Source organism: Drosophila obscura, unplaced genomic scaffold (genome assembly GCF_018151105.1).
Source record: "Drosophila obscura isolate BZ-5 IFL unplaced genomic scaffold, ASM1815110v1 contig_9, whole genome shotgun sequence".
In the NCBI taxonomy this organism is placed as follows: Eukaryota; Metazoa; Arthropoda; class Insecta; order Diptera; family Drosophilidae; genus Drosophila; species Drosophila obscura.
In genome coordinates this window covers 4,411,943-4,481,728 of record NW_024542883.1, presented here as the reverse complement: position 1 = coordinate 4,481,728, position 69,786 = coordinate 4,411,943, and the positions used below count along the sequence as shown (strand labels likewise).

At 43.0% G+C, this 69,786-nt stretch overlaps 3 protein-coding genes across 8 annotated transcripts in view; 1 reads left to right on the top strand and 2 right to left on the bottom strand.

Annotated features, from left to right (window-relative positions):
- Nucleotides 1-13,398: 13,398 nt before the first annotated feature.
- LOC111069275 lies at nt 13,399-48,825 on the bottom strand. 6 transcript variants are annotated; one of them, XM_022359256.2, is made up of 4 exons: nt 48,488-48,825; nt 46,358-46,826; nt 16,249-18,148; nt 13,399-15,381 (listed from the first exon to the last, which is right to left on the bottom strand). In XM_022359256.2, exons 3-4 carry the CDS (start codon nt 18,099-18,101, stop codon nt 14,175-14,177), a joined length of 3,060 nt encoding a protein of 1,019 aa, XP_022214948.2. In that variant the 5' UTR covers nt 18,102-18,148; nt 46,358-46,826; nt 48,488-48,825; the 3' UTR covers nt 13,399-14,174. The 6 variants fall into 6 exon arrangements, with proteins under 6 accessions (XP_022214948.2, XP_022214952.2, XP_022214953.2 ...); XM_022359260.2 differs by having other exon boundaries at nt 48,630-48,825; XM_022359261.2 differs by having other exon boundaries at nt 48,670-48,825.
- Nucleotides 48,826-50,720: 1,895 nt separating this feature from the next.
- Nucleotides 50,721-51,509, bottom strand: LOC111069257. Its single transcript, XM_022359236.2, has 3 exons — nt 51,278-51,509; nt 50,949-51,206; nt 50,721-50,891 (listed from the first exon to the last, which is right to left on the bottom strand). The coding sequence occupies exons 1-3, from the start codon at nt 51,439-51,441 to the stop codon at nt 50,867-50,869; spliced, it is 447 nt and encodes a 148-aa protein (XP_022214928.1). The 5' UTR covers nt 51,442-51,509; the 3' UTR covers nt 50,721-50,866.
- A 16,821-nt stretch (nt 51,510-68,330) lies between these two features.
- LOC121405319 (uncharacterized protein CG42266-like) overlaps nt 68,331-69,786 on the top strand; it is a 6,249-nt gene continuing 4,793 nt past the window's right edge. The window contains exon 1 of the mRNA XM_041595967.1: nt 68,331-68,854. Coding sequence (XP_041451901.1) covers nt 68,400-68,854 — 455 coding nt within the window. The 5' untranslated portion in view covers nt 68,331-68,399. The remainder of the gene's footprint in view (nt 68,855-69,786) is intronic.

The following is a 69,786-nucleotide window of genomic DNA, read 5'->3' as shown; positions in this document are numbered from 1 at the left end:
TTTCCCGGCAAAAACAAAAGAAAACAAAAAGGACATCTACGGTCCCGTCCTGAAGCCTGTAAGTGAGAAAGAGACAATTAAAAATCCATTAATTTGAGTAGCGGCAACCATGTAAAGCTACTTATATCGCCTCCCAGCCAACCACGCCCTGCCTACCAACACCCATACCGAATGAAAATTTACATTACATTATACTCGCATTTAAATAAATTTTTGCAAAATTAAAACGTAATGCATGGACGAGGGCTCCCAGTCCTGTTCAGAGTCCTGGTCCAAGGCAAAACTTTCCGACACGAGAGTTTGCATAGAGACGGTTGAGTGCCCGGGCGAGGCGAGTGTGACTGGGAGTGACTGTATGTGAGTGCATTGTTGATGCATTGACCGTGCACGGCCCGGCCCATGGCACTGAAATTATTTATGTGTCGCACATTTAACTTGCGCATTGCAAAATATATATTCTGCATTTACCGAGTGCACTTCCATCATTATCCACCAGGGGCAGGGCGGGCCAGGCACCCACTCAGGATCCCAGCTGAAGCCTGACCGGATGCAGACACAAAAGTCCATCTCTGCATCATCCGCCTGCCCTGCTGGTACTTGTATTGTTTTTCGGCCGGTCCGGCTCGGAGGGTCCCGCCCAATCCCGCCTGCGGATTAAAATGCATGGGTTCATGAAGTGGTCATCTGTCATCTTTGCGGTAGGAAGAACTTCGCATGTTGACATTGTCGCAACAGTTTATACATATACATACATAAGTACATATATATTCGTACACCAATGCATATGGAGTGTATACAAAGAGGCCGTTGGAGGAACTATTCAGCTCCGATGTCGGGTGCCTCAGTTTGTTATAATTTTTCTCAAAAGCCGAGCTATATAGAGTATGCTCATCATGGATGTGATTTCACACAATCCTCGATTTGTAGAAATCTCTACAGAGGAAAGAAAATTGGGACGACTACAAATTTATATATAACTCTCCAATTCTACTTAAATATAACAGTTCAAGCTTTAATAAACTAAACTGTTGTTACTTCGGATTGTAGGTCATCTTGTAGTCGATCCCTGAGTCGACAAATCTTACTCACTGTTATTTATATTGTTGCTGCTTTGTTGGCTTTGGAAAATCGGCTAGAAGGGTAACTGGTGCGCAGTTCCCTTACAAGCCGGATTAAATATGGCTTAAAAGTCAGTTGACACGAGTTCGCCATTTCTCGCTGACTACTTTTCACTCATCCTCCTTGGACCTCCTCGGGCGCATCCTCGCCTTGGCCTGGGATCCCGGCGCACAGTTGTTTCTTATGGTGTGAGATAATAAAATATTTATGCAGATAGCCCAGGCCCAGAGACCGGCAACAATCACTGGCATTGAGTGGGGTTGGTGTGGGATGGTGAAATGAGAAAAATGTCTTTTAGATGCCATTTAAATTAATTGCAATCAAAAGCTTATTTAATAAGGAGAATGATTTCATGCTTCTGGCGTCTTTTTTATGGGGACTATCACTTGCATACATATATAAATACATAGAAATGTTCATATGTATGGATCGTTATTTATTCGGCTTGAAATTGATTCTGACCCCGTCTCTACCATCCCACACAATATTATTTTTCAATTACCAGCTTCAGTTCCTGGATTCCTGATGGTCAGGAATTGAGCTGGTCCAACCTTGCATGCCAATTAAATCACTTTTAAATGCCTAAAAGGGAAAGCAGACAGGCTGCTCAGACAACCCTCATCTGGCCAATTATGAGTGGCCATTCGGCAGGAAATATTCTGTAAAATTTTTTCCTCGGCCTTAGACTCCCCCTTTGTATGACTGCCAGACTATTTATTGATTTTTGCAAAAATTAAAAATAAGAAAATACATCTCAACCAGCCTGAAAGGAAATTGCAAAATATTCACATGTGTGTGGTTAGGAAAAAGGATCCCCCTGGGCAGATATTGTGCACAAGAAACCGAATTTTCGCTTCATCATGGCACGAGCCCGAAAGGAACTTTTTGAGGAGTGCTTGCAGTGAAATCCTGATGTGTGAAGGACCGGAAATTTGCTTGATTAGATTGTCTGATGACTTCATTATGCTTCAGACGGCGGATGATGAGAGAGATTCTCTTTTACCACATTATTCTCCATTAAAATATTTGTATCATTGAGGTAAATGCAATATTTGTATGGTTTGTGCTGTATTTATTTAGAGCTGCATCTATTAAGCATGTGTTCCACGCGTCAATTCGAATATAAATATTTTGTGCAGATCTGAAGGTATATTATTATGTCTGATAATGATTAAATTGACCTTCCGTATCAAATCCTAAGCTGTTTTCCCTTTATACGCGAACCAAATTCCCATTAACGACTTCTAAGCTATCCTTCAATCCAACATCTTCTCGGTGACCAGCTGCCGGTCCCTCCGCCTGCTCCGTGTTCATCCTGCATGTCACACAACTGTTGTATTACGTCCTGACATGCAACATGAATATTCACTTTGCACTTTGCGACCGCATTGCCTGTACTACGGATTTGGGATACAGGTGTTTTGCTAGTCTGCCCCGGGTGCCGGTCGAGAAGGACGATGGCGATGGCCACGGCAACGGCGACGGCGTCGAGGATGATGTTGATGTTGTCCTGGTACCCAAATTTGCATCTTAATCTCTGCCGTCAGCGCCGTTGCTGACAAGCAGCTGGGGCAGAAGCAGGAGCAGGAGCAAATCGCATGCTTACGCATGAGCTTGTAGGACACGCATCCATGGGAGTGCTCCTGTGTGCCTAGGCCTCTCACTGATTGCTGTTTAGTTTTGCAATTTAAATCAGAGTTTCAGGTGCAATGCTCTGGCCTAGCGCATGCAATGTCCCAGCACCTTAAATTGGAAGCCTCCCAAATTCCCCAAGTGGCGTACTTATCACCCACAGGGTTCCCAAGGTGGCCAGACGGACCAGTCTGGACCAGGGATTCATGTATCAGCAGCCGCCAAAAGCGTTAGACCCTCATAATATTCTGGGCCTGCCCTCCCTTCGATGGGATGGCGATGGCTAGTTAGCTTTCACATGGGGGTCTGGTATTGTTAGGAAACGAAATCAAATGAAATGAAATGTAGATGCATATCCTTTTTTCAACTGGAAGTCGTATCCTTATGTGTGCGCATGTAAATTGTATAAATGTGCGCATAAATTTTCGTAGGCAGAATTTGAAATTCCGATTTTCGACCAGATTGGTAAACAGTTTATGTAAGCAACCAAACTGAGCCGAACACATTGAAAATCTGGTCAGAAGTGTCCTCTGGCTTTGTTTTGCTAGCACTGCCCTTCCACTCACTCCCTGGTACAATCAGGCGGCGACACACAGACGAAGGGTGACTGGGAAACATGTAATTGCGTAACCCTTTCGATAATAGGACCCTTGAGTACTCGAACATTGTGTGTTGGCCCTGGTCCTTGGTCCCTTGCTTATGGTTATGGCCGCACAGACACCAACAGACAAACAGGCTCGTCCCACCACTTGGCCATCACTTTTGCTTATCTTAAGTATTTTACTTATGTCCTGGCGAGATGTCCTGCTGTCCCATCTCGATGGCATTCTCTGGCGAGCTTTCCATCCCAAAGTTTCAATGTTTGCATTTGCACATTTTCCATTCTCCAGGCCATTTTAGCTAGGAGTCGTCAGGCCGGGTGCGAGGCTGTTTCTGTAAACTCTTTCTCCTCAATATGGCTCAAGTTTCCCATGTAATTTCGGAGAGAGCTTGTTCGGTTTGATTTATGGAAAAACTAACCATAAAAGTAATTTTTTGTTCACTTTTCGAGTGCTTAAAGCAATCCATTTCCGCCCAACTTGGGCAACTTCTTTGCAGAGTTTGTAAAGCGAAACCAGGAAAGAATCGTAATTGGAAACATCTTCTTTTCAGATCATCTACATTTGGTCAAAGCTTCTCTGTATGTGTGTGTGTACCAAACAAAATATATTTTTTTATGCTGATTGGTATGCCCTAGATCCGTTGTCGGACTTTGACTTGGTTGAACAGCTTTACGTTCTCGACAATTTGGCATTAATTGAAAACAGATTTGCCGCTGAGATTGCATTGTCGACAGCCATCTGATTTCAGCACAAATTAATTATAACTGCCATTGACATGGTCCAGACCTCGATTAGCGATGGACCATCGAAGGCTTGGTCTCCAGAGCCGCCAACTCGGAGTCTAGAGTTCAGAGCTGCTGAGCGCTGGATCCACATTGATAAGGCGAGTGCTGGGATTATGTAATTTAATTTTATTGAGATTTATTCAACCATAAGTGCAGACTAGCGAAAATGAAGCGAAAATGAAGAGCTATCTTTCTTCTTTGCTATTAAATGACGTATTAAATTATCCGTGTGCAATATTTTAGCAGCAACTAAATAAAAAATTTCATAATGGCGACAACAAAGCGTCAGACGGAAACGGATATGCCAGAGTGCCAGCGGAAATGTGGTTCCCTACGCGCGATGGAGATGCGAAGAGAAAAAGCTCTTGCGTGACATGTCAATTGAGCAGACACATATTTCTGTCATTTTTGTAAGATGAATGAGCTACAATATGATTGTTGCCAGCAAGACATATGTTTGACATTAATTATATGGTATAGAACACCTTTTTTACTGCTAATTAATGTTAATAATTATGATATTACATGGCCCACTGTTATGAAAAGTAAATGCTCGCGGAGTTCACATTATTGATGGCATGGCATATTAATGAAAATGGAAATACTCATTACGATGGTAGGTTAAATTAGTACTAAAGTACTTTTTGGAATTATCTACAGAAAATGTGTGTTCCTGTGCACGGAGTGTATGTTCATTCGTGTGCGTTAAGACTGTAAAGTTTCGAAATTTCTACAAGTATATTGTATATGTATGTATATTTATATTTTATTTAACTATCAATTACTCTTAGTTTTCTGCTCTTAGTAATTTTCAAATTAAACTGCACATCTGATTGGGTTCTCGCCTGGATCCCAAAACGCATAAGTGGTTGCATTGATTCATTTGAATACATACATACTTCTGTATGCACGAGAATGATTAGAAGTGTAGCTTGCATTAAGATGGATAAACCATTTTAATTGGGATTAATTGTCAGTTGACCTTTGGGTCGGCCTTTTTTGCCATGACCCGAGCAGGCAGTTCTCCGCACATTTATACAAATGTTATATTCAGACAGACACATGAATAGAGGAATTTAAAGCGAACTAACAAATTAGTTTTATGTTTAGTGGTATGCAAATAAAATTATCGTTCAGCCTGACACTTTTGGCCCGTTGAATGAAATGGATAAAATGCTTGAATAGACAGCTGGATAGATTGATGGCTCTACATATTGATTTGTTTGCCAGCAGCCGTCCTTCTCTCCATTTCCTCTGTCTATATGCCTCTTCAGAGTGCCATTTCAATTATTTTGTTTTCGCAAAGCAGCTGTGGATTCTCGGCTGCAATGTGTGCACTTGTGTGAGTTTGTATCTGTGTGAGGTTTTAATTAAAAATTGATTTAGCGAAATTTGCATAAATTATGCACGGCTCGACGGTAAGCCAGCAAAACATGCAAGCGCGTTCAAAGCCGGTCTGCATTTGTGTCTGTGTCAATAAATTAGAAAAGATTAATTGGAAATTATATAAATATTTCCACCAAACCCGCTAAAATAAACGTTTTTCTTGTATCTGTTCTGCATTACTATTGCAATAATTAAAGATTTATCGAGAATATTTAATTTATTTATTTATATATATGTACATATATGTATGTATATGTATCTAACAGGTAACAATAAAATTACAAGCGAGTATGGCTTAACGGAACATATGCGGCATTCAGTTCTTCAGTCCCAATTGAGATAAAGCATAAATTCCAAATTCATTTTAGCAGAGTGTTTTTACTATTGCTATATTGATATTTATTTAAATAAATCTTAATAACTATAAGAATTAATTATCTTAGTTGATATTGGGTGGTAAAAATTTGTGTTCCAGTGATTGCAGTTACTTGGGGTTTTACCGTCAGAAAATACAATACCTTTGATACCTTCATCCTCACGACCAGCTATCCAAGGAAGCTTACATTTGGGATGGGGTTTGGTAGTTATATTTCTTGCTATTGATGTCGATTGCGTCTGGGCAAATGCAGTTTTGATTTAGTCAACAAAGGGTTTTGTACAAAGGGCTTCGTATCGTATACGACATTATATGGAAATTAAATTGTCTCCACATGTCAAAAATTTAAACCCTGTGTGGCTTTTGCTTTTGGAATTTTGTTTCAAACTTGAATTAAAACTTAAATTTAATTTTTCTACACTGTTTTTCCTAATTTATTCCGAATTTCATTTACCATGAGCAAATATTTACCGACACCCTCTACCGGAAATATTTGTTTTTTATGCACTGCTCGTGGTTTATTGATGCTATCCCGTTGAAGGAAACATAACCTGTGGCTCTTTATGCCCAAGCACTCGACCACTCCCTTCTTCCTCTCGCACCCGCAAGTGGCTATATGAAATGGACTTTGTTAGTTTTTGCCACTGTGCTATTTTTCTCGGCCCAAACAAACTTTACGTTCATCGATGGCAAATCCAATTTAAAATCAAATTTTCCTCAGCGGCCAGTCAGAGAGTTGGTTGGGCGGACAACTCTCAACATTTCTTCAAGTGCAAATTAAATAAAATCTCAAAGTGGCAGGAAAAATATAGTCCATGGGCGTCCGTTCATCTGCTCAATCCCTCCGCCTAGGCTTGGGTCTCTCTGTAGTGGCTGTTGTTGGTTGGCGCTGATAGTCTGTGATTGATTTTAATCGCCTCAAGTGATTTCACTAAACGATTCAACTTGGGAATTGGTTACTTTGCATTGTGTCCGTGCATAGAATGTCTGCATAGGAGTGGGTGTATTTTTGCATATATAGTACTCGTACCCATACATGTGCTCGTGTATTGCATGTGGGTGTGTGCTTTACTTTTGGCGGTGAGTGTGGCGCTTCCGGCAGTTCTGGTTTGTTCATCGAACAACATTTGCTAACTGTCCGCAACACGTTTGCTCACATCAAATGTTGGATAGGGCCCCGGAAGGGCTGTTGGTATATGGGTTAAAGGTGGTCTCTCTCGAGCATTCGGGGTCATAGTATATTCCCAGGTTGAGGGGCCAAAATTTTTTTTTGGGTGTTTGCTCTCGGAGCAATTCCATAAAATTCAATTTAAATGCACACTCTATCGTTCTCAATATTCAAATGAATTTCAAGCATAACAATTGCATTTCCCCTTCGGCTAGTTTCGTTCTGGTTGGGTTGAGTGGAAAAAAGCTGGGTGTGCAATCTTGGGCTGTCACTTTTCCACTGGGGATTATATTTATCTCGACGCGTCTAATTACAGTCGCCAAAATGTCAAGGGCAGTACTCTCCATGCAGTTGCTGCGAATTCGCTCTCTGAAATCGTCCATCAAATTCGAAAAATGCATTTGAGCCGGAGTCAGGCCGGAACAAAATCAGCAAATAACTAAAAGCCAGCTGAATAAGGTAGCAAGTTGAAAAAAGTTTTCTGCCACAATTTGACTTTTTGTGTTTGGTGGTGGCAAACGAAAAGGCGACGAGGCACAACAAACAGGGAAATATAGACAAACAGACAAGAAATAAGCTATGGTCATCATCCCGGCTTTAAAATACCCTATACTAAAATAGAGTAGCATAAAGTTAATTTGCTGAAAATAAAACATCTGGCGAGTACATCCCCCCCCGGGGGGGCCGCAGTCACCCACCTACGCCGGGGGGACGGGGACGATGCACACTGTACTAGATTATCCTGTTTCCGTCAAACAACAATTTTCAAGTGCAACGCTGGGCCGTAATCCCCTTGAACTTTCGGCATCCGTATACGCCAGCGAAGAGGTTGCCACTGTGCCATAACATGGATTATTACCCCGTTCCAGTTGCAGCTTCAAAACCGCTAAGCGCCCAGTCAAAGTTTTCATTAAAGTGACTTTCGCGCGTTGCCTGCTCCGCCTCTTCTCGACTTTTGGCCTTTGTGATTGCCCAGCATTGAGGAATTGGCAGCGCTGCGAGCTTAAGCTTGTTCGGGTTGCAGATGTGAGATGTGACTTGGACTGGAAATGGATCTATACCGACTCTGCTGGAAGCAAACTGTGGGCTAGTTGTGATGGAGCAATTTACTTAAGATACACTGACATGACCTGCTAAAACTTTCTGAAGAACTACAACAAAAAATCAGCAAACTCAGATGAATTATCAAAAAAAAAAAAAACATTCTTTGTTTTCAATTGAAAGCGTCTTCAAAGAGACAGGGAAAATGGACGAAAGAGATGCTTGATGTTTTTGTTATTCCCGATACACAAAAAGTGTAGGATTATATTAGCTTTGTGTAGATGTATAAAGCGTTTCTGAGCAGAAAAGGTTTATCATCAGAACTGGATCAGATCGGACTATTTTTATATGGCATGGCTACGCTTCCCCTTTCCACGCGTTTATTCTTTCTCCCTCTTTCCTATGCAAACTCTTACTCATGCAGTTGTGTTGTCTCTCATGACAAGTATGAGCAAAATTTAGAGAGATCGGGGAGAGATACCTGCTCCATGCTTTAACCAACAAACCGATCCCAAAGAGGGATAGAGCATGCGGCCAGTCACCAGCTCCGATACCGATTCCGGTGCCTATGTACAATGGCGTCAAGGGCCGTGGCTAAAAAGTTCCTGCTCCTTTAGTTCTTATTTTCAGCCAGTGTTTTCGGAGGTATAGATGTGGAAGTTTTTTTTACGAGTACACCAAAACCGATCCAAATCGCTCGCCTTCGATCCACGCTGCTCTCGAGCTTCTAATCCAGAACTTAAGCACTTTACTCTCGCTTTACTCCCGTTTCGCAGCGCCCCGAGTGTATTACTTACTCTATACTATCCAAACGAAGCGGTCACGATAACCCAGTCGGACTTGGCTACTTCCAAGAAGTACTTCTGGCATGCACGCTCTGCCACTTAGAATGTGTTCCCTATACATGAAGTTCGATTTAGGTAAGGGCGGAACACACGGGCAACTGGTTTTTTATGTAGGCACAGATCTTTAAGAACGCTTTTGGAACTGGTGGCTGTTGTAATTTCAACTTCGTGAAACGCTCGTGTTCCGCTTCCAGTTGTAGTTTCCGATAGAAGCATAACATAACACATCTTTGCCAAGCATCAAGAACCGATCCAAAGATTTTCTGCAAAGAGATATACTAGTGTTCGTAACCGTCACCCGCCTGCAGGCACGTTGTCCGGCAATCAGTCAAACAGCTCAACCTCTAGTGATGTCAAAATGCTCTAACACGCAGAGTCAGTTAGACAAGCAAAATTGTATCTGAAAAGTGTAACAATCGATAATATCTGCAGCTGCTCCCAGCTCAACTGGATGGCTAAGCGAACGCATTTACTTCTCTCGCCCTCACGGCATTTTTTCCCCATAAAACTTTCTCTGTTTTTGCCGTTAGCCAGTTAGCAAAGTCTAATGTCACACGGCCATTAGCTCAACAAATGAAATAAACTTTTGCGAAGTTTTTTGTAGCCCCATAAAGAGCGGTGTTATGATTTAGGTCATCGGTAGCGGATTCGTACTACTAGAGAACTTATTGAAGATCCCCAATTACATATGTATATACCTAAGTATGTGCTAAATTGTTTTTATACAATTCAAGTTATTGTAGCATGAGGAAGAAAATACGTACCTTATTTTGTTGCATAGTGTAATCCATAAATGTGTTTAAGTATTCCATTTTAGTTATAACTAATAAAGTCAAAATTAAATTAACATTTAAAGGCGCATCGAAAATTCCTTCCAACCTCCTTCCCCACCGTTTCACTATGCAACGCAAAAATATATAAAAAAAGTTTAAATTTTCCTCCCATTTATTTCCGGCTGCCGTACGAAGCCAAGCTATCCTTGACATTTTTCCAGCCGCCATTTGCACTGCCATTTCGCCTCGTTTCGGTTTTGCTTTTTCGGTTTCTTCCTTTTTGGCCGCTTTGTTTAATGAATTATCAGAGCGCTCATTACCAGCACTTAATGGGCGGCTCTGGGGAAAGAGGCGTGGCAGTGACACTGCTCCTTGAGTTTGTTTTATTTCGACGCTGTGTCCATGCGCTCTTCACCGCAGGCGCACTGAATGGCACCCGCCCTCTATACACTGTAGAGGATTATTTGACATTGATGCGTTGACTTGTTGAACTTGCGGCTGGTTGGAGACCAGCTGCTGCTTGAGCTCAACACATACATAATACGTAGCCGAAACCCAATTGCTGCATTTTTAAATTAAATGAAACGAGTATGTATGTATGTGTGAACGTACACTGTACACTCTGCTCAGCTAATCAATAAATGCAATTGCCATTAACTTTCTGGGTGAAACTTTTGCCAACTCGGTATGTTTCGGGATTGAGAGGGGGACAAAACTATTTTTCAATTTTCGCTGGTGGAAAAGTTTTTGTTCCTCCAGCTGCCACGGAAAGTAATGCAACATCCATTAAAATGGACGACAGCAGCAGCCGAAGCAAGGCAAGGCCAGGCAGAGGCAGTAGAAAAATCAGGGGCTGCAGCACGTTTAGCGGGGTAGAGCGTGTCACCCTCCAGCTTCCCCTTCCACGCTCCTTTTACCATAACGATTGAAAAATATCGCCAATTGTAAGAATATACGAGTTCATGAGTGGGGGCAGCACGAGTCCTTCCTCCTGCTCAAGGCCATCAGACAGCGGTGGCATTTTGCGGCATGTTGTGGATCCGCGCGTGTCGGATGGGGACTGATAGATCCGAAAGCAATCAATGCTCGTACTTCCCCCATGATCGGCAAGAACAATTTTTTGCAGCACTAAAAAGTGGAAACAATGTGAAGGCAGCAATTGCTGGATGCTAAAAACAAACAGAACAAAGAGGGAGAGCTGGGAAACTGAAAAAATGAAACAGGTAGCAGGTAGCAGGTAGCAGGTGCCTGGCGCTAAAGTGCCAACTTATGCCACAAAAATGCTTGAATATAATGGTCGTTGTGGGGAGCATAAAGAATGGCTGGTGGGTGGGCGGATGGATGGATGGTGGGCGGACACCGGCATGCATTTGTGCGATGCCTCCACAAAGGCCGCCAAGATGACGACGACGACGACGACGATGAGGGGACATGCAAAAGTGGAACGAGAGCTGCTGCGTTGGCATTAAGTGGCATGTGGAAGCGGCTACAAGGACGCTGATAATGATGGAAAAATTCCCTAGGCACATACACATAGCATACATTGCTCCGTTGGCTTCGCTCATCGCTCATTGCTCAACCCCCCCTGGAGCCGCTGGAGGAGTCAACTAGTTGATACTTAGCTAAATGATATGTGCTTTCAACGCCATGGGTATCGCTGCGCTCTGCTGCATAGATCCTACAGAATCAAGCCACATAGCCACCACATAGCGTATACCCGTAAATCCTTAATACCCCGCACTCGACACACATAAAATTGCACTGGCAGCCGCAAGACAGTGACAAAAAGGCACTTGCCGACCTTCCTCCTAGCCCAGTACAAGCACCTGCACCAGGTCCTGACAAGTGCACGGCACGGCAGGGCAGAAAGGGGCCAGAACTGGGCAGAGCAGTGGACGGAAAACGAAATCGACCTTGACTGACAGCTTGACATGAACTCGGCTGCTCTCTGCGTTGTTGCTCTTTACTGTGCTTCACACCGGGATCCAACATCGGGCTCATTATTTTCGCTTTAGCTGGACAGAAGGCAGGCGTGCAGTCAGGTGGAGCGGGGTAGAATGGATGTGGGTCGGACTTGGGGGAATGTAAATGGTTTTGCTCTTTAAAGCCGACAAACCGCAAAGAGCTGAGCGGGGATCCGGCTCTGCTTTTTGCCGATGTAACCCCCACTCGCTTCTGTCAGATGTAGCTCGTTTAAAATGCCAGGATTTTGGTCACTTTTCCAAGTCCTTTGCTTTGACATGTCTGCGTGTTCAAAATTCATAAGCCAGAAGGGAGCTTTATCAGCCAGCGTAGCATAATTACATGTTATTCCGGTATAAATCAAAGGGAATGGAAGGAAGTTGAGATCATTGCCGGCAGTTAGTTGATAAAATATGGCCCCATGTGCAAATGGGTAGGCTCTGTAATTATCATACATATGGGGAGAAGCTTGGATAAGCTACGAAGATAGAATTAAATGAAATTATTAGTATAAAATAGTATATTAAAAAAAAACAATAATTGGATTATTATTATGATTTACTATACTGTACAACAAATCGCAATATTAAAATAAATCAAAAAGACGAACCATTGTATTTTACGTTAAACATATATCTGATATTCCAATTAACTAAAACTCAACTGTTTTGAGAAGTGGAGAAGTATGGGAGTGGCAGGCGTGACTATTTAAATTCTTTTGGCTTTTTTTAAATTATTATTATTTGGTTCCCGCAGAAGTTTACGCAAATATACGTATTAGGTGGTTTAAATATTTATGCGGTTATTCCCTTGCACAAATGAGCTATTAATGGCTCAGACCACATCAGTATCGGTTCAGATTCAGTTGCCCCTTGTGACTTTCATTTTATACAATGTCTCCCAAATGGTCTTTCCTTTGAAAGTAGGCAACGTTTTTTTATCGAAATTCCTGCGAGCGAAGACAATGCAATGTCTGGCTCTCCTGGCGACCTTGTATGTATGTATTTGTGCAACTGTGGGCGTGCGGAAAAATTGCTATGGAATAGGGAGAGCGGCTGAGCGGCTGAACGGCGGAGGGGCGGAGCGATGGAGGGAAGTGGTTTGTATAAAACAGCTATCATGTCGTCGTTGTCGTTTGTGGGTTTGTCGCCCTACTCTGCGCTGCTGTACTCCTCGTACTCGTACTCGTACCGTGTCAAAGGTTCATAAATTCCTTTTAATCCTGCTTTATGGCGACATCACATCGAACATGAACTTTAACGCTCATGTGACTACGTAGACGGCTTCATTTGCATTTTACAACTTCATTTGGCAGCCGGAATGCGGAGCGGGAATAAAAGAAATTTACGCCGAACCAATTGCCGCCATTTCGAATGGAGTGGTGGGGGTAGGTTCTCCCGGACCCCCACTAGGAGTTTGCGAGTGTGCTGTGAAATTATTGTTTAATCTTAGCTCCTGACCGGGGCGTAGCAGTAGACGCCCCCGCAAAAACCAAATGTTGCACGACAAGCGACCATTACTTCCTCCAGGTTTGGGGCCACGGAAGTCGTTTCAGCCTTTCCCCAGCGGAAATGGACATTTGCACGCCTCTCAATTGACCCCAGGAACATCGAATGTCCACTCCCACGCTTTCCCCCATGCCACGAACCATTAAAATTCGATTTGTTTCTGTTTTTCTTTCAATTCTCAACTAATTTATTTTTGCTTTCTCGTTTTCGTTTTGCTTTGTTTTGGGTGAAATGGTTTTGAGTTTTTTAGTTTGGTGACACCCTAAAATATGTTTTTGTTACGGTTGTAAATTACAATTTGTCATTCGACTGAATTTAGTGTGTAGATTTTTCGTTTGTCGATTGTTAATTGGCTTAAAAGTTCAGTTTAATGTCTAACTTTAATTTGAGTTTCGTACCTAAAAATAAAACCATCTAACAATTAAACAATACGAGTACGTCAATCAATCATTGAATTCATCCATTAATTCCTGCAGTCTGTGCCAACTCAAATGAACTTACAGTATCCAAGGTCAACTACATTATCCTTCTTCTATATTGAGATCGCTTAAAGTACAAAAACACTTTTAGTTAGACTAACACGAGAGCGCTTAGGGAGGGGTTCAAGGATTAGGTTCCGATAAGGATTTTCGAGATACTGTTTTTTTTCTAAGGGATTACTATACTATACACTTACATTGTCTGATTTCTCCTCGTCATGGGATTCCGTTTAATATTGCGTATTAGCGAGTATAAAGAGTGGAAAAGTGTGTCTATAATACAACAGAGGGGGGCTGGGCATCGAACCAGTTGGATGTCCTCCAGCTACCTAATCCTAACTACCTATGCAGACAAATGCAATCAGAGTGGTGGCATTACCTTGCAGGCTACCCTGATGCTGGCCGATTTGCTTGTCATAATAGCCCTCTCTGGCTAGCCAAGGACTCTCAATATCTGCCATGATCTTCATTCATCCATCCATCTGTACACGGGTTCGATTAGCTCTTGAAAATATCCTGCCCGGGCTGGGGGGATGAGGGCCCGACGCCAGACGCATTCGTAGTCCCACTGCCGTCGCCGTTCAGTCGCTTGAGCATGGCATTGCGGTGAAGCCAGTAGGGCGGCGGATCTGGGGGCTGTCCCGGCAGCAGAGTCTTCGACTTCAGGTTGGAGGCTGCTGGGGTCTTGGGGCTGTGCGAGGCAGTAGCTGCGCTGTACATCACCGGATCGGCCAGCTGGGCGGCCGACTGGCCAACGGCCACCCTCAGGGGCGTCTCCTTCTTCCGGATGGTGTCGCAGGTCTCCTTCATCTTGCAGAGCTGATCCTGCAGGTTGCGGTACTCCTCCAGGAACCGCTCGAGCTGGGCTGCGTGATAGTCGTAGGCGGCCACCGACGAGTTGGCTGCCCCCGCAGCTCTGTTGGCCAGTGCAGAGAAGTCCAGCAGGGGCGTGGCCGCACTGCTTAACGAGCGCTGATGCTGCACTGGACTGCATGGCAGACTGGGCTTGTGTCCGATGTTATGGGGCCCACCCTTGTGCGCTCCGCTCTGGACCAGATTGAGAAAACTGTTGGCTCTCTGGCCACCGCCAGTGTAGGTTGTCGTGCTGGCATAGTTGGCATAACTGGACTCGGCCGAGTAGCGCCTTCCCAGGCCCATGGCTTCGTTCAGAAAGCTTCCATCTCCGAGGGTACTGCTGCCATACTTGCTGGAGTTGTCGGCCAACAGGGGCGACTGACTGTCTGAAGAGTTTCGGAAGTACTTTCCACTCGTCTTTAGCTTCCGGGGTAGCGTGCACAGCCCCCCGTTGGGTGCCGGCATCCCCTGCGAATATACATGTCCTTGCTGCTGATGCTGCTGCTGCTGATGTGCCTGAGCCACCGCATACTTGGCTATGTCCAGAAGATCCGGATAGTTGCTGTCGAAGAGATCGTTATCCGGGCCGTCGCCGTTGCTGCTGCAAAAAACGGACGTGGCCATCTCATCCGCCGGGTGGTTGCCGTAGCGGGAGAAGGGCGTGGCTGAGCAGGTCGCACCCTGAGTAGGTTGGGTTAGTATGGTCGTCGTCGGGGGCTTACTGTGCGGCGAAGTGATCTTGGTGGTGGCTATGGGCGTTGTCTTCCACGTAACTGCATGTCCTCCATAGCCCGCCAGGCGAGCAGCAGCATCCACTTGACTGGAGATGGAACTGGATGCGGAATCAGTGCTGTGAGAGGTAGAGAGAGAAAAACAGTGTTGGGTTAGTTGTGGTTTATGCTTTAGTCGGTGAAGGCTCCCTAAGATGTTGCATGTACTACGGAACATCTCAACTGTTCCAATGGCCTAGCAAACATATTGGCAGCGTTGTTTAGCCGTTCGAAAGTGGAAGGTTAGAGGGTATGAAAAGTTGTTTGATTTTTCCCCGCTGCTCTGATATTAGAACCTGTTTTCTTTCAGTGTAGTTTCGCCCTCCTCAGCAGCTCACATATAATTGTTCGCTGCTCTTCTGCATTCCCACATCCATATTCGGTGGGTACTTTCTTCGCACGGCTGTGTCCATGTCCATGACGATAACCAGCCCCATATCCATTAACCCGCACTCATATTCCTTTCACACGACCAGCGCCAATCAGGCAGAGTGAGGTCTCGGTGTGAGCCCAAAATAAAGCACTTCTCATGGATGTTGGATGTTGGATGTTGGATGCTGGAGGTTGCTGGATGTTGGCTGTGGGGCCAGCCCTCGCATATTTCGCGCGTCATTAGCACGCGCGTTGTAAGATGGAGAAGGGAGATCCGGGTGGGGATGGGGTTTGGGTAGCAGAGGTGGAGCGAGTGCTGCTCGAGCACAAAGTGGAAGTGTCAAGTGTTGCCCATAATACGGACGGAATACGGAGATCCGGGCGTGCGGCCCACTCGAGCATGACAGCTCTTTGACAGGGACACGGACAGGGATAGGACAATTGCCACTCGAAGTAACGAACCGCAGAAACAAAAGCTGCACCAGCACTCGGGCTGTGTGGGGCTTGGGCGTGGGGGTGCGGCCGGGGTAGGGTTTGGTGCTGGGGCAGGCCATGAGGGTGCGAGGTCAACTTACCCGCCGATGTCAATCAGGCGCGGGATGTGCAGATCCGTTTCCTCCAGCGCCACTGCCACTGAATTATTCGTAGAGGATGCGGATGCGGAGACAACATTGCCTGCCTGTCGCTTTGTCGAGTCGCCTCCCATAGAAGTCTTTCGCGACGGCTGCTGCTGCTGCTGCTGCTGCTGCTGTTGCTGCTGGTCCTCCTCCTCGTCGTCGCAGTGGGTGGACACATGTAGATAATCGCCATTGCGGCGCTGGGCGCTACCCGCACTGGGATTCACAATGGCCGCCTGGCCCGCATCGTTGTCGTTGAGGGGTGTGTGGGCGGCCCGGAGATAGCCGTGCTCCTCGGCATCCTGGAACAGACCGGCCCCATTGGCGCTGCCACCGCCACAGCTGGCGCCTCCGCCCAGGTCCGGTCGCACCCGGGCCGTCATTTCGATCTTCTCATAACTCTCGCTGCGTCTTACGGGGGGAACGGAGTTCCAGAGCCGCAGTTTCCGCCGCCTCCTCAGAGAGCAGAGGCAGATGGCGGCAAACGAGGAGCCAACCACAAACAGTAGGGCGGCTACGACGCCCAGCAGAACAATCCGAACACCCCAGGGAGCTTCCGGAGGCCGTCTAGATACGGCCAGAGTCACGCTGGCTTCGACCTTTCCGGCCTTGTTCTCCGCCGCGCACGTGTAGATCCCAGCATCCTGCATGTCCGCCGTTAGTATCGTCAGGTTCGAGGCGTTCCTCAGCATGTTGACGACATAGGTCTTGCGACCCTGTGTGGCCGCCGCCGTGCGCGGCTCGTCGGAGTCCTCGCCACCGGCACTGAGGTTGGCTATCAGGCGGTTCTTGAGCAGCCATCTCACAGCCGGCTGGGGCACCCCTTCCACGTAGCAGCTCATGGTGACATTGCGTCCCTCCACGCCGTGCGCCGTCGTGTCTGTGGCCACGATCTGCGGAACGCAGGCAAAATCGTCCACGTCCAGTTTGTCCCAGGCGCGGCCAGTCAGTCGGGTGGGAGACTCGCAGGTGGGTGGTATCCCGCTCGGTATGTTCTGCTGCAGCATCCAGGCCCTAAGCGGACGAAGGGAGCAACTGCAGTTCCATTCGTTCCTGGCCAACTCCAGGCCATGCAGCGAGGACAGCGAGGTGATGGTGCCGCTCCTGACCTCGCTCAGCCGGTTGCCATCCAGCTTCAGCCACTCCAGACTGCTCTCTAGGCCCGCAAAGGCTCGCACCGCAATGAAGACCAGGCGGCAGTCGCTCATCTCCAGGCGCACCAGCTGCGGTACGTGTGCAAAAGCGTCGTCCGGGACACGCAGGATGGGGTTTCCATTCAGCCGCAGCTCCCTCAGCTCCGAAACGTGGTAGAGGGCCAGCGAAGGGATCGCCCCCAGCTGGTTATTACTCAAATCCAGCTCCACAAGGTTGATGAGCTTACGGAACGCGTGCCGCTCAATAAGCCTCAGGCGGCAGCGGGCCAGGTAGACCTTCTGAAGGTTGAGAAGCTGCGCAGCGGCGAAGCTGTCGTCGGGGATGGACTGAATGTCGTTGCCACTGAGGTCGAGCAGCTGTGTTCCGGCGTCGAGAGGCTCGGGGATATGTGTGAGGTTGGCATTAAGGCACAAGACGGACTCCTTGCCGCTCTTCCACTTGCACTCGCATACCGAGGGGCACTCGGCGCGCAGCTGGCTCAGACAGCACAGCAGCCACAGGAGCTGCCCCAGCGGTATGGGCGGATGCAGGCGCCGCAGGGGCCGCGACTCTTTTCGGCGCACCTTCGTCGCCAGCGTGCGGTGCTGGGCGCTGTTGTCGCTGGCTATGTCGTGTGGTCGATCCTCCAGCGTCGATGTGGCTGCTGCCGCTGCCATGGCATACTAGAAGATGAGCTGATTCCTATCAGACTACTTTCTCAAGCCTGCAAAGAAACGAGAGGGAAAAGGGCACATCAATGCGGCTGTCATAAACTCCTGGACTGCTGACATTTTAATAAGCTCCACGGGCGACGCAATGGGTGTGTACTTCCATCATAGCCGTCACTCGCTGTTGCGACATTAAGTCATAACAACGCCACAAAGGAGTCCCAGAACGGCCTAGACCACCTCTCCCCATCCCCACTCATGCCCACACTCCACAGCTCAGCCACATTCCAACTAGAAATTTGACTTTGCTTCGTTTTTCGTGACTTTTTTCGTGACTTTTTTTGTGTCGGTTATGCCCCGCGGTTTGTTTGACTTGGCTACGTGCCCCAACCAAGCCTCATAGTTGGTTTAGTTTCTGTATGTGTGTGTGTGTGTGTGTGTTTTCTGTGTGGCATGTTGCAATTATGGCCATAGACCATGCTAGCCAAACAGAGCCCGGACCGTGGTACGGCCTCTCCTGCTGCTCTGCTCAATATATGAAATTTGCATGCGCCAAATGGGGCGTATGCACAACATTTTAGCATTTCCGCGATAATTTTTAAAGCCAAATCCGCTTGGCGCGAGACTCTCAGTATGTCTCCATTCCCATCTATCCCCTACTTATCTAACACAAAAAGTACTCTGAGGAGATCTACAAAAGGCGTACGTAAAGTTAAAATAACTTGAAAAAAATGTGTGTGTAAGGCGCTATTTCCGCAACGCGTGCACCAAATTACAATAAGACTGTAAATAGGTTCCTCAAAAATGAAAAATAAGTCACAAAAAATCTCAAATTTGGGCCAAAAATGTCATTCTGTACAACGGAACATTTAATGATAGATTTTGTTTTTATACCTTTTGTGTGAACAATTTTTGTCTAAAAAATGGCCATTTGTGTAAGTATATTTGTTGCTCTTGATTATTGTTTAATTTCGATGAATTCCTAAACATTTAAAACATTTCGTTAATGAATAATCACCTTATCAATGCTGCGTTAAAATAATCGAATGAATGACTACATATTTATGACTCAATTAATATCAGAAATTGGCACTTTTTAACAATATTTTTATAGAATTGTTAACAATTTAAATCATGGACATAATCACCTTATCTTTATAAGCCAAGTGTATTTTATGGATATATTTATATTTTATATTGTTACATTTATATGATTTATTATTAATAATAACTAATAAAAATAATTATTATCAGTAATGATTATCCTAAAAACTTAAAAGTTTTGGTGTATTTGTTTAGTTTATTCTTAGAGCCGCCTATTTTCGGGAAACAAAAAATAATGAGAAGGAACGTGTGAGTCGCTTCTGGGGACGCGACTCTACTTATTCTGGCTATAATTATGATCCCATCTGATTCAGATATGGGTATTCACTACGATACTTTTATCGTAGCTTTAAAATTGTGCCTGCCACAGATTTTCGTCCTTTATGGGGCGGAAGGGGCGAGTCTGACATGAGTCTGAAAACAAAATATGGTTTCTCTAGCTCTTATAGCCTCTGAGAACTAGGTGACAAGCAAGAAGCAAGACGGACAGACGGGCGGACAGACAGACATGACTATATAGACTCGGCTATTGATGCTGATCAAGAATATATATACTTTATGGGGTCGGAAACGTTTCCTTCTCTGCGTTGCACGCATCCACTTTTACCACAAATCTAATATACCCGTTAACTCTTTTTGTGTACGGATATAATTATTATTTACGGTCCGTGACTACAATATTGACTTCATGAACTAACAACCTCTTTGTATTTTTTCAAAATGATATCTTGGTGCTCGCCTACGCCTACATGCAGTCAGTCGGCGAAACAGATTTAACACATAAAAGTAAACTGCCACAGATAAGCCGAGTTTAAAGGGTAATCCAACAAACCAGGATCGGGGATACTAAGCATTGAAGAATATTCGGGAATGCGACCACTTCTGTTTGGGTAGATGGGATTTTTTAAACGGCTTGTGCATCGGATTCAGAACAGAAACCGGAAGCCGCAAAGCAAACAAAATGCTTGCAAAAACCGCGATGGTGTCGGAAGGGCTTGTGGGGGTGGGCGTGCAGGGGATGGCTTGGCCACTAATGCATGTGGAGGGCGTCTAGGGGTCAATACACTGGACGACAGCCGCAGAAATGAAATGAAGTTTTTGCATGTTACGGAAAATACTCAGCTGCATTTTTGCGCTGCCAAACAAAGGCGAATGGTGGCAGACAAAACGTGCACGGACCAGACACTGGAAAAGGGAAATGGTCGCAGACAGACACATGTGTGTGAGTGTGAGTGTGAGTGCATGTACTTGTGGTTGTGGCATTGTCGCTGCCGTTTATCATACTCGTATGTGAGCACGCTACCGTGAAGTATGCAACATGCAAATGCAAATGTGCCTGGCTCCGCTTTGTTGTGGCCTCCTTGTGCTTCTGCTTCTGCTTCTCCTTCGACTCCAAGTACTGTTTGTTCTTCTTGTGCAGTTACTGCAGACACTAATCCTATTTATGTTGCATTGCAGCGAGGTTAATAATTTTATTTCCAACTGCACAACTGCAGCGTCATTTGTGTCTCCGTCCGCTGCAGTCGTCTGCCCTAAGCCGCTTGCCTGCTTATGACATACGATACTCGTACGTGCCCGGGGTTCGAGAAACTTTTTGTTGAGAAACTGACTCACATATACGTACACCCAAGGTACTGTAGCGGAGGCAGAGGCAATGGCCCCTGCTCGGCCTAATGAAACTCCCATTAATGCAGTTCCGACTCATGATATGTCAGCTGTTCTGTACACAAATAGGAGAGCCCACATGTCACAGATGATTCGCCGAAAAAGTTGAGCAGCAGATCTTCGATGTTCTCGCTATGCGATGCCCAGCCATTCCATCAGACTCTGGCATTATTTATGTCTGCTCGGTATGAAAAGTATTAGGTGACAGCTGCCAAATGTTGGTTTTTGGCAGAGATTTTTGGCCAACTTTGGTAGTCTCACACACAGACTTGTTGTCCCCTGTTCTAGCCCTTGCTTTAATGTAAAAATAATGTCCTTTCGGGCCGCATTGATTGCAAATAAATTACACACACACACACACACATTTCGCTTGCCAAGGCGTCGGGACAGCTGAGAAAAGAAGTGAGAGTGAGAGAACAGATTAAGTGCCCAAAAGTGTTGCCATCGTTGACTTCATAAAGACGTACACACACACACACACACACAAAACAGAATGTAGGGGAGTCCCGGGCAGGTCCGAAAAGGCAGCGCCATTAATTTCACTTTGGCGCCGCGCTTCGTTCGTTTGCTGAAACTTTAATTAGAAAATCCTTGCAAAGATTTTTGTGTAATGTTCTCTGCTTGAATGCTTCCACTAAGCCGGAGACTCGCTATCGCTCTCTCTCTCCTCCTGCTCGGCGCTGATAATGAAGTTCTTTTCTTCCACTTTTCTTGTATTCTTTGCATTCACACTTCCGGCTTCATTATGTGCAAATTATTTTAGCTGCACTTTCGTTCTCAAGCCTCCAGCCCCAGCCCCAGCCCCGACTCAGGCCCAGGCCCAAGGCCCCTCGAGGTTGAGGCAAATATTATTTCACTGCTGCTTCTCGTACACTTTGATAGTAAATTCCCTTTTAATACCCTAACAGGCTATATGATAATTATGATTTTTAGCGGGCAGCACAAGCTGATGAAAAATAAAATGAATATAGATTATCCGCGATGTAGCCGATGTGTTTGTGCAGAACTATGCTCAATATTTACATATTTTAATACGTATGTACCATGTCTCGCAGCCACCAGAACGAATGGTGCACGTTACGGGAAAGTGAATGTTATTGCTATCGTATAGCCGAACGAATCTATCACATCTATGGAGTGTGAAAGGGCATTAACGGCTTCTGTATTTGCCTATTCGAGGATAAGCGAAGTTAAAAGTAATCTCTAGTCCATTCCCTCCAGCTCGCTGTCATTATTCATTTTTTGTGTGCTTTTCTTTTTGTGCTGTGTAACCTTTTTTGCCGCATTGTTTTGCAGCTGTAAAGCAATTTTCACAAGCATAATAGACTTTACCAGTGAAAAACAAAAAAAAAAAAAGAAGGGGAAAGCGAAGAGCAAAAAAACGAAAAACTCCAAGCAAAATGCCTGAAAAATAAAGGGAAAGCGGAGCAGCGAGGGAAAACAGAAGCTAAGCGGTATTTCTCAAGAGGCGGAGGCACGGGATCTGGGCTCTGGGAAAGCTGGGGAATTCGCATCGGAGGGGATTCCTGCAGCCACGAGCTGTGGTCAGCTGCAGCTGCGCGGGAGCCTTGGGCCAGGACTAGGCCTAACCGTCCTGGCCCCCGCATTGTTTGCTCGGCTGCATCCTTTTAGTTCTTCCGACCCGCTCGCGCTCCCATTTTTGTCGAGTGCCCACTTCACTAGTTGTTGTTTGCTACGTATTTTTGTTGTTTGCTGGTCCTTTGTCAACATTTGCATTGCCATTTGTTCATGATTTTAGCCGAAGAATTGCGGCGAAGGGTCTCCAAGAGGGGCCTTAAATTATGCTAAAGCAGCGCCGCAGCGTTTAATTAACTGCTTGCCTGCGGCAATGCTAACGACCCCGCAACGACCAGAAAAAATCCTGCAGGTATGCTTAATTTATTGCTTGAATGCCAATGGCCAATGTCTTGACGAGAACATTGAATAAACTATTCTTATGAGTGTTTTCTCTTCTTACCTTCAACCACAACGGGGCAAAACAGCTGTGCAACTCGCCATCACTTCAAGCTCGTTTCGATGTCCAAGACATGGGAACCATAAGAGCAGAGTAAACTTTCATTTATTGTTAGCAAATAGCAGGGCTCAATCAGAAGTGTTCTCACTTATTGGGTATGATAAATCACTTGTCTGATGTGCCAGCTCCAGCTCCTTTCAATGGGCATTATCGGCCAAGCTAATTATATGGAGGGAGAGGCATTTTGTCATCGCTGTGAAAGTTTTGTGTGTGGCAATTAAATAAACGTTTATCTTTCCCCACTGGTCCACAGGCAGTAAAAAAGCTGTTGGCTTAAGTGCTCGATAAGCGCACTCGGCCGACTGGTAGGCCCCGAAAACGTGTGTCTTATTAAGCCATAAATAGAGAAATAAAAGTTTAACTTCAAGTATACTCGTATCGGCCAGCTAGATGGGCAGGCGCACCTTTCCCGACTCCTTCGGCCCTATCCACAATAACCAATAATACCGAAAGCCAATAAAAGTAAACAGCACGACGAAACAAAGCCTGGGGGCGAGGGCGAACCCGCATACCAGGATACAAGCATACCCTTCTCCCTCCCACCCACACACGTTTACAATATCCAGAACATAAATATCCAAAAATACTGGTGGGGAGGGTGCTTCAATTTTACGACGAACAGAGTCAAAGTCCCTTCCCCGGCCCTCGGTAAGCGTGTTCAATTGCCGCAATAAAACTTCTTGATAATATGTGAAAATCATACAAAGCACAATATTAAATTAGCCCACAACGAAAATGTGAATGGCATTGACGACGACAATGGCAACAACCGACTGGCAGTTGTCGGGCATTAAATTGTGGCTATAACCACGGACCACGAACCATAAAATGTGCAGATGTCAGCCCGAAAAGGCAGAAAAAAAGCTGATCAGCATATTCTCGGAGTCGGACCGTAAGAGATACGTAAGGCGTAGACAGGGGGCGTGCCAGAATCGAATTGCCGCAAGGTAAGCATAGTACACTAAACATTTAAATGTGTGGCTCTGTGGGCCGGTTTCATCATCAATTTCTTTGGTGATATGAGTAGGTATACGAATGTATATGTACGTATTATTTCTAAGTTTGTCTGAGGTGTACCAGCAATAACTATTATTAGATTAGATAGCAACTCGCAAAGTTTAGCACAAATCAGCTGAGACATTCTTTGGGAGGAAGATCGGATTAGTTTTCCAACTAAAAGTTCTGCAGACATCTTATATATTCGCTCATCAGACACTTTCACCTGCTGTGATTATTATTCAATATTCCATTTATTCGCTTTTCATTGAACAAGTACTGCCAGCTCTGCTTCACCATAATTTGTATGGAAAAGATGCAAACCCCAATGAGGAAAATGGAAACGGCGAGTCTCTATTGACTCAGTTCTAGACATATAGAACTTTTGTCAGCCGAAAACTATCAGGCGCCTGAGAGACATCACAATTGGTTTTGTGTGACAGTTATTGATTATTTAGTCGGAGCGTTCGCTGATTGTTCGAAAATGGAAGCTGAAGCTGCTGGGAAATCAACAAAATGGGAGCAGTCCAACTAATTGTTCAGGTCTGACTATCCCTGCCATGGCAGCCTCGCCGAGGACGGAGATTCAACTTTAATGACGGAGAATGGATTCCAGCTCCGACGAGAATTTTCGGTGCTGTAACCGGAAATTTGATTTTCTCTTTCAAGGTACTGGCCCAGCTGAGCATGGCAGCTTTCCCCAACTACAAAAAGCCATTCAAAGTCAACGCTTTTTCACGCCCAGAAGGAAGTTTGCCCCCCTTTTAAATGCATTCTGGAGCATACCAAAGATTTTTTAACTTTTTCAATGCAACGCACAAAAGCTCAATAATAATATTTGGTGGATATTTGGTGAATTCCATTCCGATTTTCCTGACGCATTTGCACGCAGGTCTGATTCGATTTGCACTTGAATCGGGCGGCGGTTGGAAAGTGACAGAGGTTGCAGTATTTTCGCCTGAATAGCACTGCAGGCGATTGAGCCAAATTCCATGGCCATTTACTTTCGTTTCGCTCTGAAAATATTTTCCGTAACAAAATTCAAAAATGCAAAGAAATTCCGGCGTTTTGAATTCCAGCCCTTATTACTTTTCACAAGCCCAAAATTATTTTCCTACTTGTTCAGGAATGTGTGTAGGCTGGGCCAGAGCACAGTAAATACTTCCTTAAATAAACAATTACGTTTGGAAATAATTTGTGTGCAAATACTGCAAGTGGATGGAGAGGAATCTGAAATTCGTTTCCTTAATTATTTAGTCAAGCAAATCCATCTGCGAGCATTTCCAACCAAAGTTGCTTCTGGGAAGATTGCGAAAATCTTACGAAAAATCCTCTTATGAAAAGATGCTTTCTCAGACAGTTACCAACTTGATTGCATTTCCTTTCCACCTGCCCGCCGTCTGTTGAGTGCATTTCTGTTCTCAATTTTCTCTTGTCTTAGCCCATCTTGGCATCTCATCCAATGAGGACAATATTGCCACTGGCTCTGGTTCTGTCTCTGGATCCGGAGCCAGCCGTTGACTTTTCCAATTGAAGCATCAGCAGCAGCCGTTCGAGTACCTCCGCAGCTGATTGCTTCGGCAAAACTTTGCAACAACATGTAGTGGCAGCTAAACTAACAGATAGCAGATAACGGATAGATATCAATCAGGCTCCTACACCAGTATACTGGTGGGTCCCTGATGGAGTGGTTCAGCTCAACGACAATAATCAGCCATGTGAAAATCTTTGTTTATTAGCGCTTTGCCGCCCTTGAGCATTGGTTAAAATGGCTTTCATTCCAGGCTCGCCTACTTAAAGATATTTCATGAAACCGGGTCTTCCTATTCTGTATATAATATTTAAGCGCAATACCTATGTACTCGTATGCATTGTTGCTCTGCTCATCCTGCCCTGTGGGCACACATGAAAAAAGCAGCGATTTATTATTGTCATCCGGCGCTGAGCTCATCGAAATGAAATGCAAACACATCTCGGCCCATTTCTCATAATTGAAATTGTAACGGATCAGAGAATGCAAATAAATACGATTCCCGATCCCCTCCCCATTAAAAGCATTTCAATGGGCCTCCCTCTCTATTGTACCCGGTCATGAATTATTATCCACAGAAGCACCCATAATACCACGAACCAGCTCTATAACCTCTAGTTTTTTATTCATCATTTTTTGTTTTTGTTAAGGACTCTCGGATGACCCACATGCATTTTTCCGTTGTTAGTTTCAGTCAATTAAATGCAGCGGATTATATCAAAATCTTTGCTATTTTTAATAAATATGCAAACATTTGCATAGAACAAGGCCATCAAAAGCATAGCGAATGGAAGGACTCTCGCACACAAAAATCTGTTTATTTTTATTTCCTTATCAAGGGTATTATGTTGTTGACATGATGCGTGCATCAGTACCAAACGCCGAGCAGGTCCACGTCGAGGTCAACGATACACTGAATATGGTGACATATATAACGCTGGTATTTGGCATATCGCCAAGATTTGATCTATATAGTTTTACTGGTAGCGAAGCGGAAATTACATACGTTACTTCGAGAAAGATAACAAATACGATACTATCCAAAATGTGTTCTATGATTTTGTGAATGACGAACAATCCTTGAAACCATTATCTGATGTACTTCACGGACAGATACAATCGATAAGATTGTTGCTTCGGTTGCTTCGATGCGACTTTTCAAATTGATCGATTGATCGCCCCCACAAAGGACGAAAATCTGTGGCAGCCACAATTTTAAAGATACGCTAAAACTAAAAACGCAGTATCGTAGAAAATATCTACCAGATTGCCGAATCTGAATAAGATCGGATCATAATTATAGCCAGAATGAAGAAATTCATTTTCAGTTGCTTCCCCTGCCCCCTCCTACCAACGACAACGCAACTAATATTCCTTCTCGCTCGCACACTCTGCCGCGTTCAGTGCGCGAGCAACCCCTAGCGGAGGAGATATAGATGTAGAATATACATTGTATATGTATACGTAGATAACATATGTAGCAAAAAAATGTAAAATGTAAAATATTTTTTTTTAATTCTAAAATTCTAAAAAATCATAAGCTCAAAAATGTATATACTGACTGAGTACGGGTATAAGTAGAGTCGCGTCCCCAGAAGCGACTCACACGTTCCTTCTCGTTTTTATTAGGGATTGCTAGGCTATGAGATAGATTACAATAGCTTGCATATTTAATGGCTTTTGCGTCGACAATCGACCAGATAACGTTAAAATCATTTCTGAATAGGGTCCATACAAAGCCCGCTGGATAAGCGGGATGAAATGACTAAAAGTGCTCTGATGGTAGGGCAGCATGGATCAAAACCCATTTTTACATATACGGACTCGTATTAGATTGGCATACATTTTAAGGTCTGTACCTATTCAATCTCTTTTGCCTCCCTACTGTAGTTATTTATGCAGAATAACAAAGCGTTCGCCTATTTTAATATGCATATAAATAGGAGGAGCCGAGTTCGACTCTCTCGCGGTTGAGATTTCGTGCATTAATACAGTGTATTAGGCCTACAAAGAAATTGTTTCTCAGTCTGACACATATCTTATATTACTTCATCTAAATAAACTTCATTTTGAACGACAGTAAGTTTAAATAATTTACACTACCTTGCTTTTTGAGGCTCCCAATTATGCGACTTATTTGTTTACAATATCTTACAAATGCCAATTATTATTGGTGATAGAAACTATCTTCGATTAAAAATATAGATATCGTATGCCAATACTCGTATTGATAGTTCAGTTTTCTGTCCATTCAAAAATAAACGAAAAAACCTGCTTAAACAAGCAGCTGTTCATTTTACAAATTAATTTCTTCATTTCATTTTATTTTTTCCAGATATTTCGCTGTTTTTAACAGCACTTTATGTACTCGTCATAGGCCATTTTTACTGTATTTCCAGTGGTATGGCACCTTTTTCCCGCTGCACAGGCACAAAAGGGATGCACACGTGACTACGCACCTAAAAACTGGATTCCTTTCCCCCAGTCCATATCCCCCTAGTTCGCATCTACGAGTATAGTTTACTCTCCATTGTTGTTGGCTTTTGTGCGATGTGCGACCCGTGTCGCTGATGTTGTTGTATGGATATTGAAAAGCATTTGGTCATCAAATATGTATAGGTTTACTCGTACAAAGGCAAACATACATACATACTATGTATGTACTGCCTATCCATATGTGCATATACATATGTATGTACATAGATGTGTGCTGCTTGCATTTAGGTCAGTGGATCAAAAATGCCAAAGACAACTTACAAAAGTTAAAAACAGCCTGGCCATCATCGATACGGGTATGCAGTCTGTATGCTGATGTACCTGTATGTCCATCTGGAATGTGTGCTAGGATAAGTGGGATGAGATGAGATGAGATGGAGTCTGGGCCACCTGTGCTCCACTTTCGCTTTTTGTGTTTGTGCACTCGTTCGTTTCGGTCCAACTTTTGTCCAATTTGAGCAGCTGGCCAAATGCCTCTAAGGGACGAAGGTCAAGAGATGGAAAGAAAATTCTGCTCCCCACAAACAGGGTGCAAGAGGGGTGGGGTGGGACGTGCAAAATACTATTTATAAGTTGTTCCACATTTTCCCTGGGACGTTTTGGAAAAATACAAAACTTGTCACAGCTTCTTCTGGTAATAAGAACTCGTCCATAATTCAAGAAAATGCAATAAGCTTATTGAGAGTGCGAATTTAATTTTGGTTTATATCTGAGCTTTTCTCCTCGCACTAAGCTCTGTCTCATCAAAAGCCAATAAAAGTCAAACCAAGTCCCAATGCCAGTCCCATCCCATCCGGTTCCATCCCAGTCCAATCCCATTTTCCCATTTCCATCTCCACACTTTACGCCCTCTGCTGCATTACCATAAAAAGCGAATGCAGTTTGGGGACTCAGGACTACAAACGAAACGCATTTGTATGCACTTTTGCTTTTCCTAACCAAACATCAGACTGCGAATGCAGCATTAAGGCGAAAGTTTTGTTCCCCCATATTCTCCATCAGCATGTGTGTGGGCGTGGCAGGAAGCTTGGCTCGCTTTTGCGCTATTATACAGGGTAGAGAGAGAGCGAACACGGTGCTAAGTGCTTTTTCTTTGCTTATGAGGAGGGGAAAAAGGTACCCTGGAAAGGGGAGGACTATGGGGCAGAGGATTGGGGATGCGGACTACAAGGCTGGGAACTCTGATAGCCGATAGCTTATTTAATTAGTTGACCTAGAAGATGAGTTATGGCAACTAAATCTAAAAGTCATAGTAAGTGGCGCAGCCTACAGTAGAGCTATATTATTGTTCGCCTGTTGTACTGTCCACTGTCCCAAAATCGTTTTTATAGTTGAAGTAGTCTACATAAGTAGTTTTGGCAGTTTCACTCAACCCTAATGTAAAAATTTGTTCAGATTACGAGTCTTCCTAGGATACAGCCAGAGTGAAGAGAGACAAACAGAAAGTAGAGAAACAGGCATGCTCTTGTTTTGGTCTCTACCATCTGATTTCACAGAAAATGTTTCAAATCCATAATTAATACGTTTTCTAAACGTATTCTATAGCGAAGTTGAGGTAATCCAACCAACCGCATGGGATGACCTTTTCAGACCTGTAGATCATTTGGGAATCGTTCCCCTCCCCGCCTGTGCTCGCATGTACTAGTATAATAAAAGCCACTAAAAAGAGTAAACAATTTGCGCGCATAAAAGCCGAAGAGCAAATAAACTCCTACCAAATCCTGCCGCCAGCCCAGAACAAAGCAAATAAAACAAAAGCGAAACGAACGGAAAGGAAGGGAAGGGAATGAACCAGCCAGGGTTGGTTGCCTACTAATGCAAACATAGCGTCAAAGCCGCATGCACCCACCCACACCCACGCATACACATCACTCACATACACATTTACGGATATATGCATGTGTATGTGTAGGCCTATCCCGCAAGGTGCTTTGTGTTCCGCTGCCGCTGTTGTGGCTGTTGCGGGTTCGGCTATTTAATTTGTGCCTCAGAGAAGAGCCAAACAATTTTTAATCATGTTTATGGCCAAGCAAATGTACACACACACACATTCACACACGGTTCTGATTTCATTGCAGGAGAACAGTTACAATTATGAATAAGAAAAAAAATAGAAAAAAAAAAATTTATTTCAATAACAGCCCGTTAGAGACTATCTTAACCCGCTAATAGAAAGATAAAGCAGACCTACAAAGTCAAACAAAAAATTTGAATGATTGAATTAAACAATTAATTATCTGGATTTCAATTTGAGACATTTGGAAAAATGTAACTCAATATATACATATACATAAAATATGTTTCTAAAATATATGTCGAAGATTCTAAAATGTTGAGTATATCCTTGTTTTGCATTACATATATACCCGTATTACTTGTTTTATTATTACCCGTCGGCTTTTTCCGACATCTTTCCAATTGTTAAGCATTGAAGTTCAATTAAAATTTCAACATGTACAAAAGTTTACGAAGTGTGGGACTAAGCTTCTTTTCAGTAACAGCTCTGATGTCATCGATATAATTTTTTCCTGGTATTTTAAAATATTCAAAATAACATTTAAAGTCGTCAGTATCCAAGGTCCTCAAAATATTCGTCATGAATAATTTTTTCTTTCTGACTTTCTGTTTCTCTGCTTAATTTTTTTATGCTCACTTTTGCAGAATAGTATATACATGTTTTAAAATGAACTAAATACATATAATTCTTGGCTGTAATTTATTGATTTTCCATTCACGAAACATCATTTGAAAGTCCTTTTGCACACAAAATACAGCATCAACGCCCGATAAAAGGAGATAGAGAGAGTCAAACTGTCTTCTTGTTATACCTGTAGTACCGCTATTTTGGCTGTTTTTTGTGCGAAACTTAAATCGCTCTAGAAGTCAAATCGCACAATTTCGCAGGTAGAAAAATGAAAGCAGATAAATAACTTATAGCAATCGTGGTGTAGTTTTTCTTTTGTGGAACGATCCACACATTTTTGTTGTCTTGTTGAATATTGAGATCAATAAATAAAAAAATACCAAAGTGATAATCAAAGGATACATACATAGTTTTCTTTTTATTCTACCTAAAAGATGCAGTACGTATACACCATTGAGCTCTGCAAGAACGTGGTACATACGAGTATATGTACGCAAATACATGGATAAATTCCTAAAATGAATTATTTTTGTTGTTCTGTGAGATGTGATATTTATGGATTAATCGAGCGGATGGTCGCGGGGAGAGAGTGTTGATAGGGGTAAAATGGGTCCTTGTCCGCCCTAGCCACATTCCATTCGCTCCGCACACCTTTGCTGAGCGTGCTATTTTTAATTGTCTGAATCAATCCGCGCTCGAAATTTTAATTAAATATTTAAATTAAATGAGCAAACAAACAAACAAACAAACACCGGCACAAGCAAATATGCAAACACAGGAATAAATGCATACCCCCGCCTCTGCGTGCCCTTTAACACATTTAGGTTGTCATGAAATTCCATTTTTTTTTGCATAATAAATACTTTCAGTAGTTTGTTGTTAGAGCCCGCCATTCATTTGCATTCATTAGGAATTTTATTCGACTGCGTTTGAGTGTGTGTGTGTTAGCAATTAAACAAAACTCTCTCGGAGAAAGGAGGGGGCCATGCCCCAGCAGCAGGCAAAGTCAAGGACACTTTTCGCATTACACGTGCCACGCTCCATATCCCATACTAGCAGTGGGCAGGATTAGGCTAGGGTCGGGAGCACCTTCAACCAGGACAATCAAACAGTTTTACAAATGCACATGTACATATGTACATATGTGTGGGACGTCTTTTAAATATGCATGGCGCTGCACAAAAGAGCGCAATGCATTTAAAACATGATGCTGATTAAACATAAAGCGAATGAAATACCCTTACTTTAGATGGAATTTGTGTAGGAATTGTATTCAAGATCGTGGCGAGAACGAACACAAACTTAAAGAAGCGATCATACACTATTAAACTACGAGTATTCAAATTCAAATTGAGTTGGAAATAGTTAATCTTTTAATCAGCTGTTCGAGTGTATCGAAATATTTTAGAACTGGTGCATATTCTAATTAATATTTGAATGGTTTGGGGGAATCGAAAATGGTACATATAGCATAAGCTACGATACCAGTACCTAGGATTTATGAACGGAATGACGAGGTGAAAAGTTGCGGGTTTAAAGGCCAAGCCCCAGATTGTCGCGAAGGCAGAGCAGCAGATTCCACCTGCTCCTGCCACACCTGCCAGTGTTGTAGTCGGCCTACTTTCAGTTCCCAGCTGCGTCCATTCCATCCCACCCCATCTGCTCCATATTACCATTTGACCTTTGGCCATTGTATCTAAAAGCTTGCAAGTGCTGCCCCGTCATGCGGTGGGACTTTAATATAGAAAAGGCCGAGGCCGACCAGCATCTGGCCATCTGACCATCTGACCATCGGACTTTCCTTTTCCTCTTTCACTTCCTTTCATCCACTTCCTTTGCGTACTCCCATCCAGGGAATATCTGCCCATGCTATCTCCTCCCTCGGCGTTTGCCAGTTTCTCGGGCAACCTTCAAACCGAGCCGCAAACTTTTGATTAATGTTTGTTAGTTTGTCTCGGCGTAAAATGTATTTGTTTTAAACAAAATGCAGTGCAGAAAGTGTGAAAGAGAGGCGTGTGGCGTGGGCAGCTAGAACTACCCTGGTTTTCTCCGGTTTCCCCGCCCCAACATGACGTTCCTGTTTCGATTTTAGGAAACGACTTTCGCCTCTAATTCTTTCAGTGCTTTTTATGGGCACCGTTATTCTGGCATGTATGGTTCTTTTTTTTGTTCTTTTGTCTATTTTTCCGTTCTATGAACGAGTACATGGTCCTTTTATTCACTCTATTTTGGTGTTCATTCATCTCTGAAGTCGGCAGACGCGCAGAAAATATTTTTTGATATATTGACTGCAAAATATTTGGCTTTTACACGTGTCTAGAAACACAAACATAGTCCACGACCAGAAAAAATATTCACATATAGAATGATTTTACAGTAGAGACTATCTCAGCGTAAATGTCCGCCAATTCTGAATGAAAATAAAATGCACTGGAGTCGAAACTTCTCTTCTACATATTGACAGGATGAGTGCTAATTTGTTCAATTTTTTATTGTATTAAGATAAAATTTGAGTTCGAGTTACATATGAATTATATCTGATCAAAATCAGCTTCACCGAATGTTTCATTTAGGCAATGTCTACTGTTTTTGGAACTTTTCGCCCAATATGTGTGAACGGTTTGGTGCCTCTTGATATGTGTATATTTTTATAGTAGGACTAGAGCCCACACACACATACGGTAGGCTGTGGGTGATGTACTCAAGCGTAAACTAAAAGATTAGAATTTCTTTTTAACCGATACCCAATTTGAGGGCGAATTCCATACTCCTCTTTTGTTGTTGGCCAATTTGTAGGCCCAGCCGAGCAGCTGCCAAAACTGGAGGAGAGCATAACGGAGTCGAGCTAGAGAAGCGAGATTTTTAATGTGGATGCAAACAATTTTAAAGCTGGAGAATCCGAAATAAAATATATATTTCAAGCTTGATTTATCACCACCAAAAATGTGCTTTAAATGCTTAGTCGGAATGCGGAAAATATTTGCTGTGCAAAACGTGCTGATTTAAAAAAACGGATAAGCTCACCCTCCACGAAGGGGTTAATGAATGTGTAGGGTGATGGGTGACTGGTGACCCCTGAGGCTGGCTACGACAAGGCACGACTCACAAGCTTAGAAGAAACGAGCAGAATCATTGTGAGCAGTGGCAAGGGCCGCGGCTTTACTTCTACACGTGATACATGCTCAGTATATGTACATATTGTATATGTAAAATTTTGATTTATGTGACCCATATATATATTTTATACGTATGCGCCGCAATCGGTATCGAAGTCTGCCGATGACTGCAGCATACTCTCTCTTTATTTTGGATGGCTGTCCGTGAACGGGACGAATTTATTTGTTGGTTAGTGGGGTGAAGGGAGATCCGCGATCTGTCTCAATTTTGCTCGCACTAGCCATGAGAGATGAAAATAGAAAAGATAATGAGTAGTCGTTATATCTCTTTCTACCTTCTGCGTGGAAGAGAGAGAATGAGAATGCCTAAGCGCTTACAAGTGGTAGCGTAGTCATTGCAAATTGACTTGGTCATTCTGTGTACCTGGTCGAAGCAAATATTGGTATTTTTTAATGTGCTTGCATATCAAGGAAGTAACGGAAGATTAAAAGTTCGAATTTTTTATTCGGGGACTTACTATTGGCGAAGTAAGAATTCGGAGAATATGCAAAATAGTATCCTTAATCTGCGCAAGGAAGGCAACAGAATTCGCGAAACAGCCACTATAGCAGAAATTAGCAAGAATACTGCTTAAATAGCTTAAATACAGCGACTAGTTCACGGGATGTAAAGGCTAAACTGTCTCTTAAGATCAGCAAATATTAATTTCTGATAAAATTAAATATGAAAAAATGGTACAAAAACATATATGTACTTCTACCAAAGTTCGTCTGCTGTTTGCAGAAAAGAACAAATTTTGGACAAGTGAATGGGAAAACGTTATCTTCAGTGACGAAATAAAGTTCAACTTGGATGCTTCTGACGGAAAAATGATGTGCGATACTGGAGAGATATACGCCGTGATCGCAAGTCCTGCTATGCTCGCTATTTCGTGGGTGGCTCGCTTATGGCACCCCAGGATATCCCCTGTATAATAATTTCTCTTATGTACATGAGCCTTATGGACGACGTATTAATACCGTTTACCGAAACATATTGGGTGGAAAGTGGATTTTTCAGAAGGATAACGCTGCAATCCACGTATCCAAAGCGACAAAGCAGTTCTTTGAGGAACTGATTGATCTTTTGGGGTAGCCTGCATGTAGTCCCGATTTTAAAACAATCGAGATTGTTTGGAAAATACTCCCGAGCAAAGTTTATAGCAATGGGCGACAATTGGAAAATTTGGCCGAGCTCAAAAGGCAATTATCGAAGAATGGGCCAAAAAAGACGAGAAAACACTACAAAATATGGTAATTTCAATGCCTAAACGCTTGTCTCTAGTCATTTCAAAGCATGGAGGCCATACCAACTATTAGGTAAGAAAATGCATTTTTTCCCAAATTACAAATTTAAAAACAAATTATTTTCATTCCAGTGTACCAATATTTATAATCTAAGGGATCAAAATTGAGGATTTCTTATTTCAATTCATTTTTTCCATAAACAAACAAATCAAATTAAAAAGAAAAGAAGTTAAAAAATACGATTTTAAATAAAAAACACCCCATTACCCTTTTTTTTAACTAAATAATATTAAAAAATATTTTAAAAATTTTTATTTAAATGTTTTGGGGTTGCTACCACGAAATGAAAATAAACTTTTTTGTTTAAATATACAACAAAAAGAAATTGAATTCGTCAGTTTTTTCAAATAATATAGAAGCTTAGAAACTAATTTATATTAATAATAAGTTATTTTTATTTTTTTGTAGTTACTTTTAAAAAATTAACGATTGGGGAAAATCAGGAAGTTCAGCTGCGGGCGATTTACATATTTAGTTAACTTTTTCGCAAAAACTTGTGCAGGTTTTTTACTGCCAATAACTGATTCATGACAATATAAATGGTATCAATATATATGCAGTAGATTTCACCGCATTATCCAACTCATTCAGCAAAACAATTTTTTTTTTAATTTTTCTGATTAAAAATTTTTAATATTTTGTCTGGCAGATATGGTCATTCTCTATTATTCTGCATTCTTAGATTTTCTCCTTAAATTCAAAACTGTGGATGACACAGATTTTGAGGACGAAAGCGGGCGTGGCGATATTTTACGTGTGATATCACAGGGCTATGCACATCGATATTTGACTACTCTAACTCTTACAGTCATTTAGAACTAGGCGTTAAACAAGACGGACGTTGCTATATCGACTCGGCTATTCATGCTGATCAAGAAAAAAATATACTTTATGGGGTTGAAAACGCATCCAGCACTAAACTCTTTGAGGAGTATCAGGTATAAAAAGATAATGCAAGTCGGATGCCTGAGCCTCAGAATTATTTTCCCACCAAGCCTATGCCGAACTACTCCTTGCCCATACTTTTACTGTCTGTAAGTCTATGATTTTCGCAAAACAGCATTTAACCCTGTCATGAGTCATCCCCAGAGGGTCCCCAGTGGGAGCACAGAGCCGACGATTCTATGTCAGGTGTCAATGAAATTGAATTGGACTGTGGAGGCATGGCATTCTGAATGCAAGTAAAACAAAATGCAGCGACGAATCGAATGGGAATGTCAAGTTCACAGTTGCGTGTGTGGCGGAATGATGTAATGCAAGTTGATTGTGGAAAAAGGAGGGGCTAGAGGGACACATTCGTATATGTATGCAGGTGCTAGAGTGACTGACTAATCAGAGAGACGCAGCCTTGTCGGCGCTCGTTCAGTTACATGTCAGCCGCCATACCTCCACTCAATCGTCATCGTCATCGTTGGCGGCGCATGTAAAACGATATTTCAACTGTCACTTCATGCTTCAACAATTTCAAATCAAATCAATGCGAAAGGATTTTTCCCACACAGTCCCGCCTCACTGGTTGCATAGAGGCTGAGGGGGACTGGCAATGATTTATGTTAAAAGGCTTACACACACGCAGAGGGGCTGAGGAGGAGCTACACCTTTTACCAAATCAATGAAATCAAATGCGTATCGACTATGATGGAAAAAGGGGTAAATCAGTTGGAAAAGTTACGTGAACAGAAACAAACGGATATGCCCAAATGCCTGGAAGTTTGAATACGAGTGTTACATATGATAACTATCGGATAGTGAGAACAATTCTAAGAAATTTCTATGATGTATCTTATCTAAAAATAGACAGATCATATGGTTTTTTAACTAAGATACAATCCGGATAAAGTCGGGATACAATCCGTTCTAGTAGGATCTGGGGTGTATCCAAAACTGCTATAGAAATATTCCAGACTTTAAAATATTACATGATCACTTAGAGTTCCTCAGTTTATTTTCGCAAACTGTTGGGTTTTATTGAAATTTAGGTCCAAAGTGCTATCAAAAGTCAAAGAAATCTCAGCTTAAACTGGGAGAAGTCCTATTAAAACCGTACCTTGATCTTAGGGCTTTCCGTTTTGTGATTTATGGCATTGGTTTATTAGTTTTCTCCGATTTCTGAGAGTGTATCTGAGAGCGTGCGTAGCTCCAAGCTGCTTCTCCTTGGCGTGTGAGTTTTTCCGCCATAAATTCACAAAAGTGAATCTACATTGCAAATGCAGGCGAGAGTGTGGGTGTGTATCTGTGTGTTGAAGAGAGAAACAAAGCATAAATGTAGCTCAACGTATTTGGTGCCTGCACACACAAAAGGAGAAAAATGAGAGAGATGGACAGAGGCAAAGAGAAAGAGAGGGAAAACAGCGAACAGAAGCTAACGAAGCGTAAAGTTTGCCAAACGGCTGCCTTCCCCTGGCCATCAGTGTTTGCCTTGTGGCATTTTTTATTAAATATTCCTAATAAATTATGCAAAATTCTTGTATTGCAAAGAGTGACCGAGATGGAAAATGAACAGAGAGGGCCAGATACCGATTCCGAGCCGGAGCCCGAGCCCAAGTCCGTGCCACAGCGGAAAGGATGCAGAAAAATGTGAATTTTGGTCAAATCAAAAAAGGGGCGGCCATCTGTGCGTATGGGCGTGCCATAACTATCAATAACTTTTGGCTGGAAAGCCAGCCCGGCCACAAGCTACGTCCACAGAGCCCAGGGCAACGAGTGTGTATGTGTGTGTGTGTGCGGAACAATGGGGCAAAATGGGATTAAGAATGAGATTTTCTGGCTGGCATCAGTCTGCATTATAATACAATAAAAGTAAAGGATATCCACGTCTGTATCCCTTCGGATCCCAGCCTGCTTCCGTATCTCTTTTTGAGCCAGCGCGTGTCCTGCGATAATAAAATAAAATTGAAATATTGTTTGCAATTGAGTGAACCCAATGAGTGGAAAGGGAAGGTCTGGAATCTTTTTTCAGTGACGCCCCGACAAAGTGGCTTGTGATGCATGCTCTCGTGTATTTTTTCCAGGCAACACCCGTACTTAGTAGCCAATGGTAGAATGGTGAAAAAAAACGTTATAAGACGGAGCGACATGCTGCTAAGAAGTTTGTGCCAGAGGAATACCATCCCTTTAAAAGAGATTCAATTCTAGGAATTTGAGTGTTTGCTTTGTTTGTGAATGTAAGCGCGACAAGGCAACATCAATGTCTTAGATCGAACAAGTTCTACACTTTTTTACTGCAGCCGCATTCAGTATACAATCGCATCATCATCAAAAATCATCACATTCTTCACTTCCCTCGCTCTCGTCTTTTTCTCACATTTGTCTTAGCTTCCTATCACCAGGGAACTTGTGTTGTAGGAAAAAGGTTAAACAAAGAACTGAGCTTATGAATTAATAAGCTCCCCCGGCAGAGGCCACAAGCAAATAGAGAAAAAAATCACTCATACGCCGCGAACAACCATCAGATGTTTTCCCCGAGCTTGTGGTAAAGTGACTTGTTAGGGACTCCCAGGGAAGTGTGGCTGGGAAAATCTGCAACACCAGCGGCACCAACATCATCTCTGGCTATAGCAGCAATAACAATGAATACAACAAATGTCTTATTTATTTTGGATTTCCTCGCTTTTCGTGCTGTACTGCTGTACTGCTGCTCTGCCTCTGCCAGCAGCAAAAATGAGAAGAAATTAAGTTGCCGCCTGCAGCTTTATAACACCAGCACAGCTTGCCACACCCTCGGATCCCAGAAGGCCCGCCACCCCCCCCACATACCCGCATAACAAAAACCAGCATTGGAATAACAACAGCAACACGCAGGCAACCCATGGAATGTTTATCTGATTTAAACGTTGGCAACAGTCGGCAAAAACTTCCCTGTCCCCCTTGTCGCCTTTGCCTGCCTCATCATGGGGCAACCTTTTGCGTGTCTTTGACTGCTGTTCCCCTTACGTCCTCCCTCTCTGCAAAAACTTATGGTGCCTGGCTCCCCTTGGCCGAGCTTAATTTTACTTCTTGCAGAAACTTTAATATTAATCATACGACCCGCATGGCCAGCTCAAAACAACGCAGGGTCCCATTCCTGGCGAGGGAAGGAGTGCTTATACATACAACAATATTCATTCATAAATGCATGGATAAATATTCAAAAAGCGATTTATAGATGCAGCATCCATATCTTCTTGATTAAGTGACAACTGTAGAAAGATAGTTAGAGCATCGCTTGAGACAAAATAATTTTCAACATTAGAGTTTTTGCCAAATATTAGCGATTCCGATGTGGGGTTGTTAGGTCCTCGAACCGCTAAAGTTAACGAATTACTCAATTCTCGTAGTGTAAAATATCCTTCGGGTCTTACTTCTTTTTGCCTGTCGTAGCTCTATATACTGTCTTCTGTGGTTGGAGTCGCCAAACGTCAGAAGTTCTTGGTTAAATTCGTTTTTGTTTTTCGCAAACTTTCCTCAAGTGGCTCATTGTGGTTGGGTATGAAATGTTGACCCACCGACGGAAAAGCAGGGGTTCGAAGATGGAGATAACTACCGCGACACTTGCTTACTTTTGACAAGGACACGCAGCACGCACACAAATAACTAGAACCCGGATCGGGTCGGAGTTGGATCGAGTTTGGTTTAGGTCTGGGTTCGGGTGTGGGTCTGGGTCTGGGTCTGGGCCGAGGACTAGGACAACATTCGCGTAGCATTGTCATTGCCATGCTCTTTGCGGTCTTTGGCTCTTAACTTCAGTAGCCGAGAAACTTGGCAAGACCAACTCTAACGGCCCCCAATCCAGAAACCAGGGTTGGCAACTATCTCAGCCCAAGACATGCAAAACTTTTCGGATGTGGCAAAGAAAACGCAAATGATTAAGTGCGTAGCGCGCTATAATTCAACGAGACAACATTGGGGAACCCCAACGGAAAGCAGCCGCCTGACGGTGACGAGGCGGCAGCCTGGGGCTGATAGTTGAAGCATGGTGCAACTGCAAGCGACATGGCCAATGGAGGAGGCGGAATGCTTTGTGGCAGCAGTCGCTGGGGAGAAGCGAGCAGTGCATGATTGCCTGGGATAACTTCTGATTGAGGCGAATTGAATTTGATTTGACGCAGAGCTGAGCTTAAATGGAGCCAATAGAGGGGGGGTTCTAACTCACTGTGCTAAGGGAAAACTTGTCGAATCTAGGTTCATCTTTGGGGATCAAAAATTAGCGATGGCCTTACCATATCTCAGTATCTGCCCCCTTCCAATTTTCGTTATGGCTACGCTCCTGGCGCCTAGTGCTTTTGTCTGCTCGGTTTTTGGTTGCCTCTCCATCTCCGTCTGGGCTTCCTTGTTCTGCTTGCTTACAGATTTTCCCAGCATGCTGCTTAGCATTTCAACACAAAAACAGACTAAGTTGTTGCAGTTGTTGCTGTGCCACAACAGCAATTAATATGTATCTCTTACTTTGCACGCTCTATCACTCCGCTCCGCTCCGCTCCACTCCACTCCACTCCATCTTTGCTCTCCGTTGGTTTGTGCGGCTACCCCTTCCCGTACCCCTACCCGAGGACAACTCGTAGAACTTCTCCCTACGAGTATGGAAAGTTTCTTATATTTTGTTGGCATTTGTTCATTTTCGTTCTCGTTTTGTTAGTTCTAACTTCCTTTTTTTGTGTCGGTGCTCTGCTGTGGCCAGAAACTTTGCACGTAGCCATTTTATTTAGTGGCAGAGCATTTGGCACAGTTACACATTATGCCACGCCCAGCACCCGCACCTCCTGCCCGACAGACGCACATTTTTGGTAGCATTTCTCGCAAGTGATTTATGACAGGCTTCGGCTGGGCCTCGGCCCCTGTCTCCGCCTCTGCCTCTCCCCGGGATGCGAGCTTTCCTTGCCGCTCCATTGCATGAAAGCGCATGCATTCTTAAATGGCCCAGGAGGGGAGTGGGAGAAATGACACGCGCTCGAGCTAAAAATTTAATTAAAATGCACATTTGTTTGTCCTTGACAGCGTTTTATATTTTTTACTTAATTGGGAGGCAGGCAGCCAAAGGAACGGAAGGCAAGCAGAGTAGAGCAGTAGGCACAGATACGGGAATGATGAGCACACGCCAGGATGTGGAATGGCCCATATCCCCGTACAGCACACACACATAAACACACTCTGTTAGTTAGAAAAGGAGTTGGATAGGAGATATATTAAGGGGAGGCCGCATTCAAGGAGCAGACATGTAGAGACGTGCCGCCATGTCCCGTGCCACAGTTGTTCTAGTTGACACAGAAACTAAGGCGAGCAGCACACGCACGACTCACCTGAATTAGTCGACCAGGGGTGTGCGAGTACGAGTACGACTACAACTATCTGCTGGGGCTTTCCCTTCTTCCAACTACTCGGAAAACCTGAGCCTGCTGCCAGAAGTTAACTTGATTATGCAGGTGGGCCCTTTTGGTGATCAAATTGCGTGTGATTTACTCGTAATAGAATTGACGAGGTGGGAGAATGATTAAATGGAGCCAGCACTCGGCATAACCATCTGCAGACACGGATCAACCTTGTCTTTCGTTTGCATATATGTATATTGTAGGTAGAAACGAATAGGAACCTTTCGGATACTACAGATAGGCATCGTTTTGGCATTAGCTATTAGCTGCCAAGTAAATTTTGCCCAAAATTCAGGCATAATTTAATAATAATTTATTCTGTATTAGCCTGCAAAAGCGTCGGTTTTTAATGTCTGCCTATACACCATATTCCAAAATTGGTACAACAAAAGAATTTAAGAGGCTTTCAGGTTAGTGAACTTTGGCTTCTTAGATACTAATACTGATACTGGTTATCCAAACGCAGGTGTACCAATTAATTCATTATACGGTTACAGAACATTAATCTAATAATATACACATCTAATATTGACGGATTTTGTTCAGTTATTATTACAAATTATTACAAATTTCTATCTGAATTGCGATTGGGGAAAAAAACAACATCGCTGTCTTTAGAGATTCAAGAGGTAATTAATACTTGGGATATTAGCTATGGAGCACTCAAAGTCCTATTCCCATTCACAACGAAGGCACTCCCATATTGTGCATAAGTACATCAATTCATTTTGCATAACATGGACCTAACGTCTCTCAGGAAACTTCTTTTAGTATAATATTTTTAGGGGAAATGCGGAGCGGAGCTGTATAAATGGTTTCGTCTTTCGGTACGTGCCAAAGGAGCTGCCAACTTGCTACAATTTTTCACTGCTCCTGACGCGCACATTTCTCTTGATTCCGACATCCTTTTCGCCCTTGTTTTATGAGGTCGTAGCCTCCATGAGATACACGCAATTATGGAGGATTGGCAGTGCCCTGAACACCCGAAACACCCTGAAAGCTCCCACATCAGGCAAGCTAATATCCTTTGCCGTTTGTCCCATGTTCCTGCTGGCCTGCCCAGAACAAAACGCATTAAGGCGGAAGTGCATTTTGGGTTTATTTTGCATTTGCGAGAGCAGGGATGCACGTATTCAAATTTACCTAAATAACTACTCAGAAAGAGACGGCATAAGACATAAGACAGATAGAGGCTGCTCTCCTGTTGTCCTTTTCATGATGGGCATACAAATGCTGTGCCAAAAGGATTTTGCTTACAAGCGAGCGAGCAGAGGAAAAAGTGCAGAAGAATCGCATTGTCCCTTCGAGAGGGGAAGCCGGGCCAAAGACAAACGTACAAGGATATGATGTCCCTGCCCTGACATAAGGATTTGTTTAGCTTTTCTTCAGATGATGACGGGGACGAGAACGATGATGATGATGATGGTGGTGGTGGTGGTGGTGGTGATGATGATGCAGCGCTCTCCGACGAGTCCAACTTATGTGCAGTCACGGTCTGTCTACTCTGTTGAACACATCTCTCGGTCGCACTCTCCGGCTCTGTCTTGTCTTGTCGTCTCGTCTCGACGACAGGACTTGGGACATGCATAAGTGGCCGCCTCTTGCCTCGTGTCGCACAAAACTTGTTATTTGTATTTACTTTTGATTGTTGCAGTTGTACTCTGTGTTCGTTTCATTCCTGCCTTCTTTCTGCCTCTTCTGCAGCCAAGTGTCAACACAAAAATTGTACTTAAACTTTATTCTCATACGCCTCTCCGAACAATTAAATGCATCGTCTCCCCTCTTCTCTGGCTGCACTCCTTCTGTTTCTTGCGCGGGGATTGTGAACTATTTCTGGGGTCCTGCATTTTTTATTGGCCAACTGTCAAGTTTCCTCGCCCTTTAAAATTTCCATCTCCTCTTTTTTGGCTGTCGGTCCGGTTTTTCTCGTTATTTCTTTCACGTTGACGTCACTCGTTCCAAAATGAACTGTCAAACGGGAAAACTGGAAATTCGAAAGCGGAGTCCCGTTTGATCGAAACGAGTCTGTCACTGAATGAATGATGTTTTAATGGACCCTTTTTGGGACACTGCCATGTACGTCTATCAGAAAATAGTTGCCTTGAGGGCCTGAATCTGATTTTTACCTGGTTAATATATTTATATGTATATATCAGATCGAGAAGAGTTGTACCCGAAAATATGTGGTTCAAAATGGAAAAGGACTGGGCGAAGAAAATGAACTTTATTTTAAAGTTTCTGTGTATTATTGTAGTGACGGAAATCGTTCAAAACTCATCCTTGAAATCCTTGGATTAGCTTCATTTTCTTCATTGCAAAAGAACTATCCATTCTTATCCGTTAGTACATTTCTGTGGGTCCTTCTTAGCTCGATTCATGTCAATGAGGCTGTACCCAAAAATTCCAACACATGACGTCATGGACAGGTCAGGATTGGGTTGTTGGCATTTACCATCCGTCACGTTGCCCCAACGATAGGAAGGGGCCGACCGCTGTTGGCACACTCAATCGAAATAACAAGCCCCTACTGCCCGCTGCCTATTTCGATGCTGAGTCTGGCACCCACAAATAGCATTTTGTGTCTATTTTAGTGTAATTTTCCACTTAAACGGTTCCTTCGTTCTGGGCATGCTGGAAAACTCGGATGGGGCGCTCGGTTACCCAGTCTGCCACCCACCCAACCCAGCAAGAAGTCATCTGCCTCTGCTGCGTCTGGCAGCCGCCAAAAAAATGCCAAGTTGAAATGAAAATTATTGGCTTACTCCCGCCAGCTTCCCTCTTTGGCGCACTCTTTCCAATGATAATGCGGGGCCGAAGGAGGTAGCGGGAAAATAAATGGAGGGACCCAAATTGAGTTTGAGCGGTTTTTGTGACTGTGCTTGTGTGGGAGAGATGGAGACGGCCCAAACACGCCCCGTAGTTTTCCCCTTCTCCGCCATCGATTTCAATTGTGCTAAGGCTCCCCTCCCCACCCACCGCTCCGTGCTGCTACCCTCACTCCTTCTGCTCTGCTACCCTTTCGGCCAACTTCAAAGCGAGCAGCGCTCAATGAAATTGACACCCGCAGCGCCCGCAACTCCAGTGGAATGAAACTATGGATGGGTGGAAAATAAATGTGTAGCGAAATGGAAGGAGCTTCCTGCCACAACGCGTTGCCTGCTCCAGAGCCCCATCCACCGTATCACCAGTCGTATCTGCCTTGGCAATAAAACCATTTTAATGAGATTCAAGCTTTAAATTTCGCGCCTTATTTACGTGAGCGTTGTGCTGGGACTGCGCAAATAATGGTGGAAAGGGCGTAAAAGGGCCGAACCATGTCAGCCCTCATGGAGTGAATGAGGATCGACTTCGTATTACCTGGCATCCCCCATTGTCAGCCCTCCCAACTCCAGACAAGCTCCCTGTTGCTTAACTCTTCGCGGATCGAGTACACCCAACAATACAACATGACCCGTGCAAAAGCGTTAACTTAATTATCCAACTCCATGGGAATTTTAATTAAAAGCATGCAGAGGATTTAATTGATTTTCGTTTATAGCGCATACAGTAGGGCGCACAGCAGGGCGCACGGCACATCCCTAAAATAAGTAAGTGCTAGCCCTGACCACAGACACAGACACAGAGACAGGCTGGCAAGCTAAGGACAGCTAAGGACCCCACTTAGAGAGAGCCTAGCAAATATTTTAACAACTTTGTTTCGGCGTTTTTATGAAAAGTGCTGGCCCCCGAAAAACAGCAACCGAAGAAGCCTTCGAGATGGATGTGTACACAGTTAATAATAGAAACCATTTACTATGCAAATATTTGATCGGTCAGGAGTCGGGACTGGGAGCAGCGGACCTGGACCGGGAGTCCATCTCGAGCAATTTTTCACGCTTAGCATATGAGAACTTTGAGTTTTGGCAGCTGGACGTGAGCGACAGGAGATGAAAGATGAGCGTAGTCAGGACTCGACGCTGGGCAGGGATGGGCTGCGCTGAGCTGGGTTGGGCTGGGCTGGGCTGGGAAGTCAGGGTTCGGGCAAATGTGTTTCCTATGAGTTAAGTATGACTTACAGCACTCTGGCCCTATGTGCATGTGCATTGTATAGCCCACCCAGGGACTTCCGTTCGCTCCGGTTCGGCTTGACTGTGTTTGCTTTGACTTTGAGTGAGGCTGCGAGAGGAGCACAGTTTTCCGAGGCAGCCATGAAAAATTAAAAAGGGATTTCCATGCGGCAGCAGCTGAAAAGCGTATTCAATGGCAGCTCGAACAACTTTTTCCACTCACTCGCCTGTCAGCATTTTCTTCTCAATTCTTTTTTTTCACTTTTGCATCAGCACCACAGAAGCAACAACATCATGAAAGATGATATATGTTGGACAAGTGCTTGAGTTCGAGTGGAATGCGGCTGCGGTGGTGGCTCTGAGGGTGCTGGTGATGGTGGTGCAGCGTGCGGCTGTGGAGGGGAATGCGGATGTGGGCTAGTCAGACACATCCGATAAGTGCGCTGCTGGGGCCAGGCCAACCATGTGGCTTGCATTTAATTGAAGGGATTTCCCTTCATCTGCGAGCTGAGCTGGGGGCAGCTAATTGAGCTGCGAGAAAGTGAATTGCCCGGCGTGATCTGCGTTGAAAGCAGAGTCTCTTTGGATGCAAGCTGTGGATTAAAGTGTCAAAGGTTTTCTTTAAATGAATTCGTTGATTTATTTCGGATGCACATCAGAGTAGATTATGCGAATAGTTTGCAGTGGTAGGACAGCCACCAGGCCAAAGAATATCGTTCATTAGCCTTGCCCTAATCCACTACCGCTTACCCTCGTAGGATCCCACATCAAAAGGGAAAAGTTAAACCAGTATTTTTCGTTCGATAAAAGAAGCCATGCTTTGCCACTCTCAATAGGACCAAACATGTCATAGGTCAAGCTCTATGGCAACCAAACAGGAGGGACCAAGGTGCTTCACATTTAGGGCGACCAGCGATGGAAAAGGCAGAGGCAGGACTTACCTTTTGCAATAACAAAAATTCGTTGTAAAATGTAGTTGGCGACTCGTAAAAGTGTTGCCAATGCTGATGTGGTGGCCGCTGTGTTTGCTGCTATTGCTGCTGCTGTGGTTGTTGTTCTAGCATCAAATGCTTTGGCGAACTTTTGGCTTAGTTGTTGCTGGCTATTTGTTGTTTGTTACTTTTGTAATAGCCATAGAACATTGTGGGTTCTGTTGCTCTTGTTGATGGCCCAAAGAGTGGACCTGCTGTTGTTGATGATGTTTCTGCCACTGTTGCCACTGTCGTGCTTCATTGTTTGTGTTTTCCGAGAGGGATGGAGAGTGAGGGAGAGAGTTTTAAAGCGCCCGGTGCTTATTGTTTTAGCCACTTCTCATGGAATATATTTGGAAACTATTCTATTTTGTTGTCCTCTGGCCTTTTAGGCAATTTTAAGCACTATCTGTTGTTGTTTTTTGTGTTGGCCATTCGACTGACGATTGGGAAAAACAATAAAAATTTAATTTTTAAAATATTTTTGTGAGTTTTTGTTTGCTGTAGATGTGGACTTCACATTTCTCCCCTGTTGATGACGATGATGGGAATGGCAGCCCATATGCCAAAAGATTTATGACCATAGCAAATGGCAAGCGGCTGTCTTGCCCTCCCCTGCGCAATGAATTATGCAATGAAATGTATTTCATTTTTTCCCATACGAGTGTTGAATGGTGGGATGGTGGGGAGGGATCACATAAACAATTTTTTTTTTAGCACTGTTGAGTTCTTCGACAGACTTTCGTTATTGTTATAAATGAGAGAGAAAATGATTCTTTAATTTATGGAAAAACAATGTATTTCCGCACATCTCTGACATTAAAGCGGCCCTGGATGCTCTATGCTCTCCCCCAGGAAAGGGATTTTTGAGAAAAGTTGACACCTCGGTCCTGAAGGATTCTGTCTTTGTCATCGGCTTTCGAGACTTTCCATTCCCGCCTTGTTCTGGCATGGGCCATTGTCCTGGTGGCTTCCACTTATTAGTCTGCGTTTTGCAAATATTTGCATACGAGGCACGTTTCAGTCATTTTTCTTCTGCTCATTCCTTTTATTTTGTTCATGTTATTATTATTATTATTACTCTTGCTCTTTGCTGTTACCCCACCGTCTTTTGCCAACTGCCAACCGCCCTCAGTCTCCCAGCCTTTACTTTCCTGCTCCGACCTTCGTTAAAAAGTAAATGCGAGATTTCTTTGCACCACATTAAGTATTGTTACTCAAGGAAAATGGGCAAAAATATGCAGAAAGAAAAGTATTTAAATCATTTATATCATTTTTTATGTCGAACATTTCTCTGGGGCTTGGTGGAAAGAATATGAAATTTCTCTGGAAATTTTAATGGAAGAATAAAACGTTGAGATAACGAGAAAAATTGTTTTTATGAAATTTTTTTGACAGATCTGTTCTGCTTCTCGAATTATGTACATATGTATGTACATACATAAATTTACATCAGAGCTTGGGGATGTTTTAATGCTTTGAATATTTGCATAATAAAGAGACTGTTCATATCGGCTTCAAAGTATCAAATATAGGAAATCTCTTTATAAATAAAATAAATAGCTTAAGGAATAGAGCTCTTTCTGTAAGAGATTTTTTCCTCTTATTAGTTAAAAAACTGATCTAAAATATTACATCTTTGCTCCAACTACAACACAGCTCACAAAGTCGAAGAGAAAGTGCCAATTAAAGCTGCCATCTCGAGAAAATAATCCTTAAGATGACCCCCAATAATCCACTTAATCCGCCGATCCGAACACGTTGCCTCATATCAGACAAATGATTTTAAGCTTCCCACGACCGAAGGCGAATAAGCAACGCACTGCCAGGATATTTGGCAGGCTTCCCCAAGTCCCTTCTCCCGTGCTCCCATGCTCCCTGGCTCCACTGGCCTCCCTGGGAGTCCCCTGATTGCTGCTGTATTCCGAGACCTTCCATGTACCACATCAATTTGTAATTTGTAAATGAAATTGCCTTTGGTGGCTTCCCTTTATTTTGTTTTATTCTTTTTTGGCCTTTTCGCCCACCAGAAAAATGCAAATTTGTCAAATTGATTTAAAGCCTTGATGTTGGCCAATTTAAATGCCAAAAATTAATTACACATGCAGCATGCCCATGCCCAGCACGCCCACACACGCTGTCGACCCCGGCCGCAAAGTGTTTCTTCATTTGTTTGTTTCACTTGACACTTTTTTTTTTTTTGGTGTTTTGAACTTTTGAACTGGCTTCAGCTTTCGCTCACTTCTCGCCTGCACGCCTGCACGCCTTCTCGGTTGCATTACTCGATATGGCCGTTTCGCATTCCCTCACTGGCACTAGTATCCAACCTTCGCAGAAATCACACATTCAGTTGGCAGCTCCTGTTTCAAGCAACTGCCACTCCGGCCGCAACGAGCACTGCCGCAAAACGAACATCGCCACGCTCCCGATTCGACTGATTTGCCGCTGCTAACGGTCCTCCGGGCCAGCCATAAGAAGGCCCGAACCGCGCCATCCGATTCCGGCCATCATCCGAACCGAGTGGCTTGGGTCTTATCAGAGCCGAGCGGTCCCTCGTTGTTGAAATCGCTTCGTGCAACGCAGTCGCAAAACGAGAGAGAGCAGCCGGCTTTCGTTGGTGTATGTGGTGGGTCTCTCTCCCAGGTGTTCTCGTTGGTGTAATCTCAGTATGTTGAAGTCGGAGAACGGCTCTTATCAGTTGTGACTCTTTGTGTGTGAGGGACAGCACAGTGGAGTGGACCACGGCATCTTTCCCTCTGCCTTACTGGCCGTGTGGCTGTCTCGCTATGTGAACGTCTAGTCTTCCATATTTGCCTGACGAATGTGGCCAGGCGTCTGGGCGGCATGTGCGAAATGTCGAGCAAACAACGCTGCCAAACCTGTGTTTGTTTGCAGTCTTCTGTTCCCGAGCTCTATGTAGCTGATGATAGGCTGGACTGAGCTAGGCAAAAATCACTTACCAGCGAGCTGATTTATAATACAAATGGGACCTTTGCCCTTTCGGATATTGATTTGATATCTGTTTGACCTAGAAATTATTCATTAAGGTCAGGATTTCGTGGCCCATCTGAGAAATATTGGTATTTTGTGAAGTGGTTTATTATTCAGTTCTACACTTCTCCTTACGTACTACTCTGACTTACATTAGTGAACAATCAATGTTTCTTGATACTTAGCCTCCTATCGCAGGGTTCAACTGGGCGGTAAACTTGTGGCGCTTGGTTTCTGACATCTGATGGTATTTGAAAAAGTTGTACACCGAAACTGCGAAACTGCGAAACTGCGAACCCCTGCTGCAACACCAATTAATATCCCTCTTGGATTGGGAGGATAAAGATTGCCTCTTTTTGCTCATTTCAAAATCACCTTTCACTGAATCGGAGCTAGTCTATTCATAGCTGGGAGCAATTGCACGCCTAACAATCACCAGTCGGGATCATCCCACCGCGGACCACGATGAAGGCCTGCAGGGGCAGAAGAACATGTCCAAGTCGTGTTTTGTCTAGCCACAATGGGCGCCTCCGCTGGTGGCTGTCACTTTGAAGCATTCATCTGACTTTCATGCTGCTGTCAACTGGTCGAGTCAGAGTGTTTTGTTTCTTGCCACCTCGTCGCCATTCCCTTCGTCAGCGTTCGCCATCAAGCTTGTTGATGCATCCGCCACAAAGAGGAGATGCGAGTCGAGTTTCCTCTGCAAAATCAATTCATGGCCCGTCCCAGCATGACAGCCTGGTTTATTGGCTTCCATTTGGCCCGCTAAAGAGGCCAAACTAATTACCGTGCATAATAAATCAGATCCCTGTCATAGTTTGCCATTAGCTTGACACCACCCCCACGCTCTAGAGGCTCCAGAGGCGAGCTCTTCTAGCATTTATGCAAATTGCAAGCAATACCAGAAGGCAGCGACGGACGAGTATCGGACTTGGCTCCAGTGCACCTCGCCGCTGCCTGGTCCTTGCCTTATGCATTATTAATTGCAATTTGTTTGCTATTTTTTCCAAGAACATTTTCCCTGTCCTAACCCAATAAGGGACATGATTGTTGTTGCCGCTTACCCAAGCACTCCGCCGACCACGCTGACAATCGAGTTTATTTATGCAAAATTAATTGATTCTATTGAAAATGATGGAAGAAACAGAAAATGCAATTGACACATTTTCCTTGAGACATCAGCAGACAAATGGGGACTTGGGGTCTCCAGTAATGACGGGTAATTTATAATTGTGGCACAATGGAGAGCTTTTAAAATGGGAACTATGTGGCGTGACTGCACTGATGATTGGCCAAATTGCAACACAAATTGATCACAAAATAGCAGGGAGGCAGTGCCACGGGCATGCAACAAATGGGTTTTATTCCCCCTTCCAAACTCCGTTCGACCACTATATATCGACCATAGCATATACAAATTTTCAATTAAAAGAACGAAGAACGATGTGAGTGTAGGGTCCACAGTCCACAGTCCATTGACGGTCATACTCAATATTGAAAGAATGATTGGTTTCTATGGAATAAAATGGGAACAACTCAGATAGTTCCTTCTTGACCCGCTTCCACTTACCTCAGTTGCCTGAAAAAGTTAACTTTCTTGCGCACTTCGCTCACATTGTGCATATGATCATCGAGGAACTTGAAGGCCAGTCCTGTCTTGGCTTCGAAGTCGTTTGTGGGCAAGCGATTGAACATGGGATCAGGGGTTTCGGACTTCGGAGCCAGAGGCTTGAGGCGCGAGGGATATGGCTGGGAGTAGTTTCGCATGTAGCTGGTGACCAGAGGAAGTTCCAGATCGTCTTCAATGTGGGCAGACCCATAGCGGGGACTACGTAGTGAGGGGATACGGATACCACCAAATCAAATGTAGGATTATCCAGAGAACGGGTCCCCACTTACTCATCCATATTGAATGACTGAAAGTTGACCAGTTTCCGTTCCAGCGAGCGAACCGCCCTCTGCACTTTGGCCCCCTCTTCCAGCATTTCTTGAGTGGTGGTCTTCATGTAGTCGGCATCTTTGGCCATCGGGTCCCACAGCCTAGTCTTCTTCTTGCACGCCATGTTGTGTTGTGATTGAAGCAATAATAAATGGGTAAATGGGTAAATGGGTAAATGGTTGAACGTATTGAATGTGAACTGAGAAAGTGATGGGGAGCAGAGCCTGAAAGGTTTCTCAGAGGTGTGGTGAGTGGGGATTGGGGATTGATAACTAGAGTGAAATATGGTAATTTGTGTAACACAGTTCTTGATTTCCTCTGTTTCAGCTCTCGACGCTGCTCATGTCAAGCTCTCCATAATCCCATGCATGAAAACAGAAATCACGTCATTAAGCAGAGAAAGAGAGATTTGGCAGCTGCCAATGAACAATATTATGAGTGCCACAATTGAATTCACAAACGTATTTATTGTGGGCGGAGGCAAATGGTTTCTGAATCAATAGACGATGAAAATGAAATTCGAATACTGGGTCAGCAGCAGACGGTTGCCCAGAAGCAGCCATGCCATGCCAATCAATGCATTGCAATGGCCGGAGTGGCGTGGCAGAGCTTTGGGTCTGCTTAGCGGGCAACCAGGATGCAATGGCCAATAACAATGGCCGATTGGCTCTTTGGCGGCTATCATAATGAGTTGCCACCTCTGTGTGCTCTTCCAGCCTCATTAATACGGGCTAATTAAACAAACATTACGCGAGTCTGAGGCCGAAAGTGGCTGATTGTGTGTCTGTGCTTCATTAGGCACGTGTGTGTGTGTGGGGATGAGCGCGTGACACGATGTGACACATGTGAGGCAAAAATAATCAACGTTAATAGCTGGAGACTGTATTAATAAGTCTTTTATTTGGTTACTTGATCACTATTACTATTACTCTTCCCAAGAGCTTCTCTTCTTTCAAAGTCTTGATTGAAAATCAATATAGTGATCTACATATATCACGACCATGCACTTATCACGCATGTATTTCCATCTTTATCTGGTTGTGTACATACAGATGTAGGTGCATATTTCTGTGCCTACGAGTGTGCATATCAGGAAGCTTGTGCCAACAGTCGGCGGAGGGTGGGTCGTCGATGACACCAAACCAAATGTGTAACAACATAATACGATGCCCGGCAAGGTGTGGGAACAGAAATGAAGCAGAAAATGAATGCAGGGGACGAAAGTGGAGCCCCGCCATGTGGCTCATAATTTATGCGGCAGCATTTGGCATGCGTTGCATTTCACAGCGCATAATTTGCATTTTTAAGCATTTTCGCAGTGCATCGGGCATAATTAAAAGCAACGATGACGTCGACTCCGGTCGCAACTCCAGGTCCGGATACGAATCCGTCTGGCACTCCGATTCCAAGGCCAGCCGTAAGGCGTAAGACCGAAGACCCCATGGGGGAAACGGAGCCGCGAAAGCGTTTCAAACGCAATTAGGGACATGGACATGGTTTGGGCACGTCAGAGGAGGATGCCGAAGATGGTGGAACAAGTCAAGTTTCTCACCTCAAAGTCTCTGCCTCACAGTTGACTTGGCCAAGGTTTTTCGGGGAGGCAGGCAGCCATGCCGCACTTAACAAATTAATGTCAAGCCACAATAAAAGTCAACAGCTGGTTGCCGCTTGTGGGCAGCGGCAGCCCAGAGAGGGGACGGCGTGAGAGCTGGAAAAATGGAGGTGAAAGCTGCAGAAACCAAAGTTGAGTGCAATGTCATGCTGCGACTTGTGCCTGGCCAGACGTGGGTGGGGCAGCAAGGAGCTGCTGCTGCTATTTCTCGGAGTAGATTCCGACGCACGCACAAGTTACATAAATACATTCAGAGTGTATAGAAATGTACACCTAGCAAAATCAAGCGTACATAACGTGCGGAATTCCTAATATGTTCTCTTCAGAAGTAAGTTTTTAAATCAGGAAGAGTGTTTGTTTGTCGACAATGAGACCCATTACTCAATGGAGATATAAATAAGGACGACCTGAAACTAGCATCATCTTAAAACTACAGGTGTTGCACGACCCACTCAGATAAAACATATTTTTAATCTATTTCTAATGCAGCAGTACATCAGAGAGCATCCAGGCAGTCAGAGTCAGAAATATAAATATGCAAGCTGCCGGATATCTTTAACTGAATCACTCTAATACCGTAACATCCCTTGTTCAGGGTAAATGGTTCTCTTTAGCTAATTACTAGTAGCTCAGCTTATTTATATTCCTATAAACCCGCAGGCGTTTTTATTTAAGTTTCGGCAGAAAATTAGAGTAAATTGAGTATTTTATTTTTGGATAAGAGAAATTGAGTCACATATGTGCATCAGTTCAGTTAGAAATCCCTGACATTTTTCTTCTCGTGTACGAATTCACACTCTCAGATATTCAGGCGATCTAAAGAGACCACCTCGTTTCGGCACCTGCTGGAGACGACTGGCGATGGTATATCGTAAATTAAATTTCACTCTCGGCCCGTTTGAGATCCAGCTTAAATATCAAATAATCAGATTGCCGGCGTGCACATCATCGTTTTATATTCACACTCGCACTTTTATCCAAATTCCCTCCAAGCTCGCACCACAATTTAGCGGTAACGCCTTTGCACCCTCTCAGATGGAGCTTCCCTTTCTTTCCCAGCAGCCACGCTTCTGCCTCTTGCATGTTCAAGAGTTGTCCCAGCATCGCGTTTGGCCCGAGATTTTGCGCTTGACATATAATTTTTATGCCGCTGTCCGTGTGTCTAGGCAGGGCCGTTGCCCAAACGGGGACTCTCAATTTATCTTGCAAAATAATATATGTACTTTCTTGTACTCGTATTTATGCAAAACCTAAGAAATGACAGCCCAGTACCGAAAGGCACCCCAAAGCACCTTTAAAGGACCCCCTACCACATCCCACTCAGCCACATATGTATGTATACTGTTTCCGTATCCCTTTATTTGCGTAAGACGGAAACTTCTGGCACGCACGTTCGCCTCAACTTTTGCTGACTGAGGTGTGAGATTTTCGAGCTGCAACGAGCAAATAGGCATAAAATTATTTAAGACGCGGATGCATTAAAGGATTCACGCTGGAGAGCCGCATAAATATACAATTATTTGCTCGGTCTTGGTTCACTTAAAGTGCAGGAAAAGCGGTATTGTCGTAGATTTATTGCACTTGCCGATGAAGGGTCTATGAAGATCCACGTGCATAATCGAAATCTGAAGTGTTTGCCTCACATCCGCAGCTGGAGTAATATTGCAAGAAATTCTGTAGTATAGTTCGCTTCCCTCAACTAAGACGTAAAAACTGAAATCTTTTTGAGTGTGATTTCATGCCTGGACCTGCCCTGTTGTGCTACTGCTAGGCACGTTCATATGACTTTTTCTGCTGTTTCCCGCTTCAAATGAACTTCCTGTGGCAGCCTGTGGCCAAAACAACTTCACGGCACTTTGAGTCGGCCAACGGCAGCGGCAGCAGCAGCAGCAGCAGATGCTAGAGCAGGGGCAAAAGTGGAAAAAATGCAGTTAAATGAGCGGAAATGCAAAATTAACTCGCCACGAAAGCACAGAACAAACAAAGAAATTGTTGTACAACTAAAAACCCACCTCACACACACACAGATACGTACAGACCCAAGCAAAATGAAGAGGAAATGGAAAATGAGAAAATCAAGTGCTGTAGAAAAAGAAGTAGCCGGTTGAAGGAAAAAATGCGATTGAAAGCAGTAAAGCGGCAGTCCAACGGAAGGAACGGAGAAAAATATATTATAGTAGAATAAACGTTGCCACTTGGCCAAATTTAATGCAAATATTTGGCCAACCGCAAAAGAAGAAGGCCTGGAATGTTGTTTTTCCCTTCCCTCAGTTTCCACTCATTCGTTCACCACGACTGACTACATGAAGTGGAATTGGAAAATGAAGTGGCTAAAACATATTAGCCATGGTAAAACGAAGTAAAATATGCAGCTATATGTTGTGGTCCTTCTACCGATATTTCCCAGTTAATTATTGAATAGCTTAAGGTCCAACAGGGTAATGCAGACAGACGGATTAAAGAACATGGCTACATGATACATGATATCTATAACTGACAAATCAATAAGAACAAGCAAAGTAGTCGAAAAGGACGAAAAGAACATTAAAAAAGCCAAAATATAGTAGCTAATACTTTTACGACTGCGCTATATTAAGGAATGTATCATAAGCGTTCGACAGAACTCAAATCATTATACCTGATCAGTGATAGATGATCACTAATACGTTAGCCTGGTTAACGTAAAAGCGGTAAATATTTTAAGTTTACGGCCAGAAATAATAAAGAAATAATAAGGAAAAAAACCCTGAGCGATAATATTATTTGGACGATGCTTACTTTATTGTATACAGAAATTTGTAGACATACATACATAAATTCGAGTATGTATATACTGGAATTTTTCATGAGTATATTCCCCAAATTATCCTTCGCCAGGAATTCCGCTGAGCTTGATAAATAGGAGAGAAACGTTCGAGAATTGTGAATGATTTATCTTTTCGTCTTCCGGTTCTGCGCTGGACTGCTGTTTATTCGCGTACTGTGACAGCGACGCACTTTTCAGGGTTTTTGAAATTGTATTTAATTGGTGGGGTGGCTGGATGGTTCAATGAATGGTAGCTAGGGGGAGTCTTTCGTTTGGCATTTAAATTAAACAAACAGTGCAGAGCCATGAAAATGACAATAAAAATAACGAAAAATGTGTGGCATAATGAAATGTAAAGAGACAATAGAGCCCTTCCCGGGCTCTGCACGGGACATTCGTTGGCCTCTGTTCACTTGGCACTGACTTTGGCTTTGCCAGCCGCACTGACTTGGTACAATTAATGGCCACCTTTCAGCCTCCACACTGCCGAATTCCCGATTCCGCGCAATTATTGCGGCCATTGTGTAAGAGCCTTTTGCCAAGTGTCTTGTGTGTCATCGTCACCGCTAAATTTAACATAATCCTTGAATGCTCCAGAGCTCTGGAGTGAGGTAGTACTCCCCCTGCAGCAGTGCCTGCTATTCCCGGTCTGTCTGGGCGCCAGGAATATTGTTGGCAGCTGACGCGACTTGGCCAGGATGCTATGCGAGGTCCTTTGTTAGCCCTTTACTTCTTCAGTTCCCTGCTCCATTCTCCATTCTCCCATTTGCCTTTTCCTTTTGCGCATAATTAATTTCACGTTCTTGCCAAAAATTATGCGACAGGATTTGTTTTTCCCACTGCCATCGCAGAGAGTCCCTCACTCTGATTTCCCGCTGGTCGGCTGGATTGTTCAGTTTGTTGTATTTATTTTGCATTTTGGCAGCATCTTGTTAGTTGCCGCTTGAACTTAAACCCTCAACTCGTCCAATCGGAAGCCATCTGCGGAGCCCGGGAACTGAAAAATTCCCCCCGACATAATCAGGGTAAACGGCTAAGCTGCTTAAAGTCGCGTTTCCCATTCTCAATTCAAGAGCCATTTAAGGCATCTACGAATAATATTTAAAGAATAAAGCAGTATTCTTTAAAAAGTGTTCGGTTTCACAAATTACGTACATCAATGACATCAATTCAGGACATTCAGATAGTTTATAAAAGTTGTGTGTTCTGTGTAAAAGTTATAGAGGTGATTTTGAACCGGGCCAGGGCTCACAATATGAAACTAATATTTGAATATTTGAGAGAACTAAAGTGCTTTACACAGACAGCAGTACAACAAGTAAAAACTTCTACACATCAACATAGATCGAATTTATTTTTGCAGTACATATTCGAATAAATAATACAGCGTATCTATTCCGTGAGGGATGTAGGGAATAAAACATTCATATACGAACAAATGCATATGTATGGTTGTGTATTTTACAATTGCTAAGACTAGTGAAAAATGAACAGATTCAAGGTTAATTTGATATCTAATTCAGCTTCAATTATTTCAGAAATAAACTTTATGAATGAAAAGTCGTTAGTGTGAAAGGAAATGTATTTTGTATTAGTCGATAACCCTGACTAATCCTTTAGAGCCTTGGAAACACATTTCTCTTCATAATGTGGAACCTCCCCCATTATTCAACTCGTTTACACTTGCCCATTTATAATTGTTTCGCCCCTGCAATCGATTACAATTTAAATCCATTGCTGCCAATAAACAATTATTGCTGTTGCCGGCAAAACAACACTCAGACTGAAATATCAATGCTTTGGACACTGCCGCGGCTCAAATGGGGCCTAGGCCAGCGCCCCATTAGCCACAGGCGGGCAGTCGCATTCGAGTATAAGCCATGGGGTATTCGGCCAGACACAATGTTGAATGCTGAACGGCTGAGCTTTTTATCTTCATAAAAACGCAGCCAGACAAAGCAGACAGAGAGGGACAGACCCAGACAGAACCGAAATGAAATTCATTGCAAAAATGTTCGGGAATTGGCGACCGAAAAATTTAGTCAAAAATTGGGAGGGACTGCGGATCCCCGCTGAACGGGAAAATCCATCAAGGAGCACTAAATAAAGTTAGCAGAGAAAAACTATTAAGGGGCGAAAAAAATTCACTTAGAATGTCATAGTAAAAATAACAACAGCCCAACAACAGGAAAAAGTGGAGGTGGTTTAGCGCTCTCTCCCCATTTTTTCAAATTAGAAAAGAGGCAAAGAAATGGCTATGTTCGAGAGTGAATTGAATTGAAGTGAAGTGAGGAGAAACAAACCGAAACAGGAAATTAAAATCGAATCGTATGTGCTTCGTACATATCTCTGAATGTATGTACATATGTTTCTATGTATGTATGTATGTTTGGCCAGAGATTCCCTTGGAACACCTTCTGATAACACTAAATCACAAAATAAGTCTTTTTTTTCCTGAAATAAAACCGAATTTTTCTGATAGATTTGGAGCTCCAATAATATTTAATAAATTATGATTTGTTATGGGTATGATATTTTAAACCAATTTTTAAGTGCTTTGGCAATATTCAGCTTGCGCTTTTTCATATAACTTGAGTATGACACAGTGAGTGTTTTTGGGGTTCTGGGGTTTTTAAAAAGCATTGGAAACAAACAAGAAAAAAATAACATTTTGTAATTCTTAAAAAAACATAATTCAATAACCAATTGCTGACTAGTGTAAGTAGACAGCAAATACAGAAAGTGTTTAATTTGATATGGCCCTGGGGAACGAGAAGTGGGACGGGTAACAGCTCAGCATTGGGCAGTCAAAAGTTTGGCTCGTTACCTTGACTCCTAGAATTTATGTTGAAAGTTTTTCTGTGTCTGCCTCTGTGTCAGTGTCTCTGCGCGTGGGCAAATTATGCAATTTTAACGCATAAATTTCACGACCCGCGACTAGCCCCGAGGCGCAGCCATTGCAGGGAGGAAACTCCAGACTCAGCCCCAGTCCCAGGCCCATCTTCAGCTTCCTCTTCCTTCGCTTGCCAGGAACTTTGGTCCGAAGTTCACACAACTGCGACTGTCTAATTAAAGCACCCAGCTGCCGGAGCATCTTTCCTGTCCCTGTCCCAGTCCCAGTCCTCGTCCTAGTCCCTGTCCAGGTCCCCATCTCAGCCTGCAATAAAAATGCAGCAGTGGGTGGGTACGAGTATCTTTCGAAAGAGAAAACAACTTTTTTAAGCTTAGCGGGAGGGTATCATATGGCAGGTTCGATTGAGCAATTGAAATGAGATAAATAAATCTGCTATATCTACATAGTACATAAATGATCTATAATATCCGTATTTTGTATCCGTATTCTATCAAATATGCATTTCATCTCTTTTCCTCTCATCGATTGGCTTGAGAATATGGAAATTAAAATAAGGAAGGGAGTATTGGGTTCCCTTCTCTCAAAGGTACGATCTCACCGACGCGTCGCGACGTTCAGAGTGAGCATCAGGCGATATCTTTTCAGATATTAATTTATCATCGCTCTGCATTAGTCAACTTTAAGTGTATTCCATCTTCGTATCGGACTGGTTGGTGTCTGGAGCTTGGTGAAGGTCCCGCTCGTAAATATAAAAGTTGGCATCGCTCCCCGGAGACAAATCGGTTTGATTTTGATTGCATCTTTTACGGCCTTTGGCACCTTATAACTTTCCAGCTTCACCTGAACGGCCGCCTGAACGTTTCAAGTGGCAACAAGGGCTGGAAACGAAACAGATGCCCGGGTCGAGGTCGAGAGCGAGATGGCGGTGCCCGAAAAAAAACTATTATGACTGCCTCCAGTCTTAATCCAGCCATCCGCCACTCTGCCCCAGTCCAAACTGCAGTTTGGCCTTATCGAGCATGTCCTGTATGTGTTTCGTCATGTTTTGTCGCTCCTTGTTTGCCGTCCGCTCGGTTTTTCTTCCCGGGATAAGCTCGTAAAACTTTTCGTAAGCTAACAGTCAGCAAAGAGGAAGAAAAACTTGAGTTTGTTTATTTGTTGTTTCGCTTTTCCGCTTTTGTTTGCCGGAAGTTTTACGAGAATGCGTGAGCCAAAAGGTGCCCAAACGTCAGGGGGGACCAGAAGATACAGGGTTTTGCCTCTGCGCTTTAATGAATCGTAGGGGAGCAGGCGGAGTCGCCCGCGGCACCTTTGAGCAAAGTGGTAAACGTTGAAAATATACATGCCCGTAGGAAAAGGAGGCCAGCAGGCCTGGCCAGCCGAAAATGTTCCTCACAAAATGTTTTTACAATTGAAATGTCAATAATGTTTTATGACATTGGAACGAAACAGACGTGGAAGAGGGACGTGGCAAATAAACCTCAAAAAAGAGGCGGACGAACCGAAAACATTTTCATTCGCCTGACAAATCTTGACATGCAACAGCAATCAAAAACGAAGGATGGGCATGATAGGAGGGTGCCACCAAAACAGGACAGCATTTTGTGGCCTGTCTAGCGGTGTTTGCCTGAAATTGGCCAGAAACCATCACATAAAGTAGAAGCGGGAAGAGGGAGAAAGAGGCGTGGGAAAATCCAATTCAAAATGCCATCAGACATTCTAATTTCATTCATTTTTCAATAGAAACCCAAGTTCCGAGCCACTCACTTCCTTAGGGCCGCATAAATTGTGATTCTGATAAGGTGGAACATTCCAAACCAGACCGCAGCTGCGGCAGCTACAGCGCCAAGAATGACTGGGAAATTTTGGCTTACACTCGTTTCAGCCAAATTGAATTCCTGTTTCTATGATTTCAGTGGTCTACGATTGTCCTTTAACAAACCCTTGACACTCGCCTTCAGGCAACATTTGCTACAGCAAAACATTTTTTCCCTCCCCAAGTTTTCTGCAGCCACATTACTGCATTGCCCACACCATCAAGAATTTAGAGTACAGTCGGTTTGTTTGGGATTTTGATGTAATTTGAACCCTACACTACATTTCATTTTCAGAATTACGATTCAAACGACTTTGACCGAATATTCGAAGCATAGATCGGATCCACCTGATTCATAAAAGAGTACCCTTGCTTCAAATAAGTACAGGTGCCATCCAGCATATTTATCTTTCTCTTTTCTCTTATCTTCACTCAAACGCATTCCGTTTGCATTCGCGGCACGACAGTGTGGTGACACTAACCCATTTCGAAACGTTGCCGCAGTACCATCTGCACTCCAGAAATGCAGAAAGCAAAATAAAGAGGAGAAGATGAGACAAATATGAAACAAATATTTTGGGAATTTCTCCAAACTCGTGTATCTGATTTTAGATGGGGCTTTAAGTTGCTATCCAAAACTGCGATTGCATTTTTCAGACCTTTTTGACAACCTGATATGTTAAATTACACGACTTGAAGTAGTTAAGGACAGGCAAGTGGGAGAAGTTTTGTAAGTTACTGTGTCAGGACCAATGCATTGGACTAGATTTCCAAAGAGCTGACGCAGGAAAGATCAATTTGCAAAAGACTAAGCTGCCGACTTCATAAATTTATTTGTGATTTCTTCTTCAATTTTCGTACACGCCCCATGCCTGTATTCCGAATCAATACAGGATAGCCTTTTGCATTTGAATGGCCGCGCAGGACACGAAGGTCATTATCATGGTCTGGGGCCGGGGGGCGAGATTCTGGCGAAATTAAATTAGCCATTACGCATTGTTTGATCTGGCAAGTGAAATTGAATTGGACCGCAAAATGATAATTAGCATCATAAAGCAGGACTCCAGACCTCCGTGTAAGCTAATTAAGTCCGTAATTACAAGTACAGCAACTGAAAGAGCGTTGCAGCGTTGCATCAACCAGTGCGTTGAGCATCGACGGAAACGCTTCTCACGAAATGCAATCACAAATGAATTCTGCGATAATTGCTTTATAAATAACTGTAGGCGCACCGCCAGCAATGCCTCTTTGTATATGTGGGTGTGCATTTATTGAGGCATGTGGGTGCGTGCAGGCAATTTATGAGCCTCAAAGCGTCGCCTTCCCGTCTATCGTCTATCGTCTACCGTCGAAAAGGAATCCTATGCAATTTTTTTGCGGCAGATTAGTTTATAAGCAACCAGCCGCAGTCCGATCTGGCGAGCAATACAGACCAACAACGAGAAGGAACGTGTGAGTCGCTTCTAGGTACGCGACTCTACTTATACCCGTACTCAGTCAGTATATACATTTTTGTGCTTATGATTTTTTAGAATTTTAGAATTCCGGTAGAGAGCGCTCGCGTACATACGCGGCAGAGTGTGAGAACGAGAAAGAGATTGAGTAGCAGGAGGGGGCGGGGGAAACAACTGAAAATTAATTTCCTCATTCTGGCTATAATTATGATCCGATCTGATTCAGATTCGGCAATCTGGTATATATGGTCATTTTCTACGATTCTGCGTTTAGTTTTATCGTATCTTTAAAATTGTGCCTGCCACAGATTTTCGTCCTTTGTGGGGCGAAAGGGGGTGGGGCGAAATTTTGAAATACACTTGTAGCAGTGTGATATCACATAAGTCTGGAAACCAAATTTGGTTGCCCTAGCTCTTATAGTCTCTGAGATCTAGGCGCTCAACAAGACGGACAGACAGACAGACAGACAGACCGACAGACAGACATGGCTATATCGACTCGGCTTTTGATGCTGATCAAGAATATATATACTTTATGGGGTGTGAAACGTTTCCTTCTCTGCGTTACACACATCCGTGCTCTTTTTTGAGCACGGGTATAAAAATTGAAAACACATTTTGCACATATAGCCGTTTTACTAAGGTACATGGATTTAACTGGCTTTGAATTACTACTTTGTTCGTGCTAGAATTAAACGAATGCACTTGAGATTCTTAAAGAAAACACAGAAAGCGCTTGTGGTTGTCGACGTCATTATGTAAATTGTATTCCGTGTGTATTCGTCACATCGATAACATTATTAGCAACAAATGCCCCAAAGACGACCCTAGGGGCGGCACTGGTCATGCTAGTGGCTGCTGACCAATTTTGTCAGCTTTGCCAATTTGGGGCTACCCTCGTCTTTGGTTTTGGTCCTTCTGCTTTTCTTTTTAGGTATTTTGTCCAGCCAGACAGTGGACAGGGAACTGGAACTCAATGGGCTGCCGGGATTTGGAGTGCGTCCGCTGTCAACAGCATTTGTTGAACGCTTTTTCGGACTCGCCGTCTCTGCCCGCAATCTTTTCAGCCCTCTCTTTGGGACTCATGGAGCATCAGGCATTGTAATGCCAGGACAATCGTTGACAGCGAGGACAACGTAAAGTTTTTCTTTCGTTTTGCACACAAAACGGTTCGTAGTTGAGCGCAGCTGCTTCAAAATATAATAAATACTCGTAAATAAACATAATTTATAAGTAGCAGATTTTTTACGTCTGTGTTGGCACAAATACTTAAGCACACCCGATCTTTATCATGTATTTTTTTGTTTGTTTCTACACATTCTTGTCGACAGTTGGGCAAGTTGTAATCTTGCAAAGATATTCGTACATATGCTAAAGTCAGATTAGACGGAATATCCGATGGATGTCTGTATGAGCACCAGAATATCGGGGACTGTACATATATACAAATGCACTTTCACTGGTTTGCGCCAAGGGAAGTTCGGAAAACGCTGTTGCATCCACAATTTAAAATACATATTCAAATACAAATACATATTCTATACAAAATCCACCGAAAATCGTATAGACCAGATAACTATTGCAGCCAATTATAGGGATTCCAGCTAAACGGCAACATCCTTCGCTATTAGCTTTTTCTGTAAGCCACACGACACTATTTTTATAGTCTGGACATACCTTTTAAACTTTTAATATTGCTTTTACATTATTATTTTTAATTTTAAATGCAACATATATTTTAATGCAGCAGATGAAATACAGATACAGAATACAGGTCTCAAACACAGTTTGACTAACAATAATGGTTGTTATTAATAATACAATTTTTCAAAGTTTTAAGTTTTAAGGATCGGAATTTGTTAGAAAATGAATGTAGGAAAGGCATAAGCGGTAGTGTTCCTAATATGTACAAATAATCGAGTAGATGAACGCAGAGTTGATCAGGGAGAGCAGAAAAATCGATTAGTCGATAGAGTAGAGTTCTGGTTACGAGAGGAAGAGGAGAGAGAAGAACAAAAATCAGAAATTGTGAAATCATAAGTTAAATACCCTTACATATCTAAATATACCAAAAAAGACAAGTGTAAAGATAATTACTAGCAGCATATCATCGCAGCGAGGGAAGATTGTTTATAAATAAGGTTGACTTTATTCATTTATTTGTGGTAAAAGTGGATGTGTGCAACACAGAGAAGGAAACCTTTCCTACCCCATAAAGTATATATTCTTTATCAGCATCAATAGCCGAGTCGATATGTCTATCTGTTCGTCCGTCCGTCTTAATGAGCGCCTAGTTCTCAGAGACTATAGGAGCTAGAGAAAAAAAATTTTGTTTCTAGACTCATGTAATATCACACTGTTACAAGTGTAATTCAAAATTTCGCCCGCCCCACAAAGGAGGAAATTCTTTGGCAGCCACAACTTTGAAGATACCATAAAGTAAAAACGTAGTACCGTAGAGAATGACCAAATCTACCAGATTGTCGAATCTGAATGAGATGGAATCATTATTATAGCCAGAATAAAGAAATTCATTTTCAGTCTCTTCCCCCACCTCTTCCTGCGCTGTTGACGCTACTCATTGCGGAGAAGATGTTGAATCTACATACATTGTGTATGTAGAATCTACATTTCAGATGTGGAATCGATATTATAGATGTACATGTATATAGCAGATTTAGCAAGAAAAAATTGTTAAAATGTAAAATATTTGAAAATTCTACATAAATCATAAGCTCACAAATTTATATACTGACTGAGTACGGGTATAAAAATAGAGACGCGTCCACAGAAGCGACTCACACGCTCCTTCCCTTTTTTACCTGCCAAAATAGAAGACACAGTGATTTGGGGGTTTCTAGCTTTTTCTGCACCTTTCTGCACCATCCCGCATGACCCGCTGGGGTAAACAAGTGGGGTCTGACATAGCTTGAGCGAGCGCGTTGAACTGGGTATTGTACACGCAAAATGATTTTTCTGTAGTCTGCACACAAGACTTGTTTAATCTACCTTTAATAGTCTCTGATATATATTTATTTTTTCTCTAATTGGTATTTAATGTACATCCAACAGTCACCAGAATCAAACCATTCATATAAAATCAAATTTCACGAAAAATAACATTAAAAGCATACCAAATTAGATCCCATGTATAGTATTTGGCGCGATCAGTTCACCGGTTCATAGAATCATCGAACTATGTATATGGCGTACGTATTTCTGGCCTTAGTGTTCCTTAAGGGCGCAACGCCAGATTGTTGCCATCCAATTGTCGGAGTTATCTTACAAAGCCGCTGCCAGGAATTCAAACCCCCAAGAGGTGCATATTGCGGGAAGGGCGAACGCAATATTTTTGAATGCAACTGTGATGGTGGGTGCAGAGAGTTGGAAAGTTGAATGCTTTCCTGATCATCAGCATAAATACAATTGGAACGCACTTTCTATTGAAAACCCTCGTCAACGGATTCATTAATTGGCTTTCAATTCATTTGTTTCATTAAATTTTTGCAAGTGAACCTTAGAAAAACGGTCCAACTGGTCAACTTAAAGAGTTGGGATTCGAAATGTGAAATTTAAGTTCATGGTTAGCACCTTCGCTGCTGACTGGCTGGTGTCCAATGTCTAGCTCAGCGCTCAGCATTTATTCCTTTCCGCGTGTTAGCTTATATAATAAGCGTAGTGTTTTCGGGACTTGCTCTCTCACTTTTCGTATCAGAACTTAATCATATTAAATCGAATTTAACTGAAAAATATATTAGTAGCATAACAAATAAGATCTTCTCCACAAATAACAGCTCGATCGATAAGTCCAAAAATTAAATTGGGGAGTCAATTACACTACTCGACAAAATTGAACTTTATATTTAGGCTGTGAATCAAAATGACTTTTTCTGATAGATTTAGGGATTTAAAAATTTTTGTAGTACTTAATTATTTTTTTATGGTGTAATTTTTTTGTTAAGAATTTTTAAAATCTGTTATTTTTTTCATGGTTTTTTTCAGAGGTTGTGCTTCTATTTTTCACATAACTTAAGTATCTTATATTTGGTTGCATAGAACTTTGCAGTTCTGAAAAGCTGACAAACGCAGCTATAAATCCGACCCAGACCTTTTGTATCTGCAGCTTAACGTCTGGAAGATATTAAGCTTTCAAATTCAAATTTCATCATTTTTTGCGTTATTTTTTGGAGCTTAAATTCGTTAACCGTTAGGAAGGTTGCGGGCCCAACTGCCAATTGGAAACACAGAAAACGAAAATGGGTTGAATTTTGGGTAAAAAGTATTTTTTGTCTATTTTTTCAATTTTAAGGTTTGGTTAACGAATTTTAGCTCCACCGTTTATCCATAGATTTTAATGAACAATACCTTAAACGACGCCTAATTAATGTGTCTATCTAAAACTAAAAATGTTGGCCAAGAATTATTTGTCTTTCGACTTTTCCCGAGTTTCCCGAAGTAAAAATTTTTGGAAAAATACCGCAAAAAAATGATGAAATTTAAATTTGAAAGCTTAATATCTTCCAGGCGTTAAGCTGCAGATACAAAATGTCTGGGTCGGATTTATAGCTGCGTTTGTCAGCTTTTTAGAACTGCAATGTTCTATGCAACCAGATATAGAATATTTAAGTTATGTGAAAAATAGAAGCACTACCTCTGAAAAAAAAACTACAACAAAATACGAGATTTTAAAAAATTTTATAAAAAAAAACTACACCATAAAAAAAAACCATAATTCGTTAAAAACTCAAACCTCGAAATCTATAAGAATCTTAATTTTGGGCCACAGCCTAATTCTAGTGTTGACTAGTGTTATCGACGGTTAACAGAAACACTGAACTATGTACATGGCGTACGTATTTTTGCTTTAGTGTTCCTTAAATGCGCAACGGCAATATGCTGCTATGGATTTGTCGGACTTAACTTAGTAATGCGTTGCGACGACGGAAGACCATTGTATGGTTCATATTGCGGGAAGGGCGGCTGCAATATGTTTGGATGCAACTGCTATGACAGATGTAGAGGTCACTAAATTCCAACTTTCATCAGCTGTACATTACATTTTTCTAGCTAATCTAAAATTTAGATACAATATAGATATTGTATCGACTCTTCCAACGTATACACTAATACTATAATAACCGTAGAAATGTATAAAAGCAGCATAATATAGCCAAAATAAATAAGTTAGTTAGAAGTACTTAACCCGACAATATCTTCTTTTTATACCCGTACTCAAAAAAGAGTTAAGGGGTATATTAGATTTGTGGTAAAAGTGGATGTGTGTAACGCAGAGAAGGAAACGTTTCCGACCCCATAAAGTATATATATTCTTGATCAGCATCAAGAGCCGAGTCGATATAGCCATGTCTGTCTGTCCGTCTGTCCGTCTGTCTGTCTGTCCGTCTGTCCGTCTGTCTGTCTGTCCGTCTGTCTGTCTGTCCGTCTTGTTGAGCGCCTAGATCTCAGAGACTATAAGAGCTAGGGCAACCAAATTTGGTTTTCAGACTCATGTGTTCCCTGCTCGTGTATTCTCGCCCGCCCCCCGCCCCCCAGGACGAAAACTGGGGGCGCGCGTGGATGACCAACACCAGCGCCAACGAACAGACGGACAAAGCCAGAATGGAAGTTGCTCCCGCCCACCGCCCAACCCCATTTCCTTCTCGCTCGCACACTCTGCCGCGTTCAGTGCGCGAGCAACCCCTAGCGGAGGAGATGTAGAATATGAATGGAACATGTACAATCTACATGTTAGATGTAGAATAGACATTTTATATGAAGATGTAGATAGCAAATGTAGCAAAAAAATGTAAAATGTTAAATGTTTTTTTTTTTGTCTAAAATTCTAAAAAATCATAAGCTCAAAAATGTATATACTGACTGAGTACGGGTATAAGTAGAGTCGTGTCCCCAAAAACGACTCACACGTTCCTTCTCGTTTTTATTGGAAAAGAACAGTATAAGAGAGTCCAAACTTTTCAAAGATGTTCTCTTTGTTGCACCGATCATCTGCGCACAAAAACTGAATCGCTCACTTTATGTAACTCCCTCGTCGACATTTGCCGCAAATTCATTTGTTTTATATATCGTTTGCAATTTTCCAGACACGGTGGATAAATTCTCGCCGAACACGTGATCCACGTAAGAACGGCCCAACTGGTTTTAAGTTAAGTTAATGAATGTAAATAAGGTACTATCAATTTTTTGGACGTGAAATTTAACAACGTCAATTTTAACTGTTTCTTAAAAATGTAGACATGGGATTATTGAATAAATTCGAGTCATGTGTGCGCTACATCTTCATCTGCACTTAAAGATGGGAACTTAACTGGACTACTAACGGGACTGTAGCTAAGCATCGGATATCGGTCCTCGTTGAACACCGTAGCTGCTTGTATCCAATATGTCAATGCGCTCATCATTTGTTCCGTTCCGCATATTAACTTATATAATACGGGTAGTGTTTCTCGAGTTTTCGCTCTCTGACTTTTCGTGAATTATTGTCTAAACAGTCACACAACCGGTTAACAGAAACATTGAGCTATGTGCATGGCGTACGTATTTTTGGCTTTACTGTTCCTTAAAGGCTCAGCAGCAGTATGCTGCCATGGAATTCTCGGACTGAACTTAGCAGTCCAGTGCAACGACGGAAAATCAGCGTATCGTTTATATTGCGGGAGGGGCAGTTGCAATTTATTTGGATGTAACTGCTATGGAGGATGTAGAGGAGACCCCTATCCAACCGACTATCCACGTGACCATCCACGCGACTATCCACGTGACCATCCACGCGATGATCCACGCGATGATCCACGCTTGTATCCACGCTTGTATCCATTTGATGATCCACCACTGTATCCACGCGATGATCCTCTCGGGTATCAACACAACTATCCACGCGATGATCGAGGCGATAATCCACGCGAGTATCCACTCGATGCTCGACCCGATAATCCACGCGAGTATCCAGGCGATGATCCACGCGAGTATGAACACAAATATCAACGCGAATATCCACGCGACTACGTATAAGTTTCAACTACTTGCATCAGCTGTACATTACATTTTCGTAGCCAATTTGCGCAGATATTGTGTCATCTCTTCCCACAAATACTAAAATAGCGGTAGAAATGTATAAATGCAGCACAATATAGCAAAAATAAATAAGTTGTTTAATAGTCTTCAACCCGATCGTATCTTTGTTTATTAGAAAACAGCAGAATAAGAGAGTCCAAACCCTCCAAACCCAAAATCCCTGCCCTTTGTTTCCCCGATCATCTGCGCAAATAAAACTGAAACGCTCGATTTTTTTTTAAAGTTGATTTGGTATTTTTTATGTTAAAATTATATTGTGTTTATAGATTGCCCTTTTTTTAAATATTTAAAACGCCATAACCTGTAAGGGGCATATTAGATCTGTTGTGAAATTGGATGTGTGCAGCGCAGAGAAGGAAACGTTACCGACTCCATAAAGTATATATATTCTTGATCAGCATCAATAGCCGAGTCGATATAACCATGTATCCGTCCGTCTGTCCGTTCGTTCGTGCCTTGATTTTTGGCTTTAATGTTCCTTTAAGGCACAGCGCCAAAATGCTGCCATGGAATTCTCGTACTGAACTTAGTAACAATGTAACGACGGAAAATCAATGTATGGTTTATATTGTGGGAGGGGTCGCTGCAATTTATTTGGTTGCAACTGCTATGACGGATGTAGAGGTCACAAAATTCCAAATTGCATCAGCTGTACATTATATTTTTTAGTTGATCCAGGCAGATATTGTGTCAACTCTTCCTACGTATAGTAGGATTTTATCTGATAGACTTTGGGCTCCAAAATTGTAGAAATAAAAATATTTTTTATTTTTATTTTATATTTATATATATATTATATATATATATATATTTATATATAAATATATATAAATAT

Excerpts from the sequence above, each read along its gene's own strand:
- LOC111069275 (XM_022359256.2), bottom strand. The coding sequence starts at position 18,101 with ATGGCAGCGGCAGCAGCCACATCGACGCTGGAGGATCGACCACACGAC. Across the intron at positions 15,382-16,248 it reads CGCCTGATTGACATCGGCGG|CACTGATTCCGCATCCAGTT; the intron begins GTAAGTTGACCT and ends TACCTCTCACAG.
- LOC111069257 (XM_022359236.2), bottom strand. The coding sequence starts at position 51,441 with ATGGCGTGCAAGAAGAAGACTAGGCTGTGGGACCCGATGGCCAAAGAT. Across the intron at positions 51,207-51,277 it reads CAGTCATTCAATATGGATGA|TCCCCGCTATGGGTCTGCCC; the intron begins GTAAGTGGGGAC and ends CTCACTACGTAG. Across the intron at positions 50,892-50,948 it reads AACTTTTTCAGGCAACTGAG|AAACCAATCATTCTTTCAAT; the intron begins GTAAGTGGAAGC and ends TTTATTCCATAG.